The following is a 72,089-nucleotide window of genomic DNA, read 5'->3' as shown; positions in this document are numbered from 1 at the left end:
CATGTCGTCTAAAATATGATAAAAAGAAAGTCACACTATTGCATGTCGTCTAAAATATGAAACAAAAAAGGCATACTATAGCATGTCGTGTAAAATATGAAAAAAAGTCACACGATAACATGTCCAAAACATGAAAAAAGTCATACTATAACATGTCGTGTAAAATATGAAAAAAAGTCACGCTATAATATGTCCTCTAAAATATAAAAAAGTCAAGATATAACATGTCCAAAATATGAAAAAAAGTCATACCATAGCATGTCGTGCAAAATAAGACAAAAAGTCACACGATAGCATGTCGTCTAAATTTAAAAAAAAGTCAACCTATAACGTCCAAAATATGAAAAAAAAGCCATAATATAGCATGTCGTCCAAAATAAGAAAAAAAGTCATACTATAACAAGTCGTCTAAAATATCAAAAAAAGTCAAACTATAACGTCATCAAAAAAGTGAAAAAAGTCTCAAAATAGCATGTCGTCCAAAAAGTAAAAAAAGTCATGTCATCCAAAATATGACGAAAAACTCAGACTATACCACGTCGTGTAAAATATGAAAAAAAGTCACACTATAATATGTCGTCTAAAATGTAAAAAAGTCAAGCTATAACATGTCCAAAACATGAAAAAAAGTCACACTATAGCATGTCGTCCAAAAAGTGAAATAAAGTCATGCTATAACAAGTCGTCTAAAATATGAAAAAAGTCATACTATAACGTTATCCAAAAAGTGAAAAAAGTCTCAAAATAGCATGTCATCCAAAAAGTTTAAAAAGTCATAAAATACCATGTCGTCCAAAATATGACACAAAAAAGTCATACGATAGCATGTCGTCTAAAATATGATACAAAAAAGTCACACTATTGCATGTCGTCTAAAATATGATACAAAAAAGTCATACTATAGCATATCGTGCAAAATAAGACAAAAAGTCATACTATAACAAGTCGTCTAAAATATGAAAAAAGTCATACTATAACGTCATCAAAAAAGTGAAAAAAGTCTCAAAATAGCATGTCGTCCAAAAAGTAAAAAAAAGTCATGTCATCCAAAATATGACGAAAAACTCAGACTATACCACGTCGTGTAAAATATGAAAAAAAGTCACGCTATAATAAAATGTCACGCTGTAATAAAATGTCTAAAATGTCTAAAATGTAAAAAAGTCAAGCTATAACATGTCCAAAACATGAAAAAAAGTCACACTATAGCATGTCGTCCAAAAAGTGAAATAAAGTCGTCTAAAATATGGAAAAAGTCATACTATAACGTCGTCCAAAAAGTTAAAAAAGTCATAAAATACCATGTCGTCCAAAATATGACACAAAAAAGTCACACTATAGCATGTCGTCTAAAATATGATAAAAAAGTCACACTATTGCATGTCGTCTAAAATATGATAAAAAAAATGTCATACTATAGCATGTCGTCTAAAATTTAAAAAAAATGTCAAGCTATAACGTCCAAAATATGAAAAAAAAAGCCATAACATAGCATGTCGTCCAAAATATGAAAAAAAGTCATACTTTAACAAGTCGTCTAAAATATGAAAAAAGTCATACTATAACGTCATCAAAAAAGTGAAAAAAGTCTCAAAATAGCATGTCGTCCAAAGAGTAAAAAAAGTCATGTCATCCAAATATATGACGAAAAACTCAGACTATACCACGTCGTGTAAAATATGAAAAAAAGTCACACTATAACATGTCCAAAACATGAAAAAAAGTCACACGAAAGTATGTCATCTAAAATATGTGAAAAAAGTCATACTATAGCATGTTGTCTAAAATATGATCAAAAAGTCATACTATAGCATGTCGTCTAAAATTTAAAAAAAGTCAAGCTATAACATGTCCAAAACATGAAAAAAAGTCACACTATAGCATGTCGTCCAAAAAGTGAAATAAAGTCATTCTATAACAAGTCGTCTAAAAATATGAAAAAAGTCATACTATAACGTCATCCAAAAAGTGAAAAAAGTCTCAAAATAGCATGTCGTCCAAAAAGTTAAAAAAGTCATAAAATACCATGTCGTCCAAAATATGACACAAAAAAGTCATACTATAGCATGTCGTCTAAAATATGATAAAAAAAAGTCACACTATTGCATGTCGTCTAAAATATGATAAAAAAAGTCATACTATAGCATGTCGTCTAAAATTTAAAAAAAAGTCAAGCTGTAAACGTCCAAAATATGAAAAAAAAAGCCATAACATAGCATGTCGTCCAAAATATGAAAAAAATTCATACTTTAAAAAGTCGTCTAAAATATGAAAAAAGTCATACTATAACGTCATCAAAAAAGTGAAAAAAGTATCAAAATAGCATGTCGTCCAAAAAGTTAAAAAAGTCATAAAATACCATGTCGTCTAAAATATGATAAAAAAAAAAGTCATACTATAGCATGTCATGTAAAATATGAAAAAAAGTCACACGATAACATGTCCAAAACATGAAAAAAGTCATACTATAGTATGTCGTGTAAAATATGAAAAAAAGTCACAAAAAACAAGTTTCGCACTCAGAACTATGGCAAATGGGATACACTACACTACACTACATGGCCAACGTGATTTCAAGTGACTTTGTGTTGACTATTTCAAAGAAAACACAATGTTTCAAAAACATGCGAGAGAAGCTCAAAAAACAGCATAAAACTGCATTACAACTCCACGGCTTAAACTAAGTGTTTCCAAACAAGTTTCCTACTCAGAACTATGGCCTTTGGGATAAACTACATGGCCAAAGTGGTTTCAAGTCACTTTGCGTGAACAATTTCACAGGAAACACAATGTTTCAAAAACAGCCTTATCTCAGCGAGAGAAGCTCAAATACAGCATAAAACTGCATCACAGCGCCACGGCTTAACCTAAGTGTTTACAAACAAGTTTCCGAATCAGAACTATGGCAAATGGGATAAACTACATGGCCAAAGTGGTTTCATGTCACTTTTGTGTCTGCAATTTCAGAGAAAACAAAAAGTCATGTCGTCTAAAATATGATAAAAAAGTCATACTATATATAGCATGTCATGTAAAATATGAAAAAAAAATCACGCCATAATGTGTCGTCTAAAATATAAAAAAGTCAAGCTATAACATGTCGTCTAACATATGATCAAAAAGTCATACTATAGCATGTTGTCTAAAATATGATCAAAAAGTCATACTATAGCATGTCGTCTAAAATTTAAAAAAAAGTCAAGCTATAACATGTCCAAAATATGAAAAAAAGTCATACCATAGCATGTCGTGCAAAATGAGACAAAAAGTCACACGATAGCATGTCGTCTAAAATATAATCAAAAAGTCACACTATAACATGTCGTGTAAAATATGAAAAAAAGTCACGCTATAATATGTCGTCTAAAATGTAAAAAAGTCAAGCTATAACATGTCCAAAACATGAAAAAAAAGTCACACTATAGCATGTCGTCCAAAAAGTGAAATAAAGTCATTCTATAACAAGTCGTCTAAAATATGAAAAAAGTCATACTATAACGTCATCCAAAAAGTGAAAAAAGTCTCAAAATAGCATGTCGTCCAAAAAGTTAAAAAAGTCATAAAATACCATGTCGTCCAAAATATGACACAAAAAAGTCATACTATAGCATGTCGTCTAAAATATGATAAAAAGTCACACTATTGCATGTCGTCTAAAATATGATAAAAAAATGTCATACTATAGCATGTCGTCTAAAATTTAAAAAAAGTCAAGCTATAACGTCCAAAATATGAAAAAAAAGCCATAACATAGCATGTCGTCCAAAATATGAAAAAAAGTCATACTTTAAAAAGTCGTCTAAAATATGAAAAAAGTCATACTATAACGTCATCAAAAAAGTGAAAAAAGTATCAAAATAGCATGTCGTCCAAAAAGTTAAAAAAGTCATAAAATACCATGTCGTCTAAAATATGATAAAAAAAAAAGTCATACTATAGCATGTCATGTAAAATATGAAAAAAAGTCACACGATAACATGTCCAAAACATGAAAAAAGTCATACTATAGTATGTCGTGTAAAATATGATAAAAAAAAGGTCACACTATTGCATGTCGTCTAAAATATGATAAAAAAAAGTCATACTATAGTATGTCGTGTAAAATACGAAAAAAATTCAAGCTATAACATGTCCAAAACATGAAAAAAATCATACTATAACATGTCGTGTAAAATATGAAAAAAAGTCACACTATAAAATGTCGTCTGAAATATAAAAAAGTCAAGCTATAACATGTCCAAAATATGAAAAAAAGTCACACCATAGCATGTCGTGCAAAATAAGACAAAAAGTCACACGATAGCATGTCGTCTAACATATGATCAAAAAGTCATACTATAGCATGTCGTCTAAAATTTAAAAAAAAAGTCAACCTATAACGTCCAAAAACTGAAAAAAAAGCCATAATATAGCATGTCGTCCAAAATAAGAAAAAAAGTCATACGAAAGTATGTCGTCTAAAATATGTGAAAAAAGTCATACTATAGCATGTCGTCTAAAATTTAAAAAAAAGTCAAGCTATAACATGTCCAAAACATGAAAAAAAGTCACACTATAGCATGTCGTCCAAAAAGTGAAATAAAGTCATGCTATAACAAGTCGTCTAAAATATGAAAAAAGTCATACTATAACGTCATCCAAAAAGTGAAAAAAGTCTCAAAATAGCATGTCATCCAAAAGTTTAAAAAAGTCATAAAATACCATGTCGTCCAAAATATGACACAAAAAAGTCATACGATAGCATGTCGTCTAAAATATGATAAAAAGAAAGTCACACTATTGCATGTCGTCTAAAATATGAAACAAAAAAGGCATACTATAGCATGTCGTGTAAAATATGAAAAAAAGTCACACGATAACATGTCCAAAACATGAAAAAAGTCATACTATAACATGTCGTGTAAAATATGAAAAAAAGTCACGCTATAATATGTCCTCTAAAATATAAAAAAGTCAAGATATAACATGTCCAAAATATGAAAAAAAGTCATACCATAGCATGTCGTGCAAAATAAGACAAAAAGTCACACGATAGCATGTCGTCTAAAATTTAAAAAAAAAGTCAACCTATAACGTCCAAAATATGAAAAAAAGCCATAATATAGCATGTCGTCCAAAATAAGAAAAAAAGTCATACTATAACAAGTCGTCTAAAATATCAAAAAAGTCAAACTATAACGTCATCAAAAAAGTGAAAAAAGTCTCAAAATAGCATGTCGTCCCAAAAAGTAAAAAAAAGTCATGTCATCCAAAATATGACGAAAAACTCAGACTATACCACGTCGTGTAAAATATGAAAAAAAGTCACACTATAATATGTCGTCTAAAATGTAAAAAAGTCAAGCTATAACATGTCCAAAACATGAAAAAAAGTCACACTATAGCATGTCGTCCAAAAAGTGAAATAAAGTCATGCTATAACAAGTCGTCTAAAATATGAAAAAAGTCATACTATAACGTTATCCAAAAAGTGAAAAAAGTCTCAAAATAGCATGTCATCCAAAAAGTTTAAAAAGTCATAAAATACCATGTCGTCCAAAATATGACACAAAAAAGTCATACGATAGCATGTCGTCTAAAATATGATACAAAAAAGTCACACTATTGCATGTCGTCTAAAATATGATACAAAAAAGTCATACTATAGCATATCGTGCAAAATAAGACAAAAAGTCATACTATAACAAGTCGTCTAAAATAGTGAAAAAAGTCATACTATAACGTCATCAAAAAAGTGAAAAAAGTCTCAAAATAGCATGTCGTCCAAAAAGTAAAAAAAAGTCATGTCATCCAAAATATGACGAAAAACTCAGACTATACCACGTCGTGTAAAATATGAAAAAAAGTCACGCTATAATAAAATGTCACGCTGTAATAAAATGTCTAAAATGTCTAAAATGTAAAAAAGTCAAGCTATAACATGTCCAAAACATGAAAAAAAGTCACACTATAGCATGTCGTCCAAAAAGTGAAATAAAGTCGTCTAAAATATGGAAAAAGTCATACTATAACGTCGTCCAAAAAGTTAAAAAAGTCATAAAATACCATGTCGTCCAAAATATGACACAAAAAAGTCATACTATAGCATGTCGTCTAAAATATGATCAAAAGCCATAATATAGCATGTCGTCCAAAATATGAAAAAAAGTCATACTATAACATGTTGTCTAAAATATGATCAAAAAGTCATACTATAGAATGTCGAGTAAAATATGAAAAAAGTCACGCTATAATATGTCGTCTAAAATGTAAAAAAGTCAAGCTATAATATGTCCAAAGCATGAAAAAAGTCATACATGTCGTGTAAAATATGAAAAAAGTCACGCTAATAATATTTCGTCTAAAATATAAAAAAGTCAAGCTATAACATGTCCAAAATATGCAATAAAAAATACCATAGCATGTCGTGCAAAATGAGACAAAAAGTCACACGATAGCATGTCGTCTAAAATATAATCAAAAAGTCACACGATAACATGTCCAAAACATGAAAAAAGTCATACTATAACATGTCGTGTAAAATATGAAAAAAGTCAAGCTATAACATGTCCAAAACATGAAAAAAAGTCACACTATAGCATGTCGTCTAAAATATCAAAAAGTCAAGCTATAACATGTCCAAAATATGAAAAAAAGTCATACCATAGCATGTCGTGCAAAATAAGACAAAAAGTCACACGATAGCATGTCTAAAATTTAAAAAAAAGTCAAGCTATAACGTCCAAAATATGAAAAAAAGCCATAATATAGCATGTCGACTAAAATATGAAAAAAGTCATACTATAACGTCATCAAAAAAGTGAAAAAAGTCTCAAAATAGCATGTCGTCCAAAAAGTAAAAAAAAGTCATGTCATCCAAAATATGACGAAAAACTCAGACTAAACCACGTCATGTAAAAATATGAAAAAAAGTCACACCATAACATGTCCAAAACATGAAAAAAGTCACACTATAGCATGTCGTCTAAAATATGTGAAAAAAGTCGTACTATAGCATGTTTTCTAAAATATGATCAAAAAGTCATACTATAGCATGTTGTCTAAAAAATGATAAAAAAAAAGTCACAAAAAACAAGTTTCCGAATCATAACTATGGCAATGGGGATAAACTAAATGGCCAAAGTGGTTTCAAGTCACTTTGTGTGAACAATTTCACAGGAAACACAATGTTTCAAAAACAGCCTTATCTCAGCGAGAGAAGCTCAAAAACAGCATAAAACTGCATTACAGCTCCACGGCTTAAACTAAGTGTTTCCAAACAAGTTTCCTACTTAGAATTATGGCAATTGGGATGAACTACATGGCCAAAGTGGTTTCAAGTCACTTTGTGTGAACAATTTCACAGGAAACACAATGTTTCAAAAACAGCCTTAATTCAGCGAGAGAAGCTCAAAAACAGCATAAAACTGCACAACAGCTCCACGGCTTAAACTAAGTCTTTACTAACAAGTTTCCTACTCAGAACTATGGCAATGGGGATAAACTAAATGGCCAAAGTGGTTTCAAGTCACTCTGTGTGAACAATTTCACAGGAAACACAATGTTTCAAAAACAGCCTTATCTCAGCGAGAGAAGCTCAAAAACAGCATAAAACTGCATTACAGCTCCACGGCTTAAACTAAGTGTTTCCAAACAAGTTTCCTACTTAGAATTATGGCAATTGGGATGAACTACATGGCCAAAGTGGTTTCAAGTCACTTTGTGTGAACAATTTCACAGGAAACACAATGTTTCAAAAACAGCCTTATTTCAGCGAGAGAAGCTCAAAAACAGCATACAACTGCATTACAGCTCCACGGCTTAAACTAAGTGTTTACAAACAAGTTTCCGAATCATAACTATGGCAAACGGGATAAACTACATGGCCAAAGTGGTTTCAAGTCACTTTGTGTTCACAAATTCTCAGAAAACAGTATTTCATTTCTGACTTTTTTAGCCTAATGTAAAACTGCATCACAGCGCCATGGCTTCAACTAAGTCTTTACTAACAAGTTTCCTACTCAGAATTATGGCAATGGGGATAAACTAAATGGCCAAAGTGGTTTCAAGTCACTTTGTGTGAACAATTTCACAGGAAACACAATGTTACAAAAACAGCCTTATTTCAGCGAGAGAAGCTCAAAAACAGCATACAACTGCATAACAGCTCCACGGCTTAAACTAAGTGTTTACAAACAAGTTTCCGAATCATAACTATGGCAAATGGGATAAACTACATGGCCAAAGTGGTTTCAAGTCACTTTGTGTTCACAAATTCACAGAAAACAGTATTTCATGTCTCACTTTCTCAGCCTAATGTAAAACTGCATCACAGCGCCATGGCTTCAACTAAGTCTTTACTAACAAGTTTCCTACTCAGAACTATGGCAATGGGGATAAACTAAATGGCCAAAGTGGTTTCAAGTCACTTTGTGTGAACAATTTCACAGGAAACACAATGTTTCAAAAACAGCCTTATCTCAGCGAGAGAAGCTCAAAAACGGCATAAAACTGCATTACAGCTCCACGGCTTAAACTAAGTGTTTCCAAACAAGTTTCCTACTTAGAATTATGGCAATTGGGATGAACTACATGGCCAAAGTGGTTTCAAGTCACTTTGTGTGAACAATTTCACAGGTAACACAATGTTTCAAAAACAGCTTTATTTCAGCGAGAGAAGCTCAAAAACAGCATACAACTGCATTACAGCTCCACGGCTTAAACTAAGTGTTTACAAACAAGTTTTCGAATCATAAGTATGGCAAATGGGATAAACTACATGGCCAAAGTGGTTTCAAGTCACTTTGTGTTCACAAATTCACAGAAAACAGTATTTCATGTCTCACTTTCTCAGCCTAATATAAAACTGCATCACAGCGCCATGGCTTCAACTAAGTGTTTACAAACAAGTTTCCGAATCATAACTATGGCAAACGGGATAAACTACATGGCCAAAGTGGTTTCAAGTCACTTTGTGTCTGCAATTTCACAGAAAACAAAAAGTCATGTCGTCTAAAATTTAAAAAAAAGTCAAGCTATAACGTCCAAAATATGAAAAAACAAGCCATAATATAGCATGTCGTCCAAAATATGAAAAAAAGTCATGCTATAACAAGTCGTCTAAAATATGATAAAAAAAAGTCACAAAAAACAAGTTTCGCACTCAGAACTATGGCAAATGGGATACACTACATGGCCAACGTGATTTCAAGTGACTTTGTGTTGATAATTTCAATGAAAACACAATGTTTCAAAAACATGCGAGAGAAGCTCAAAAACAGCATAAAACTGCATTACAGCTCCACGGCTTAAACCAAGTGTTTCCAAACAAGTTTCCTACTTAGAATTATGGCAATTGGGATAAACTACATGGCCAAAGTGGTTTCAAGTCACTTTGTGTGAACAATTTCACAGGAAACACAATGTTTCAAAAACAGCCTTATTTCAGTGAGAGAAGCTCAAAAACAGCATAAAACTGCATTACAGATCCACGGCTTAAACTAAGTGTTTACAAACAAGTTTCCGAATCAGAACTATGGCAAATGGGATAAACTACATGGCCAAAGTGGTTTCATGTCACTTTGTGTCTGCAATTTCACAGAAAACAAAAAGTCATGTCGTGTAAAATATGAAAAAAAGTCACGCTATAATATGTCGTCTAAAATATAAAAAAGTCAAGCTATAACATGTCCAAAACATGAAAAAAAGTCACACTATAGCATGTCGTCCAAAAAGTGAAATAAAGTCATGCTATAACAAGTCGTCTAAAATATGAAAAAAGTCATATTATAACGTCATCCAAAAAGTGAAAAAAGTCTCAAAATAGCATGTCGTCCAAAAAGTTAAAAAAGTCATAAAATACCATGTCGTCCAAAATATGACACAAAAAAGTCATACTATAGCATGTCGTCTAAAATATGATAAAAAAGTCACACTATTGCATGTCGTCTAAAATATGATAAAAAAATGTCATACTATAGCATGTCGTCTAAAATTTAAAAAAAAGTCAAGCTATAACGTCCAAAATATGAAAAAAAAAGCCATAACATAGCATGTCGTCCAAAATATGAAAAAAAGTCATACTTTAACAAGTCGTCTAAAATATGAAAAAAGTCATACTATAACGTCATCAAAAAAGTGAAAAAAGTCTCAAAATAGCATGTCGTCCAAAGAGTAAAAAAAGTCATGTCATCCAAAATATGACGAAAAACTCAGACTATACCACGTCGTGTAAAATATGAAAAAAAGTCACACTATAACATGTCCAAAACATGAAAAAAAGTCACACGAAAGTATGTCGTCTAAAATATGTGAAAAAAGTCATACTATAGCATGTTGTCTAAAATATGATCAAAAAGTCATACTATAGCATGTCGTCTAAAATTTAAAAAAAAGTCAAGCTATAACATGTCCAAAACATGAAAAAAAGTCACACTATAGCATGTCGTCCAAAAAGTGAAATAAAGTCATTCTATAACAAGTCGTCTAAAATATGAAAAAAGTCATACTATAACGTCATCCAAAAAGTGAAAAAAGTCTCAAAATAGCATGTCGTCCAAAAAGTTAAAAAAGTCATAAAATACCATGTCGTCCAAAATATGACACAAAAAAGTCATACTATAGCATGTCGTCTAAAATATGATAAAAAAAAGTCACACTATTGCATGTCGTCTAAAATATGATAAAAAAAGTCATACTATAGCATGTCGTCTAAAATTTTAAAAAAAGTCAAGCTGTAACGTCCAAAATATGAAAAAAAAGCCATAACATAGCATGTCGTCCAAAATATGAAAAAAATTCATACTTTAAAAAGTCGTCTAAAATATGAAAAAAGTCATACTATAACGTCATCAAAAAAGTGAAAAAAGTATCAAAATAGCATGTCGTCCAAAAAGTTAAAAAAGTCATAAAATACCATGTCGTCTAAAATATGATAAAAAAAAAGTCATACTATAGCATGTCATGTAAAATATGAAAAAAAAAGTCACACGATAACATGTCCAAAACATGAAAAAAGTCATACTATAGTATGTCGTGTAAAATATGAAAAAAAGTCACAAAAAACAAGTTTCGCACTCAGAACTATGGCAAATGGGATACACTACACTACACTACATGGCCAACGTGATTTCAAGTGACTTTGTGTTGACTATTTCAAAGAAAACACAATGTTTCAAAAACATGCGAGAGAAGCTCAAAAACAGCATAAAACTGCATTACAACTCCACGGCTTAAACTAAGTGTTTCCAAACAAGTTTCCTACTCAGAATTATGGCCTTTGGGATAAACTACATGGCCAAAGTGGTTTCAAGTCACTTTGCGTGAACAATTTCACAGGAAACACAATGTTTCAAAAACAGCCTTATCTCAGCGAGAGAAGCTCAAATACAGCATAAAACTGCATCACAGCGCCACGGCTTAACCTAAGTGTTTACAAACAAGTTTCCGAATCAGAACTATGGCAAATGGGATAAACTACATGGCCAAAGTGGTTTCATGTCACTTTGTGTCTGCAATTTCAGAGAAAACAAAAAGTCATGTCGTCTAAAATATGATAAAAAAGTCATACTATATATAGCATGTCATGTAAAATATGAAAAAAAAAATCACGCCATAATATGTCGTCTAAAATATAAAAAAGTCAAGCTATAACATGTCGTCTAACATATGATCAAAAAGTCATACTATAGCATGTTGTCTAAAATATGATCAAAAAGTTATACTATAGCATGTCGTCTAAAATTTAAAAAAAAGTCAAGCTATAACATGTCCAAAATATGAAAAAAAGTCATACCATAGCATGTCGTGCAAAATGAGACAAAAAGTCACACGATAGCATGTCGTCTAAAATATAATCAAAAAGTCACACTATAACATGTCGTGTAAAATATGAAAAAAAGTCACGCTATAATATGTCGTCTAAAATGTAAAAAAGTCAAGCTATAACATGTCCAAAACATGAAAAAAAGTCACACTATAGCATGTCGTCCAAAAAGTGAAATAAAGTCATTCTATAACAAGTCGTCTAAAATATGAAAAAAGTCATACTATAACGTCATCCAAAAAGTGAAAAAAGTCTCAAAATAGCATGTCGTCCAAAAAGTTAAAAAAGTCATAAAATACCATGTCGTCCAAAATATGACACAAAAAAGTCATACTATAGCATGTCGTCTAAAATATGATAAAAAAGTCACACTATTGCATGTCGTCTAAAATATGATAAAAAAATGTCATACTATAGCATGTCGTCTAAAATTGTAAAAAAAGTCAAGCTATAACGTCCAAAATATGAAAAAAAAGCCATAACATAGCATGTCGTCCAAAATATGAAAAAAAGTCATACTTTAAAAAGTCGTCTAAAATATGAAAAAAGTCATACTATAACGTCATCAAAAAAGTGAAAAAAGTATCAAAATAGCATGTCGTCCAAAAAGTTAAAAAAGTCATAAAATACCATGTCGTCTAAAATATGATAAAAAAAAAAGTCATACTATAGCATGTCATGTAAAATATGAAAAAAAGTCACACGATAACATGTCCAAAACATGAAAAAAGTCATACTATAGTATGTCGTGTAAAATATGATAAAAAAAAGGTCACACTATTGCATGTCGTCTAAAATATGATAAAAAAAAGTCATACTATAGTATGTCGTGTAAAATACGAAAAAAATTCAAGCTATAACATGTCCAAAACATGAAAAAAAATCATACTATAACATGTCGTGTAAAATATGAAAAAAAGTCACACTATAAAATGTCGTCTGAAATATAAAAAAGTCAAGCTATAACATGTCCAAAATATGAAAAAAAGTCACACCATAGCATGTCGTGCAAAATAAGACAAAAAGTCACACGATAGCATGTCGTCTAACATATGATCAAAAAGTCATACTATAGCATGTCGTCTAAAATTTAAAAAAAAGTCAACCTATAACGTCCAAAAACTGAAAAAAAGCCATAATATAGCATGTCGTCCAAAATAAGAAAAAAAGTCATACGAAAGTATGTCGTCTAAAATTTAAAAAAAAGTCAAGCTATAACATGTCCAAAACATGAAAAAAAGTCACACTATAGCATGTCGTCCAAAAAGTGAAATAAAGTCATGCTATAACAAGTCGTCTAAAATATGAAAAAAGTCATACTATAACGTCATCCAAAAAGTGAAAAAAGTCTCAAAATAGCATGTCATCCAAAAAGTTAAAAAAGTCATAAAATACCATGTCGTCCAAAATATGACACAAAAAAGTCATACGATAGCATGTCGTCTAAAATATGATAAAAAGAAAGTCACACTATTGCATGTCGTCTAAAATATGAAACAAAAAAGGCATACTATAGCATGTCGTGTAAAATATGAAAAAAAGTCACACGATAACATGTCCAAAACATGAAAAAAGTCATACTATAACATGTCGTGTAAAATATGAAAAAAAGTCACGCTATAATATGTCCTCTAAAATATAAAAAAGTCAAGATATAACATGTCCAAAATATGAAAAAAAGTCATACCATAGCATGTCGTGCAAAATAAGACAAAAAGTCACACGATAGCATGTCGTCTAAAATTTAAAAAAAAGTCAACCTATAACGTCCAAAATATGAAAAAAAGCCATAATATAGCATGTCTTCCAAAATAAGAAAAAAAGTCATACTATAACAAGTCGTCTAAAATATCAAAAAAGTCAAACTATAACGTCATCAAAAAAGTGAAAAAAGTCTCAAAATAGCATGTCGTCCAAAAAGTAAAAAAAGTCATGTCATCCAAAATATGACGAAAAACTCAGACTATACCACGTCGTGTAAAATATGAAAAAAAGTCACACTATAATATGTCGTCTAAAATGTAAAAAAGTCAAGCTATAACATGTCCAAAACATGAAAAAAAGTCACACTATAGCATGTCGTCCAAAAAGTGAAATAAAGTCATGCTATAACAAGTCGTCTAAAATATGAAAAAAGTCATACTATAACGTTATCCAAAAAGTGAAAAAAGTCTCAAAATAGCATGTCATCCAAAAAGTTAAAAAAGTCATAAAATACCATGTCGTCCAAAATATGACACAAAAAAGTCATACTATAGCATGTCGTCTAAAATATGATAAAAAAGTCACACTATTGCATGTCGTCTAAAATATGATAAAAAAATGTCATACTATAGCATGTCGTCTAAAATTTTAAAAAAAGTCAAGCTATAACGTCCAAAATATGAAAAAAAAGCCATAACATAGCATGTCGTCCAAAATATGAAAAAAAGTCATACTTTAAAAAGTCGTCTAAAATATGAAAAAAGTCATACTATAACGTCATCAAAAAAGTGAAAAAAGTATCAAAATAGCATGTCGTCCAAAAAGTTAAAAAAGTCATAAAATACCATGTCGTCTAAAATATGATAAAAAAAAAAGTCATACTATAGCATGTCATGTAAAATATGAAAAAAAGTCACACGATAACATGTCCAAAACATGAAAAAAGTCATACTATAGTATGTCGTGTAAAATATGATAAAAAAAAGGTCACACTATTGCATGTCGTCTAAAATATGATAAAAAAAAGTCATACTATAGTATGTCGTGTAAAATACGAAAAAAATTCAAGCTATAACATGTCCAAAACATGAAAAAAATCATACTATAACATGTCGTGTAAAATATGAAAAAAAGTCACACTATAAAATGTCGTCTGAAATATAAAAAAGTCAAGCTATAACATGTCCAAAATATGAAAAAAAGTCACACCATAGCATGTCGTGCAAAATAAGACAAAAAGTCACACGATAGCATGTCGTCTAACATATGATCAAAAAGTCATACTATAGCATGTCGTCTAAAATTTAAAAAAAAGTCAACCTATAACGTCCAAAAACTGAAAAAAAGCCATAATATAGCATGTCGTCCAAAATAAGAAAAAAAGTCATACGAAAGTATGTCGTCTAAAATATGTGAAAAAAGTCATACTATAGCATGTCGTCTAAAATTTAAAAAAAAAGTCAAGCTATAACATGTCCAAAACATGAAAAAAAGTCACACTATAGCATGTCGTCCAAAAAGTGAAATAAAGTCATGCTATAACAAGTCGTCTAAAATATGAAAAAAGTCATACTATAACGTCATCCAAAAAGTGAAAAAAGTCTCAAAATAGCATGTCATCCAAAAAGTTAAAAAAGTCATAAAATACCATGTCGTCCAAAATATGACACAAAAAAGTCATACGATAGCATGTCGTCTAAAATATGATAAAAAGAAAGTCACACTATTGCATGTCGTCTAAAATATGAAACAAAAAAGGCATACTATAGCATGTCGTGTAAAATATGAAAAAAAGTCACACGATAACATGTCCAAAACATGAAAAAAGTCATACTATAACATGTCGTGTAAAATATGAAAAAAAGTCACGCTATAATATGTCCTCTAAAATATAAAAAAGTCAAGATATAACATGTCCAAAATATGAAAAAAAGTCATACCATAGCATGTCGTGCAAAATAAGACAAAAAGTCACACGATAGCATGTCGTCTAAAATTTAAAAAAAAGTCAACCTATAACGTCCAAAATATGAAAAAAAGCCATAATATAGCATGTCGTCCAAAATAAGAAAAAAAGTCATACTATAACAAGTCGTCTAAAATATCAAAAAAGTCAAACTATAACGTCATCAAAAAAGTGAAAAAAGTCTCAAAATAGCATGTCGTCCAAAAAGTAAAAAAAGTCATGTCATCCAAAATATGACGAAAAACTCAGACTATACCACGTCGTGTAAAATATGAAAAAAAGTCACACTATAATATGTCGTCTAAAATGTAAAAAAGTCAAGCTATAACATGTCCAAAACATGAAAAAAAGTCACACTATAGCATGTCGTCCAAAAAGTGAAATAAAGTCATGCTATAACAAGTCGTCTAAAATATGAAAAAAGTCATACTATAACGTTATCCAAAAAGTGAAAAAAGTCTCAAAATAGCATGTCATCCAAAAAGTTTAAAAAGTCATAAAATACCATGTCGTCCAAAATATGACACAAAAAAGTCATACGATAGCATGTCGTCTAAAATATGATACAAAAAAGTCACACTATTGCATGTCGTCTAAAATATGATACAAAAAAGTCATACTATAGCATATCGTGCAAAATAAGACAAAAAGTCATACTATAACAAGTCGTCTAAAATATGAAAAAAGTCATACTATAACGTCATCAAAAAAGTGAAAAAAGTCTCAAAATAGCATGTCGTCCAAAAAGTAAAAAAAAGTCATGTCATCCAAAATATGACGAAAAACTCAGACTATACCACGTCGTGTAAAATATGAAAAAAAGTCACGCTATAATAAAATGTCACGCTGTAATAAAATGTCTAAAATGTCTAAAATGTAAAAAAGTCAAGCTATAACATGTCCAAAACATGAAAAAAAGTCACACTATAGCATGTCGTCCAAAAAGTGAAATAAAGTCGTCTAAAATATGGAAAAAGTCATACTATAACGTCGTCCAAAAAGTTAAAAAAGTCATAAAATACCATGTCGTCCAAAATATGACACAAAAAAGTCACACTATAGCATGTCGTCTAAAATATGATAAAAAAGTCACACTATTGCATGTCGTCTAAAATATGATAAAAAAATGTCATACTATAGCATGTCGTCTAAAATTTAAAAAAATGTCAAGCTATAACGTCCAAAATATGAAAAAAAAAGCCATAACATAGCATGTCGTCCAAAATATGAAAAAAAGTCATACTTTAACAAGTCGTCTAAAATATGAAAAAAGTCATACTATAACGTCATCAAAAAAGTGAAAAAAGTCTCAAAATAGCATGTCGTCCAAAGAGTAAAAAAAGTCATGTCATCCAAAATATGACGAAAAACTCAGACTATACCACGTCGTGTAAAATATGAAAAAAAGTCACACTATAACATGTCCAAAACATGAAAAAAAGTCACACGAAAGTATGTCATCTAAAATATGTGAAAAAAGTCATACTATAGCATGTTGTCTAAAATATGATCAAAAAGTCATACTATAGCATGTCGTCTAAAATTTAAAAAAAAGTCAAGCTATAACATGTCCAAAACATGAAAAAAAGTCACACTATAGCATGTCGTCCAAAAAGTGAAATAAAGTCATTCTATAACAAGTCGTCTAAAATATGAAAAAAGTCATACTATAACGTCATCCAAAAAGTGAAAAAAGTCTCAAAATAGCATGTCGTCCAAAAAGTTAAAAAAGTCATAAAATACCATGTCGTCCAAAATATGACACAAAAAAGTCATACTATAGCATGTCGTCTAAAATATGATAAAAAAAAGTCACACTATTGCATGTCGTCTAAAATATGATAAAAAAAGTCATACTATAGCATGTCGTCTAAAATTTAAAAAAAAGTCAAGCTGTAACGTCCAAAATATGAAAAAAAAGCCATAACATAGCATGTCGTCCAAAATATGAAAAAAATTCATACTTTAAAAAGTCGTCTAAAATATGAAAAAAGTCATACTATAACGTCATCAAAAAAGTGAAAAAAGTATCAAAATAGCATGTCGTCCAAAAAGTTAAAAAAGTCATAAAATACCATGTCGTCTAAAATATGATAAAAAAAAAAGTCATACTATAGCATGTCATGTAAAATATGAAAAAAAGTCACACGATAACATGTCCAAAACATGAAAAAAGTCATACTATAGTATGTCGTGTAAAATATGAAAAAAAGTCACAAAAAACAAGTTTCGCACTCAGAACTATGGCAAATGGGATACACTACACTACACTACATGGCCAACGTGATTTCAAGTGACTTTGTGTTGACTATTTCAAAGAAAACACAATGTTTCAAAAACATGCGAGAGAAGCTCAAAAACAGCATAAAACTGCATTACAACTCCACGGCTTAAACTAAGTGTTTCCAAACAAGTTTCCTACTCAGAACTATGGCCTTTGGGATAAACTACATGGCCAAAGTGGTTTCAAGTCACTTTGCGTGAACAATTTCACAGGAAACACAATGTTTCAAAAACAGCCTTATCTCAGCGAGAGAAGCTCAAATACAGCATAAAACTGCATCACAGCGCCACGGCTTAACCTAAGTGTTTACAAACAAGTTTCCGAATCAGAACTATGGCAAATGGGATAAACTACATGGCCAAAGTGGTTTCATGTCACTTTGTGTCTGCAATTTCAGAGAAAACAAAAAGTCATGTCGTCTAAAATATGATAAAAAAGTCATACTATATATAGCATGTCATGTAAAATATGAAAAAAAAATCACGCCATAATGTGTCGTCTAAAATATAAAAAAGTCAAGCTATAACATGTCGTCTAACATATGATCAAAAAGTCATACTATAGCATGTTGTCTAAAATATGATCAAAAAGTCATACTATAGCATGTCGTCTAAAATTTAAAAAAAAGTCAAGCTATAACATGTCCAAAATATGAAAAAAAGTCATACCATAGCATGTCGTGCAAAATGAGACAAAAAGTCACACGATAGCATGTCGTCTAAAATATAATCAAAAAGTCACACTATAACATGTCGTGTAAAATATGAAAAAAAGTCACGCTATAATATGTCGTCTAAAATGTAAAAAAGTCAAGCTATAACATGTCCAAAACATGAAAAAAAGTCACACTATAGCATGTCGTCCAAAAAGTGAAATAAAGTCATTCTATAACAAGTCGTCTAAAATATGAAAAAAGTCATACTATAACGTCATCCAAAAAGTGAAAAAAGTCTCAAAATAGCATGTCGTCCAAAAAGTTAAAAAAGTCATAAAATACCATGTCGTCCAAAATATGACACAAAAAAGTCATACTATAGCATGTCGTCTAAAATATGATAAAAAAGTCACACTATTGCATGTCGTCTAAAATATGATAAAAAAATGTCATACTATAGCATGTCGTCTAAAATTTTAAAAAAAGTCAAGCTATAACGTCCAAAATATGAAAAAAAAGCCATAACATAGCATGTCGTCCAAAATATGAAAAAAAGTCATACTTTAAAAAGTCGTCTAAAATATGAAAAAAGTCATACTATAACGTCATCAAAAAAGTGAAAAAAGTATCAAAATAGCATGTCGTCCAAAAAGTTAAAAAAGTCATAAAATACCATGTCGTCTAAAATATGATAAAAAAAAAAGTCATACTATAGCATGTCATGTAAAATATGAAAAAAAGTCACACGATAACATGTCCAAAACATGAAAAAAGTCATACTATAGTATGTCGTGTAAAATATGATAAAAAAAAGGTCACACTATTGCATGTCGTCTAAAATATGATAAAAAAAAGTCATACTATAGTATGTCGTGTAAAATACGAAAAAAATTCAAGCTATAACATGTCCAAAACATGAAAAAAATCATACTATAACATGTCGTGTAAAATATGAAAAAAAGTCACACTATAAAATGTCGTCTGAAATATAAAAAAGTCAAGCTATAACATGTCCAAAATATGAAAAAAAGTCACACCATAGCATGTCGTGCAAAATAAGACAAAAAGTCACACGATAGCATGTCGTCTAACATATGATCAAAAAGTCATACTATAGCATGTCGTCTAAAATTTAAAAAAAAGTCAACCTATAACGTCCAAAAACTGAAAAAAAGCCATAATATAGCATGTCGTCCAAAATAAGAAAAAAAGTCATACGAAAGTATGTCGTCTAAAATATGTGAAAAAAGTCATACTATAGCATGTCGTCTAAAATTTAAAAAAAAGTCAAGCTATAACATGTCCAAAACATGAAAAAAAGTCACACTATAGCATGTCGTCCAAAAAGTGAAATAAAGTCATGCTATAACAAGTCGTCTAAAATATGAAAAAAAGTCATACTATAACGTCATCCAAAAAGTGAAAAAAGTCTCAAAATAGCATGTCATCCAAAAAGTTAAAAAAGTCATAAAATACCATGTCGTCCAAAATATGACACAAAAAAGTCATACGATAGCATGTCGTCTAAAATATGATAAAAAGAAAGTCACACTATTGCATGTCGTCTAAAATATGAAACAAAAAAGGCATACTATAGCATGTCGTGTAAAATATGAAAAAAAGTCACACGATAACATGTCCAAAACATGAAAAAAGTCATACTATAACATGTCGTGTAAAATATGAAAAAAAGTCACGCTATAATATGTCCTCTAAAATATAAAAAAGTCAAGATATAACATGTCCAAAATATGAAAAAAAGTCATACCATAGCATGTCGTGCAAAATAAGACAAAAAGTCACACGATAGCATGTCGTCTAAAATTTAAAAAAAAGTCAACCTATAACGTCCAAAATATGAAAAAAAGCCATAATATAGCATGTCGTCCAAAATAAGAAAAAAAGTCATACTATAACAAGTCGTCTAAAATATCAAAAAAGTCAAACTATAACGTCATCAAAAAAGTGAAAAAAGTCTCAAAATAGCATGTCGTCCAAAAAGTAAAAAAAGTCATGTCATCCAAAATATGACGAAAAACTCAGACTATACCACGTCGTGTAAAATATGAAAAAAAGTCACACTATAATATGTCGTCTAAAATGTAAAAAAGTCAAGCTATAACATGTCCAAAACATGAAAAAAAGTCACACTATAGCATGTCGTCCAAAAAGTGAAATAAAGTCATGCTATAACAAGTCGTCTAAAATATGAAAAAAGTCATACTATAACGTTATCCAAAAAGTGAAAAAAGTCTCAAAATAGCATGTCATCCAAAAAGTTTAAAAAGTCATAAAATACCATGTCGTCCAAAATATGACACAAAAAAGTCATACGATAGCATGTCGTCTAAAATATGATACAAAAAAGTCACACTATTGCATGTCGTCTAAAATATGATACAAAAAAGTCATACTATAGCATATCGTGCAAAATAAGACAAAAAGTCATACTATAACAAGTCGTCTAAAATATGAAAAAAGTCATACTATAACGTCATCAAAAAAGTGAAAAAAGTCTCAAAATAGCATGTCGTCCAAAAAGTAAAAAAAAGTCATGTCATCCAAAATATGACGAAAAACTCAGACTATACCACGTCGTGTAAAATATGAAAAAAAGTCACGCTATAATAAAATGTCACGCTGTAATAAAATGTCTAAAATGTCTAAAATGTAAAAAAGTCAAGCTATAACATGTCCAAAACATGAAAAAAAGTCACACTATAGCATGTCGTCCAAAAAGTGAAATAAAGTCGTCTAAAATATGGAAAAAGTCATACTATAACGTCGTCCAAAAAGTTAAAAAAGTCATAAAATACCATGTCGTCCAAAATATGACACAAAAAAGTCATACTATAGCATGTCGTCTAAAATATGATCAAAAGCCATAATATAGCATGTCGTCCAAAATATGAAAAAAAGTCATACTATAACATGTTGTCTAAAATATGATCAAAAAGTCATACTATAGAATGTCGAGTAAAATATGAAAAAAGTCACGCTATAATATGTCGTCTAAAATGTAAAAAAGTCAAGCTATAACATGTCCAAAGCATGAAAAAAGTCATACATGTCGTGTAAAATATGAAAAAAGTCACGCTATAATATTTCGTCTAAAATATAAAAAAGTCAAGCTATAACATGTCCAAAATATGCAATAAAAAATACCATAGCATGTCGTGCAAAATGAGACAAAAAGTCACACGATAGCATGTCGTCTAAAATATAATCAAAAAGTCACACGATAACATGTCCAAAACATGAAAAAAGTCATACTATAACATGTCGTGTAAAATATGAAAAAAGTCAAGCTATAACATGTCCAAAACATGAAAAAAAGTCACACTATAGCATGTCGTCTAAAATATCAAAAAGTCAAGCTATAACATGTCCAAAATATGAAAAAAAGTCATACCATAGCATGTCGTGCAAAATAAGACAAAAAGTCACACGATAGCATGTCTAAAATTTAAAAAAAAGTCAAGCTATAACGTCCAAAATATGAAAAAAAGCCATAATATAGCATGTCGACTAAAATATGAAAAAAGTCATACTATAACGTCATCAAAAAAGTGAAAAAAGTCTCAAAATAGCATGTCGTCCAAAAAGTAAAAAAAAGTCATGTCATCCAAAATATGACGAAAAACTCAGACTAAACCACGTCATGTAAAATATGAAAAAAAGTCACACCATAACATGTCCAAAACATGAAAAAAGTCACACTATAGCATGTCGTCTAAAATATGTGAAAAAAGTCGTACTATAGCATGTTTTCTAAAATATGATCAAAAAGTCATACTATAGCATGTTGTCTAAAAAATGATAAAAAAAAGTCACAAAAAACAAGTTTCCGAATCATAACTATGGCAATGGGGATAAACTAAATGGCCAAAGTGGTTTCAAGTCACTTTGTGTGAACAATTTCACAGGAAACACAATGTTTCAAAAACAGCCTTATCTCAGCGAGAGAAGCTCAAAAACAGCATAAAACTGCATTACAGCTCCACGGCTTAAACTAAGTGTTTCCAAACAAGTTTCCTACTTAGAATTATGGCAATTGGGATGAACTACATGGCCAAAGTGGTTTCAAGTCACTTTGTGTGAACAATTTCACAGGAAACACAATGTTTCAAAAACAGCCTTAATTCAGCGAGAGAAGCTCAAAAACAGCATAAAACTGCACAACAGCTCCACGGCTTAAACTAAGTCTTTACTAACAAGTTTCCTACTCAGAACTATGGCAATGGGGATAAACTAAATGGCCAAAGTGGTTTCAAGTCACTCTGTGTGAACAATTTCACAGGAAACACAATGTTTCAAAAACAGCCTTATCTCAGCGAGAGAAGCTCAAAAACAGCATAAAACTGCATTACAGCTCCACGGCTTAAACTAAGTGTTTCCAAACAAGTTTCCTACTTAGAATTATGGCAATTGGGATGAACTACATGGCCAAAGTGGTTTCAAGTCACTTTGTGTGAACAATTTCACAGGAAACACAATGTTTCAAAAACAGCCTTATTTCAGCGAGAGAAGCTCAAAAACAGCATACAACTGCATTACAGCTCCACGGCTTAAACTAAGTGTTTACAAACAAGTTTCCGAATCATAACTATGGCAAACGGGATAAACTACATGGCCAAAGTGGTTTCAAGTCACTTTGTGTTCACAAATTCTCAGAAAACAGTATTTCATTTCTGACTTTTTTAGCCTAATGTAAAACTGCATCACAGCGCCATGGCTTCAACTAAGTCTTTACTAACAAGTTTCCTACTCAGAATTATGGCAATGGGGATAAACTAAATGGCCAAAGTGGTTTCAAGTCACTTTGTGTGAACAATTTCACAGGAAACACAATGTTACAAAAACAGCCTTATTTCAGCGAGAGAAGCTCAAAAACAGCATACAACTGCATAACAGCTCCACGGCTTAAACTAAGTGTTTACAAACAAGTTTCCGAATCATAACTATGGCAAATGGGATAAACTACATGGCCAAAGTGGTTTCAAGTCACTTTGTGTTCACAAATTCACAGAAAACAGTATTTCATGTCTCACTTTCTCAGCCTAATGTAAAACTGCATCACAGCGCCATGGCTTCAACTAAGTCTTTACTAACAAGTTTCCTACTCAGAACTATGGCAATGGGGATAAACTAAATGGCCAAAGTGGTTTCAAGTCACTTTGTGTGAACAATTTCACAGGAAACACAATGTTTCAAAAACAGCCTTATCTCAGCGAGAGAAGCTCAAAAACAGCATAAAACTGCATTACAGCTCCACGGCTTAAACTAAGTGTTTCCAAACAAGTTTCCTACTTAGAATTATGGCAATTGGGATGAACTACATGGCCAAAGTGGTTTCAAGTCACTTTGTGTGAACAATTTCACAGGAAACACAATGTTTCAAAAACAGCCTTATTTCAGCGAGAGAAGCTCAAAAACAGCATAAAACTGCATTACAGCTCCACGGCTTAAACTAAGTGTTTACAAACAAGTTTCCGAATCATAACTATGGCAAATGGGATAAACTACATGGCCAAAGTGGTTTCAAGTCACTTTGTGTTCACAAATTCACAGAAAATAGTATTTCATGTCTCACTTTCTCAGCCTAATGTAAAACTGCATCACAGCGCCATGGCTTCAACTAAGTCTTTACTAACAAGTTTCCTACTCAGAACTATGGCAATGGGGATAAACTAAATGGCCAAAGTGGTTTCAAGTCACTTTGTGTGAACAATTTCACAGGAAACAAAATTTTTTAAAAACTGCCTTATCTCAGCGAGAGAAGCTCAAAAAAAGCATAAAACTGCATTACAGCTCCACGGCTTAAACTAAGTGTTTCCAAACAAGTTTCCTACTTAGAATTATGGCAATTGGGATGAACTACATGGCCAAAGTGGTTTCAAGTCACTTTGTGTGAACAATTTCACAGGTAACACAATGTTTCAAAAACAGCCTTATTTCAGCGAGAGAAGCTCAAAAACAGCATACAACTGCATTACAGCTCCACGGCTTAAACTAAGTGTTTACAAACAAGTTTTCGAATCATAACTATGGCAAATGGGATAAACTACATGGCCAAAGTGGTTTCAAGTCACTTTGTGTTCACAAATTCACAGAAAACAGTATTTCATGTCTCACTTTCTCAGCCTAATATAAAACTGCATCACAGCGCCATGGCTTCAACTAAGTGTTTACAAACAAGTTTCCGAATCATAACTATGGCAAACGGGATAAACTACATGGCCAAAGTGGTTTCAAGTCACTTTGTGTCTGCAATTTCACAGAAAACAAAAAGTCATGTCGTCTAAAATTTAAAAAAAAGTCAAGCTATAACGTCCAAAATATGAAAAAAACAAGCCATAATATAGCATGTCGTCCAAAATATGAAAAAAAGTCATGCTATAACAAGTCGTCTAAAATATGATAAAAAAAAGTCACAAAAAAACAAGTTTCGCACTCAGAACTATGGCAAATGGGATACACTACATGGCCAACGTGATTTCAAGTGACTTTGTGTTGATAATTTCAATGAAAACACAATGTTTCAAAAACATGCGAGAGAAGCTCAAAAACAGCATAAAACTGCATTACAGCTCCACGGCTTAAACCAAGTGTTTCCAAACAAGTTTCCTACTTAGAATTATGGCAATTGGGATAAACTACATGGCCAAAGTGGTTTCAAGTCACTTTGTGTGAACAATTTCACAGGAAACACAATGTTTCAAAAACAGCCTTATTTCAGTGAGAGAAGCTCAAAAACAGCATAAAACTGCATTACAGATCCACGGCTTAAACTAAGTGTTTACAAACAAGTTTCCGAATCAGAACTATGGCAAATGGGATAAACTACATGGCCAAAGTGGTTTCATGTCACTTTGTGTCTGCAATTTCACAGAAAACAAAAAGTCATGTCGTGTAAAATATGAAAAAAAGTCACGCTATAATATGTCGTCTAAAATATAAAAAAGTCAAGCTATAACATGTCCAAAACATGAAAAAAAGTCACACTATAGCATGTCGTCCAAAAAGTGAAATAAAGTCATGCTATAACAAGTCGTCTAAAATATGAAAAAAGTCATATTATAACGTCATCAAAAAAGTGAAAAAAGTCTCAAAATAGCATGTCGTCCAAAAAGTTAAAAAAGTCATAAAATACCATGTCGTCTAAAATATGATAAAAAAAAAGTCATACTATAGCATGTCATGTAAAATATGAAAAAATGTCACACGATAACATGTCCAAAACATGAAAAAAGTCATACTATAGTATGTCGTGTAAAATATGAAAAAAAGTCACAAAAAACAAGTTTCGCACTCAGAACTATGGCAAATGGGATACACTACACTACACTACATGGCCAACGTGATTTCAAGTGACTTTGTGTTGACTATTTCAAAGAAAACACAATGTTTCAAAAACATGCGAGAGAAGCTCAAAAACAGCATAAAACTGCATTACAACTCCACGGCTTAAACTAAGTGTTTCCAAACAAGTTTCCTACTCAGAACTATGGCCTTTGGGATAAACTACATGGCCAAAGTGGTTTCAAGTCACTTTGCGTGAACAATTTCACAGGAAACACAATGTTTCAAAAACAGCCTTATCTCAGCGAGAGAAGCTCAAATACAGCATAAAACTGCATCACAGCGCCACGGCTTAACCTAAGTGTTTACAAACAAGTTTCCGAATCAGAACTATGGCAAATGGGATAAACTACATGGCCAAAGTGGTTTCACTTTGTGTCTGCAATTTCAGAGAAAACAAAAAGTCATGTCGTCTAAAATATGATAAAAAAGTCATACTATATATAGCATGTCATGTAAAATATGAAAAAAAAATCACGCCATAATATGTCGTCTAAAATATAAAAAAGTCAAGCTATAACATGTCGTGCAAAATGAGACAAAAAGTCACACGATAGCATGTCGTCTAAAATATAATCAAAAAGTCACACTATAACATGTCGTGTAAAATATGAAAAAAAGTCACGCTATAATATGTCGTCTAAAATGTAAAAAAGTCAAGCTATAACATGTCCAAAACATGAAAAAAAGTCACACTATAGCATGTCGTCCAAAAAGTGAAATAAAGTTATTCTATAACAAGTCGTCTAAAATATGAAAAAAGTCATACTATAACGTCATCCAAAAAGTGAAAAAAGTCTCAAAATAGCATGTCGTCCAAAAAGTTAAAAAAGTCATAAAATACCATGTCGTCCAAAATATGACACAAAAAAGTCATACTATAGCATGTCGTCTAAAATATGATAAAAAAGTCACACTATTGCATGTCGTCTAAAATATGATAAAAAAATGTCATACTATAGCATGTCGTCTAAAATTTTAAAAAAAGTCAAGCTATAACGTCCAAAATATGAAAAAAAAGCCATAACATAGCATGTCGTCCAAAATATGAAAAAAAGTCATACTTTAAAAAGTCGTCTAAAATATGAAAAAAGTCATACTATAACGTTATCCAAAAAGTGAAAAAAGTCTCAAAATAGCATGTCATCCAAAAAGTTAAAAAAGTCATAAAATACCATGTCGTCCAAAATATGACACAAAAAAGTCATACTATAGCATGTCGTCTAAAATATGATAAAAAAGTCACACTATTGCATGTCGTCCAAAATATGAAAAAAAGTCATACTATAACATGTCGTCTAACATATTATAAAAAAGTCATACTATAGCATGTTGTCTAAAATATGATCAAAAAGTCATACTATAGAATGTCGAATAAAATATGAAAAAAGTCACGCTATAATATGTCGTCTAAAATGTAAAAAAGTCAAGCTATAACATGTCCAAAGCATGAAAAAAGTCATACATGTCGTGTAAAATATGAAAAAAGTCACGCTATAATATTTCATCTAAAATATAAAAAAGTCAAGCTATAACATGTCCAAAATATGCAATAAAAAATACCATAGCATGTCGTGCAAAATGAGACAAAAGTCACACGATAGCATGTCGTCTAAAATATAATCAAAAAGTCACACGATAACATGTCCAAAACATGAAAAAAGTCATACTATAACATGTCGTGTAAAATATGAAAAAAGTCAAGCTATAACATGTCCAAAACATGAAAAAAAGTCACACTATAGCATGTCGTCTAAAATATCAAAAAGTCAAGCTATAACATGTCCAAAATATGAAAAAAAGTCATACCATAGCATGTCGTGCAAAATAAGACAAAAAGTCACACGATAGCATGTCGTCTAAAATTTAAAAAAAAGTCAAGCTATAACGTCCAAAATATGAAAAAAAAACATAATATAGCATGTCGACTAAAATATGAAAAAAGTCATACTATAACGTCATCAAAAAAGTGAAAAAAGTCTCAAAATAGCATGTCGTCCAAAAAGTAAAAAAAGTCATGTCATCCAAAATATGACGAAAAACTCAGACTAAACCACGTCATGTAAAATATGAAAAAAAGTCACACCATAACATGTCCAAAACATGAAAAAAAGTCACACTATAGCATGTTTTCTAAAATATGATCAAAAAGTCATACTATAGCATGTTGTCTAAAAAATGATAAAAAAAAGTCACAAAAAACAAGTTTCGCACTCAGAACTATGGCAAATGGGATACACTACATGGCCAACGTGATTTCAAGTGACTTTGTGTTGATAATTTCAATGAAAACACAATGTTTCAAAAACATGCGAGAGAAGCTCAAAAACAGCATAAAACTGCATTACAGCTCCACGGCTTAAACCAAGTGTTTCCAAACAAGTTTCCTACTTAGAATTATGGCAATTGGGATAAACTACATGGCCAAAGTGGTTTCAAGTCACTTTGTGTGAACAATTTCACAGGAAACACAATGTTTCAAAAACAGCCTTATTTCAGTGAGAGAAGCTCAAAAACAGCATAAAACTGCATTACAGATCCACGGCTTAAACTAAGTGTTTACAAACAAGTTTCCGAATCAGAACTATGGCAAATGGGATAAACTACATGGCCAAAGTGGTTTCATGTCACTTTGTGTCTGCAATTTCACAGAAAACAAAAAGTCATGTCGTGTAAAATATGAAAAAAAGTCACGCTATAATATGTCGTCTAAAATATAAAAAAGTCAAGCTATAACATGTCCAAAACATGAAAAAAAGTCACACTATAGCATGTCGTCCAAAAAGTGAAATAAAGTCATGCTATAACAAGTCGTCTAAAATATGAAAAAAAGTCATATTATAACGTCATCCAAAAAGTGAAAAAAGTCTCAAAATAGCATGTCGTCCAAAAAGTTAAAAAAGTCATAAATACCATGTCGTCCAAAATATGACACAAAAAAGTCATACTATAGCATGTCGTCTAAAATATGATAAAAAAGTCACACTATTGCATGTCGTCTAAAATATGATAAAAAAATGTCATACTATAGCATGTCGTCTAAAATTTAAAAAAAAGTCAAGCTATAACGTCCAAAATATGAAAAAAAAAGCCATAACATAGCATGTCGTCCAAAATATGAAAAAAAGTCATACTTTAACAAGTCGTCTAAAATATGAAAAAAGTCATACTATAACGTCATCAAAAAAGTGAAAAAAGTCTCAAAATAGCATGTCGTCCAAAGAGTAAAAAAAGTCATGTCATCCAAAATATGACGAAAAACTCAGACTATACCACGTCGTGTAAAATATGAAAAAAAGTCACACTATAACATGTCCAAAACATGAAAAAAAGTCACACGAAAGTATGTCGTCTAAAATATGTGAAAAAAGTCATACTATAGCATGTTGTCTAAAATATGATCAAAAAGTCAAGCTATAACATGTCCAAAACATGAAAAAAAGTCACACTATAGCATGTCGTCCAAAAAGTGAAATAAAGTCATTCTATAACAAGTCGTCTAAAATATGAAAAAAGTCATACTATAACGTCATCCAAAAAGTGAAAAAAGTCTCAAAATAGCATGTCGTCCAAAAAGTTAAAAAAGTCATAAAATACCATGTCGTCCAAAATATGACACAAAAAAGTCATACTATAGCATGTCGTCTAAAATATGATAAAAAAAGTCACACTATTGCATGTCGTCTAAAATATGATAAAAAAAAGTCATACTATAGCATGTCGTCTAAAATTTTAAAAAAAGTCAAGCTGTAACGTCCAAAATATGAAAAAAAAAGCCATAACATAGCATGTCGTCCAAAATATGAAAAAAATTCATACTTTAAAAAGTCGTCTAAAATATGAAAAAAGTCATACTATAACGTCATCAAAAAAGTGAAAAAAGTATCAAAATAGCATGTCGTCCAAAAAGTTAAAAAAGTCATAAAATACCATGTCGTCTAAAATATGATAAAAAAAAAGTCATACTATAGCATGTCATGTAAAATATGAAAAAAAGTCACACGATAACATGTCCAAAACATGAAAAAAGTCATACTATAGTATGTCGTGTAAAATATGAAAAAAAGTCACAAAAAACAAGTTTCGCACTCAGAACTATGGCAAATGGGATACACTACACTACACTACATGGCCAACGTGATTTCAAGTGACTTTGTGTTGACTATTTCAAAGAAAACACAATGTTTCAAAACATGCGAGAGAAGCTCAAAAACAGCATAAAACTGCATTACAACTCCACGGCTTAAACTAAGTGTTTCCAAACAAGTTTCCTACTCAGAACTATGGCCTTTGGGATAAACTACATGGCCAAAGTGGTTTCAAGTCACTTTGCGTGAACAATTTCACAGGAAACACAATGTTTCAAAAACAGCCTTATCTCAGCGAGAGAAGCTCAAATACAGCATAAAACTGCATCACAGCGCCACGGCTTAACCTAAGTGTTTACAAACAAGTTTCCGAATCAGAACTATGGCAAATGGGATAAACTACATGGCCAAAGTGGTTTCATGTCACTTTGTGTCTGCAATTTCAGAGAAAACAAAAAGTCATGTCGTCTAAAATATGATAAAAAAAGTCATACTATATATAGCATGTCATGTAAAATATGAAAAAAAAATCACGCCATAATATGTCGTCTAAAATATAAAAAAGTCAAGCTATAACATGTCGTCTAACATATGATCAAAAAGTCATACTATAGCATGTTGTCTAAAATATGATCAAAAAGTCATACTATAGCATGTCGTCTAAAATTTAAAAAAAAGTCAAGCTATAACATGTCCAAAATATGAATAAAAGTCATACCATAGCATGTCGTGCAAAATGAGACAAAAAGTCACACGATAGCATGTCGTCTAAAATATAATCAAAAAGTCACACTATAACATGTCGTGTAAAATATGAAAAAAAGTCACACTATAATATGTCGTCAAAATGTAAAAAAGTCAAGCTATAACATGTCCAAAACATGAAAAAAAGTCACACTATAGCATGTCGTCCAAAAAGTGAAATAAAGTCATGCTATAACAAGTCGTCTAAAATATGAAAAAAGTCATACTATAACGTCATCCAAAAAGTGAAAAAAGTCTCAAAATAGAATGTCGTCCAAAAAGTTAAAAAAGTCATAAAATACCATGTCGTCCAAAATATGACACAAAAAAGTCATACTATAGCATGTCGTCTAAAATATGATAAAAAAAGTCACACTATTGCATGTCGTCTAAAATATGATAAAAAAAATGTCATACTATAGCATGTCGTCTAAAATTTTAAAAAAAGTCAAGCTATAACGTCCAAAATATGAAAAAAAAGCCATAACATAGCATGTCGTCCAAAATATGAAAAAAAGTCATACTTTAAAAAGTCGTCTAAAATATGAAAAAAGTCATACTATACGTCATCAAAAAAGTGAAAAAAGTATCAAAATAGCATGTCGTCCAAAAAGTTAAAAAAGTCATAAAATACCATGTCGTCTATAATATGATAAAAAAAAAAGTCATACTATAGCATGTCATGTAAAATATGAAAAAAAGTCACACGATAACATGTCCAAAACATGAAAAAAGTCATACTATAGTATGTCGTGTAAAATATGATAAAAAAAAGGTCACACTATTGCATGTCGTGTAAAATACGAAAAAAAGTCAAGCTATAACATGTCCAAAACATGAAAAAAATCATACTATAACATGTCGTGTAAAATATGAAAAAAAGTCACACTATAAAATGTCGTCTGAATATAAAAAAGTCAAGCTATAACATGTCCAAAATATGAAAAAAAGTCACACCATAGCATGTCGTGCAAAATAAGACAAAAAGTCACACGATAGCATGTCGTCTAACATATGATCAAAAAGTCATACTATAGCATGTCGTCTAAAATTTAAAAAAAAGTCAACCTATAACGTCCAAAAACTGAAAAAAAGCCATAATATAGCATGTCGTCCAAAATAAGAAAAAAGTCATACGAAAGTATGTCGTCTAAAATTTAAAAAAAAGTCAGCTATAACATGTCCAAAACATGAAAAAAAGTCACACTATAGCATGTCGTCCAAAAAGTGAAATAAAGTCATGCTATAACAAGTCGTCTAAAATATGAAAAAAGTCATACTATAACGTCATCCAAAAAGTGAAAAAAGTCTCAAAATAGCATGTCGTCCAAAAAGTAAAAAAAAGTCATGTCATCCAAAATATGACGAAAAACTCAGACTAAACCACGTCATGTAAAATATGAAAAAAAAGTCACACCATAACATGTCCAAAACATGAAAAAAAGTCACACTATAGCATGTTTTTCTAAAATATGATCAAAAAGTCATACTATAGCATGTTGTCTAAAAAATGATAAAAAAAAGTCACAAAAAACAAGTTTCGCACTCAGAACTATGGCAAATGGGATACACTACATGGCCAACGTGATTTCAAGTGACTTTGTGTTGACTATTTTCAAAGAAAACACAATGTTTCAAAAACATGGGAGAGAAGCTCAAAAACAGCATAAAACTGCATAACAGCTCCACGGCTTAAACTAAGTGTTTACAAACAAGTTTCCGAATCATAACTATGGCAAATGGGATAAACTACATGGCCAAAGTGGTTTCAAGTCACTTTGTGTTCACAAATTCACAGAAAACAGTATTTCATGTCTCACTTTCTCAGCCTAATGTAAAACTGCATCACAGCGCCATGGCTTCAACTAAGTCTTTACTAACAAGTTTCCTACTCAGAATTATGGCAATTGGGATGAACTACATGGCCAAAGTGGTTTCAAGTCACTTTGTGTGAACAATTTCACAGGAAACACAATGTTTCAAAAACAGCCTTATCTCAGCGAGAGAAGCTCAAAAACAGCATAAAACTGCATTACAGCTCCACGGCTTAAACTAAGTGTTTCCAAACAAGTTCCTACTTAGAATTATGGCAATTGGGATGAACTACATGGCCAAAGTGGTTTCAAGTCACTTTGTGTGAACAATTTCACAGGAAACACAATGTTTCAAAAACAGCCTTATTTCAGCGAGAGAAGCTCAAAAACAGCATACAACTGCATTACAGCTCCACGGCTTAAACTAAGTGTTTACAAACAAGTTTCCGAATCATAACTATGGCAAACGAGATAAACTACATGCCAAAGTGGTTTCAAGTCACTTTGTGTTCACAAATTCTCAGAAAACAGTATTTCATTTCTGACTTTTTAGCCTAATGTAAAACTGCATCACAGCGCCATGGCTTCAACTAAGTCTTTACTAACAAGTTTCCTACTCAGAATTATGGCAATTGGGATGAACTACATGGCCAAAGTGGTTTCAAGTCACTTTGTGTGAACAATTTCACAGGAAACACAATGTTTCAAAAACAGCCTTATTTCAGCGAGAGAAGCTCAAAAACAGCATAAAACTGCATAACAGCTCCACGGCTTAAACGAAGTGTTTACAAACAAGGTTTCCGAATCATAACTATGGCAAATGGGATAAACTACATGGCCAAAGTGGTTTCAAGTCACTTTGTGTTCACAAATTCACAGAAAACAGTATTTCATGTCTCACTTTCTCAGCCTAATGTAAAACTGCATCACAGCGCCATGGCTTCAACTAAGTCTTTACTAACAAGTTTCCTACTCAGAACTATGGCAATGGGGATAAACTAAATGGCCAAAGTGGTTTCAAGTCACTTTGTGTGAACAATTTCACAGGAAACACAATGTTTCAAAAACAGCCTTATCTCAGCGAGAGAAGCTCAAAAACAGCATAAAACTGCATTACAGCTCCACGGCTTAAACTAAGTGTTTCCAAACAAGTTTCCTACTTAGAATTATGGCAATTGGGATGAACTACATGGCCAAAGTGGTTTCAAGTCATTTTGTGTGAACAATTTCACAGGAAACACAATGTTTCAAAAACAGCCTTATTTCAGCGAGAAGAAGCTCAAAAACAGCATAAAACTGCATTACAGCTCCACGGCTTAAACTAAGTGTTTACAAACAAGTTTCCGAATCATAACTATGGCAAACGGGATAAACTACATGGCCAAAGTGGTTTCAAGTCACTTTGTGTTCACAAATTCTCAGAAAACAGTATTTCATTCTGACTTTCTTAACCTAATGTAAAACTGCATCACAGCGCCATGGCTTCAACTAAGTCTTTACTAACAAGTTTTCCTACTCAGAATTATGGCAATTGGGATGAACTACATGGCCAAAGTGGTTTCAAGTCACTTTGTGTGAACAATTTCACAGGAAACACAATGTTTCAAAAACAGCCTTATTTCAGCGAGAGAAGCTCAAAAACAGCATAAAACTGCATAACAGCTCCACGGCTTAAACGAAGTGTTTACAAAACAAGTTTCCGAATCATAACTATGGCAAATGGGATAAACTACATGGCCAAAGTGGTTTCAAGTCACTTGGTGTTCACAAATTCACAGAAAACAGTATTTCATGTCTCACTTTCTCAGCCTAATGTAAAACTGCATCACAGCGCCATGGCTTCAACTAAGTCTTTACTAACAAGTTTCCTACTCAGAACTATGGCAATGGGGATAAACTAAATGGCCAAAGTGGTTTCAAGTCACTTTGTGTGAACAATTTCACAGGAAACACAATGTTCAAAAACAGCCTTATCTCAGCGAGAGAAGCTCAAAACAGCATAAAACTGCATTACTGCTCCACGGCTTAAACTAAGTGTTTCCAAACAAGTTTCCTACTTAGAATTATGGCAATTGGGATGAACTACATGGCCAAGTGGTTTCAAGTCACTTTGTGTGAACAATTTCACAGGAAACACAATGTTTCAAAAACAGCCTTATTTCAGCGAGAGAAGCTCAAAAACAGCATAAAACTGCATTACAGCTCCACGGCTTAAACTAAGTGTTTACAAACAAGTTTCCGAATCATAACTATGGCAAACGGGATAAACTACATGGCCAAAGTGGTTTCAAGTCACTTTGTGTTCACAAATTCTCAGAAAACAGTATTCATTTCTGACTTTCTTAGCCTAATGTAAAACTGCATCACAGCGCCATGGCTTCAACTAAGTCTTTACTAACAAGTTTCCTACTCAGAATTATGGCAATTGGGATGAACTACATGGCCAAAGTGGTTTCAAGTCACTTTGTGTGAACAATTTTCACAGGAAACACAATGTTTCAAAAACCAGCCTTATTTCAGCGAGAGAAGCTCAAAAACAGCATAAAACTGCATAACAGCTCCACGGCTTAAACGAAGTGTTTACAAACAAGTTTCCGAATCATAACTATGGCAAATGGGATAAACTACATGGCCAAAGTGGTTTCAAGTCACTTTGTGTTCACAAATTCACAGAAAACAGTATTTCATGTCTCACTTTCTCAGCCTAATGTAAAACTGCATCACAGCGCCATGGCTTCAACTAAGTCTTTACTAACAAGTTTCCTACTCAGAACTATGGCAATGGGGATAAACTAAATGGCCAAAGTGGTTTCAAGTCACTTTGTGTGAACAATTTCACAGGAAAACACAATGTTTCAAAAAACAGCCTTATCTCAGCGAGAGAAGCTCAAAAACAGCATAAAACTGCATTACAGCTCCACGGCTTAAACTAAGTGTTTCCAAACAAGTTTCCTACTTAGAATTATGGCAATTGGGATGAACTACATGGCCAAAGTGGTTTCAAGTCACTTTGTGTGAACAATTTCACAGGAAACACAATGTTTCAAAAACAGCCTTATTTCAGCGAGAGAAGCTCAAAAACAGCATAAAACTGCATTACAGCTCCACGGCTTAAACTAAGTGTTTACAAACAAGTTTCCGAATCATAACTAGGCAAATGGGATAAACTACATGCCAAAGTGGTTTCAAGTCACTTTGTGTTCACAATTCACAGAAAATAAGTATTTCATGTCTCACTTTCTCAGCCTAATGTAAAACTGCATCACAGCGCCATGGCTTCAACTAAGTCTTTACTAACAAGTTTCCTACTCAGAACTATGGCAATGGGATAAACTAAATGGCCAAAGTGGTTTCAAGTCACTTGTGGTGAACAATTCACAGGAAACAAAATTTTTTAAAAAACTGCCTTATCTCAGCGAGAGAAGCTCAAAAAAAGCATAAAACTGCATTACAGCTCCACGGCTTAAACTAAGTGTTTCCAAACAAGTTTCCTACTTAGAATTATGGCAATTGGGATGAACTACATGGCCAAAGTGGTTTCAAGTCACTTTGTGTGAACAATTTCACAGGTAACACAATGTTTCAAAAACAGCTTTATTTCAGCGAGAGAAGCTCAAAAACAGCATACAACTGCATTACAGCTCCACGGCTTAAACTAAGTGTTTACAAACAAGTTTTCGAATCATAACTATGGCAAATGGGATAAACTACATGGCCAAAGTGGTTTCAAGTCACTTTGTGTTCACAAATTCACAGAAAACAGTATTTCATGTCTCACTTTCTCAGCCTAATATAAAACTGCATCACAGCGCCATGGCTTCAACTAAGTGTTTACAAACAAGTTTCCGAATCATAACTATGGCAAACGGGATAAACTACATGGCCAAAGTGGTTTCAAGTCACTTTGTGTCTGCAATTTCACAGAAAACAAAAAGTCATGTCGTCTAAAATTTAAAAAAAAGTCAAGCTATAACGTCCAAAATATGAAAAAACAAGCCATAATATAGCATGTCGTCCAAAATATGAAAAAAAGTCATGCTATAACAAGTCGTCTAAAATATGATAAAAAAAAGTCACAAAAAACAAGTTTCGCACTCAGAACTATGGCAAATGGGATACACTACATGGCCAACGTGATTTCAAGTGACTTTGTGTTGATAATTTCAATGAAAACACAATGTTTCAAAAACATGCGAGAGAAGCTCAAAAACAGCATAAAACTGCATTACAGCTCCACGGCTTAAACCAAGTGTTTCCAAACAAGTTTCCTACTTAGAATTATGGCAATTGGGATAAACTACATGGCCAAAGTGGTTTCAAGTCACTTTGTGTGAACAATTTCACAGGAAACACAATGTTTCAAAAACAGCCTTATTTCAGTGAGAGAAGCTCAAAAACAGCATAAAACTGCATTACAGATCCACGGCTTAAACTAAGTGTTACAAACAAGTTTCCGAATCAGAACTATGGCAAATGGGATAAACTACATGGCCAAAGTGGTTTCATGTCACTTTGTGTCTGCAATTTCACAGAAAACAAAAAGTCATGTCGTGTAAAATATGAAAAAAAGTCACGCTATAATATGTCGTCTAAAATATAAAAAAGTCAAGCTATAACATGTCCAAAACATGAAAAAAGTCACACTATAGCATGTCGTCCAAAAAAGTGAAATAAAGTCATGCTATAAACAAGTCGTCTAAAATATGAAAAAAGTCATATTATAACGTCATCCAAAAAGTGAAAAAAGTCTCAAAATAGCATGTCGTCCAAAAAGTTAAAAAAGTCATAAAATACCATGTCGTCCCAAAATATGACACAAAAAAGTCATACTATAGCATGTCGTCTAAAATATGATAAAAAAGTCACACTATTGCATGTCGTCTAAAATATGATAAAAAAATGTCATACTATAGCATGTCGTCTAAAATTTAAAAAAAAGTCAAGCTATAACGTCCAAAATATGAAAAAAAAAGCCATAACATAGCATGTCGTCCAAAATATGAAAAAAAGTCATACTTTAACAAGTCGTCTAAAATATGAAAAAAGTCATACTATAACGTCATCAAAAAAGTGAAAAAAGTCTCAAAATAGCATGTCGTCCAAAGAGTAAAAAAAGTCATGTCATCCAAAATATGACGAAAAACTCAGACTATACCACGTCGTGTAAAATATGAAAAAAAGTCACACTATAACATGTCCAAAACATGAAAAAAAGTCACACGAAAGTATGTCGTCTAAAATATGTGAAAAAAGTCATACTATAGCATGTTGTCTAAAATATGATCAAAAAGTCATACTATAGCATGTCGTCTAAAATTTAAAAAAAAGTCAAGCTATAACATGTCCAAAACATGAAAAAAAGTCACACTATAGCATGTCGTCCAAAAAGTGAAATAAAGTCATTCTATAACAAGTCGTCTAAAATATGAAAAAAGTCATACTATAACGTCATCCAAAAAGTGAAAAAAGTCTCAAAATAGCATGTCGTCCAAAAAGTTAAAAAAGTCATAAAATACCATGTCGTCCAAAATATGACACAAAAAAGTCATACTATAGCATGTCGTCTAAAATATGATAAAAAAAGTCACACTATTGCATGTCGTCTAAAATATGATAAAAAAAGTCATACTATAGCATGTCGTCTAAAATTTTAAAAAAAGTCAAGCTGTAACGTCCAAAATATGAAAAAAAAGCATAACATAGCATGTCGTCCAAAATATGAAAAAAATTCATACTTTAAAAAGTCGTCTAAAATATGAAAAAAGTCATACTATAACGTCATCAAAAAAAGTGAAAAAAGTATCAAAATAGCATGTCGTCCAAAAAGTTAAAAAAGTCATAAAATACCATGTCGTCTAAAATATGATAAAAAAAAAAGTCATACTATAGCATGTCATGGTAAAATATGAAAAAAAGTCACACGATAACATGTCCAAAACATGAAAAAAGTCATACTATAGTATGTCGTGTAAAATATGAAAAAAAGTCACAAAAAACAATTTTCGCACTCAGAACTATGGCAAATGGGATACACTACACTACACTACATGGCCAACGTGATTTCAAGTGACTTTGTGTTGACTATTTCAAAGAAAACACAATGTTTCAAAACATGCGAGAGAAGCTCAAAACAGCATAAAACTGCATTACAACTCCACGGCTTAAACTAAGTGTTTCCAAACAAGTTTCCTACTCAGAACTATGGCCTTTGGGATAAACTACATGGCCAAAGTGGTTTCAAGTCACTTTGCGTGAACAATTTCACAGGAAACACAATGTTTCAAAAACAGCCTTATCTCAGCGAGAGAAGCTCAAATACAGCATAAAACTGCATCACAGCGCCACGGCTTAACCTAAGTGTTTACAAACAAGTTTCCGAATCAGAACTATGGCAAATGGGATAAACTACATGGCCAAAGTGGTTTCATGTCACTTTGTGTCTGCAATTTCAGAGAAAACAAAAAGTCATGTCGTCTAAAATATGATAAAAAAGTCATACTATATATAGCATGTCATGTAAAATATGAAAAAAAAATCACGCCATAATATGTCGTCTAAAATATAAAAAAGTCAAGCTATAACATGTCGTCTAACATATGATCAAAAAGTCATACTATAGCATGTTGTCTAAAATATGATCAAAAAGTCATACTATAGCATGTCGTCTAAAATTTAAAAAAAAGTCAAGCTATAACATGTCCAAAATATGAAAAAAAGTCATACCATAGCATGTCGTGCAAAATGAGACAAAAAGTCACACTATAACATGTCGTGTAAAATATGAAAAAAAGTCACACTATAATATGTCGTCTAAAATGTAAAAAAGTCAAGCTATAACATGTCCAAAACATGAAAAAAAGTCACACTATAGCATGTCGTCCAAAAAGTGAAATAAAGTCATGCTATAACAAGTCGTCTAAAATATGAAAAAAGTCATACTATAACGTCATCCAAAAAGTGAAAAAAGTCTCAAAATAGCATGTCGTCCAAAAAGTTAAAAAAGTCATAAAATACCATGTCGTCCAAAATATGACACAAAAAAGTCATACTATAGCATGTCGTCTAAAATATGATAAAAAAGTCACACTATTGCATGTCGTCTAAAATATGATAAAAAAATGTCATACTATAGCATGTCGTCTAAAATTTTAAAAAAAGTCAAGCTATAACGTCCAAAATATGAAAAAAAAGCCATAACATAGCATGTCGTCCAAAATATGAAAAAAAGTCATACTTTAAAAAGTCGTCTAAAATATGAAAAAAGTCATACTATAACGTCATCAAAAAAGTGAAAAAAGTATCAAAATAGCATGTCGTCCAAAAAGTTAAAAAAGTCATAAAATACCATGTCGTCTAAAATATGATAAAAAAAAAGTCATACTATAGCATGTCATGTAAAATATGAAAAAAAGTCACACGATAACATGTCCAAAACATGAAAAAAGTCATACTATAGTATGTCGTGTAAAATATGATAAAAAAAAGGTCACACTATTGCATGTCGTCTAAAATATGATAAAAAAAGTCATACTATAGTATGTCGTGTAAAATACGAAAAAAAGTCAAGCTATAACATGTCCAAAACATGAAAAAAATCATACTATAACATGTCGTGTAAAATATGAAAAAAAGTCACACTATAAAATGTCGTCTGAAATATAAAAAAGTCAAGCTATAACATGTCCAAAATATGAAAAAAAGTCACACCATAGCATGTCGTGCAAAATAAGACAAAAAGTCACACGATAGCATGTCGTCTAACATATGATCAAAAAGTCATACTATAGCATGTCGTCTAAAATTTAAAAAAAAGTCAACCTATAACGTCCAAAAACTGAAAAAAAGCCATAATATAGCATGTCGTCCAAAATAAGAAAAAAAGTCATACGAAAGTATGTCGTCTAAAATTTAAAAAAAAGTCAAGCTATAACATGTCCAAAACATGAAAAAAAGTCACACTATAGCATGTCGTCCAAAAAGTGAAATAAAGTCATGCTATAACAAGTCGTCTAAAATATGAAAAAAGTCATACTATAACGTCATCCAAAAAGTGAAAAAAGTCTCAAAATAGCATGTCGTCCAAAAAGTAAAAAAAGTCATGTCATCCAAAATATGACGAAAAACTCAGACTAAACCACGTCATGTAAAATATGAAAAAAAGTCACACCATAACATGTCCAAAACATGAAAAAAAGTCACACTATAGCATGTTTTCTAAAATATGATCAAAAAGTCATACTATAGCATGTTGTCTAAAAAATGATAAAAAAAAGTCACAAAAAACAAGTTTCGCACTCAGAACTATGGCAAATGGGATACACTACATGGCCAACGTGATTTCAAGTGACTTTGTGTTGACTATTTCAAAGAAAACACAATGTTTCAAAAACATGGGAGAGAAGCTCAAAAACAGCATAAAACTGCATAACAGCTCCACGGCTTAAACTAAGTGTTTACAAACAAGTTTCCGAATCATAACTATGGCAAATGGGATAAACTACATGGCCAAAGTGGTTTCAAGTCACTTTGTGTTCACAAATTCACAGAAAACAGTATTTCATGTCTCACTTTCTCAGCCTAATGTAAAACTGCATCACAGCGCCATGGCTTCAACTAAGTCTTTACTAACAAGTTTCCTACTCAGAATTATGGCAATTGGGATGAACTACATGGCCAAAGTGGTTTCAAGTCACTTTGTGTGAACAATTTCACAGGAAACACAATGTTTCAAAAACAGCCTTATTTCAGCGAGAGAAGCTCAAAAACAGCATAAAACTGCATAACAGCTCCACGGCTTAAACTAAGTGTTTACAAACAAGTTTCCGAATCATAACTATGGCAAATGGGATAAACTACATGGCCAAAGTGGTTTCAAGTCACTTTGTGTTCACAAATTCACAGAAAACAGTATTTCATGTCTCACTTTCTCAGCCTAATGTAAAACTGCATCACAGCGCCATGGCTTCAACTAAGTCTTTACTAACAAGTTTCCTACTCAGAACTATGGCAATGGGGATAAACTAAATGGCCAAAGTGGTTTCAAGTCACTTTGTGTGAACAATTTCACAGGAAACACAATGTTTCAAAAACAGCCTTATCTCAGCGAGAGAAGCTCAAAAACAGCATAAAACTGCATTACTGCTCCACGGCTTAAACTAAGTGTTTCCAAACAAGTTTCCTACTTAGAATTATGGCAATTGGGATGAACTACATGGCCAAAGTGGTTTCAAGTCACTTTGTGTGAACAATTTCACAGGAAACACAATGTTTCAAAAACAGCCTTATTTCAGCGAGAGAAGCTCAAAAACAGCATACAACTGCATTACAGCTCCACGGCTTAAACTAAGTGTTTACAAACAAGTTTCCGAATCATAACTATGGCAAACGAGATAAACTACATGGCCAAAGTGGTTTCAAGTCACTTTGTGTTCACAAATTCTCAGAAAACAGTATTTCATTTCTGACTTTTTTAGCCTAATGTAAAACTGCATCACAGCGCCATGGCTTCAACTAAGTCTTTACTAACAAGTTTCCTACTCAGAACTATGGCAATTGGGATGAACTACATGGCCAAAGTGGTTTCAAGTCACTTTGTGTGAACAATTTCACAGGAAACACAATGTTTCAAAAACAGCCTTATTTCAGCGAGAGAAGCTCAAAAACAGCATAAAACTGCATAACAGCTCCACGGCTTAAACTAAGTGTTTACAAATAAGTTTCCGAATCATAACTATGGCAAATGGGATAAACTACATGGCCAAAGTGGTTTCAAGTCACTTTGTGTTCACAAATTCACAGAAAACAGTATTTCATGTCTCACTTTCTCAGCCTAATGTAAAACTGCATCACAGCGCCATGGCTTCAACTAAGTCTTTACTAACAAGTTTCCTACTCAGAACTACGGCAATGGGGATAAACTAAATGGCCAAAGTGGTTTCAAGTCACTTTGTGTTCACAAATTCACAGAAAACAGTATTTCATGTCTCACTTTCTCAGCCTAATGTAAAACTGCATCACAGCGCCATGGCTTAAACTAAGTCTTTACTAACAAGTTTCCTACTCAGAACTATGGCAATGGGGATAAACTAAATGGCCAAAGTGGTTTCAAGTCACTTTGTGTGAACAATTTCACAGGAAACACAATGTTTCAAAAACAGCCTTATCTCAGCGAGAGAAGCTCAAAAACAGCATAAAACTGCATTACAGCTCCACGGCTTAAACTAAGTGTTTCCAAACAAGTTTCCTACTTAGAATTATGGCAATTGGGATGAACTACATGGCCAAAGTGGTTTCAAGTCACTTTGTGTGAACAATTTCACAGGAAACACAATGTTTCAAAAACAGCCTTATTTCAGCGAGAGAAGCTCAAAAACAGCATAAAACTGCATTACAGCTCCACGGCTTAAACTAAGTGTTTACAAACAAGTTTACGAATCATAACTATGGCAAATGGGATAAACTACATGGCCAAAGTGGTTTCAAGTCACTTTGTGTTCACAAATTCTCAGAAAACAGTATTTCATTTCTGACTTTCTTAGCCTAATGTAAAACTGCATCACAGCGCCATGGCTTCAACTAAGTCTTTACTAACAAGTTTCCTACTCAGAACTATGGCAATGGGGATAAACTAAATGGCCAAAGTGGTTTCAAGTCACTTTGTGTGAACAATTTCACAGGAAACAAAATTTTTTTAAAAACTGCCTTATCTCAGCGAGAGAAGCTCAAAAAAAGCATAAAACTGCATTACAGCTCCACGGCTTAAACTAAGTGTTTCCAAACAAGTTTCCTACTTAGAATTATGGCAATTGGGATGAACTACATGGCCAAAGTGGTTTCAAGTCACTTTGTGTGAACAATTTCACAGGTAACACAATGTTTCAAAAACAGCCTTATTTCAGCGAGAGAAGCTCAAAAACAGCATACAACTGCATTACAGCTCCACGGCTTAAACTAAGTGTTTACAAACAAGTTTTCGAATCATAACTATGGCAAATGGGATAAACTACATGGCCAAAGTGGTTTCAAGTCACTTTGTGTTCACAAATTCACAGAAAACAGTATTTCATGTCTCACTTTCTCAGCCTAATATAAAACTGCATCACAGCGCCATGGCTTCAACTAAGTGTTTACAAACAAGTTTCCGAATCATAACTATGTCAAACGGGATAAACTACATGGCCAAAGTGGTTTCAAGTCACTTTGTGTCTGCAATTTCACGGAAAACAAAAAGTCATGTCGTCTAAAATATGATAAAAAAGTCATACTATAGCATGTAGTGTAAAATATGAAAAAAAGTCACGCTATAATATGTCGTCTAAATTATAAAAAAGTCAAGCTATAACATGTCCAAAACATGAAAAAAAGTCACACTATAGCATGTCGTCCAAAAAGTGAAATAAAGTCATACTATAACGTCATCCAAAAAGTGAAAAAAGTCTCAAAATAGCATGTCGTCCAAAAAGTTAAAAAAGTCATAAAATACCATGTCGTCCAAAATATGACACAAAAAAGTCATACTATAGCATGTCGTCTAAAATATGATAAAAAAGTCACACTATTGCATGTCGTCTAAAATATGATAAAAAAATGTCATACTATAGCATGTCGTCTAAAATTTAAAAAAAAGTCAAGCTATAACGTCCAAAATATGAAAAAAAAAGCCATAACATAGCATGTCGTCCAAAATATGAAAAAAAGTCATACTTTAACAAGTCGTCTAAAATATGAAAAAAGTCATACTATAACGTCATCAAAAAAGTGAAAAAAGTCTCAAAATAGCATGTCGTCCAAAGAGTAAAAAAAGTCATGTCATCCAAAATATGACGAAAAACTCAGACTATACCACGTCGTGTAAAATATGAAAAAAAGTCACACTATAACATGTCCAAAACATGAAAAAAAGTCACACGAAAGTATGTCGTCTAAAATATGTGAAAAAAGTCATACTATAGCATGTTGTCTAAAATATGATCAAAAAGTCATACTATAGCATGTCGTCTAAAATATAAAAAAAAGTCAAGCTATAACATGTCCAAAACATGAAAAAAAGTCACACTATAGCATGTCGTCCAAAAAGTGAAATAAAGTCATTCTATAACAAGTCGTCTAAAATATGAAAAAAGTCATACTATAACGTCATCCAAAAAGTGAAAAAAGTATCAAAATAGGATGTCGTCCAAAAAGTTAAAAAAGTCATAAAATACCATGTCGTCTAAAATATGATAAAAAAAAAGTCATACTATAGCATGTCATGTAAAATATGAAAAAAAGTCACACGATAACATGTCCAAAACATGAAAAAAGTCATACTATAGTATGTCGTGTAAAATATGAAAAAAAGTCACAAAAAACAAGTTTCGCACTCAGAACTATGGCAAATGGGATACACTACACTACACTACATGGCCAACGTGATTTCAAGTGACTTTGTGTTGACTATTTCAAAGAAAACACAATGTTTCAAAAACATGCGAGAGAAGCTCAAAAACAGCATAAAACTGCATTACAACTCCACGGCTTAAACTAAGTGTTTCCAAACAAGTTTCCTACTCAGAACTATGGCCTTTGGGATAAACTACATGGCCAAAGTGGTTTCAAGTCACTTTGCGTGAACAATTTCACAGGAAACACAATGTTTCAAAAACAGCCTTATCTCAGCGAGAGAAGCTCAAATACAGCATAAAACTGCATTACAGCGCCACGGCTTAACCTAAGTGTTTACAAACAAGTTTCCGAATCAGAACTATGGCAAATGGGATAAACTACATGGCCAAAGTGGTTTCATGTCACTTTGTGTCTGCAATTTCAGAGAAAACAAAAAGTCATGTCGTCTAAAATATGATAAAAAAGTCATACTATATATAGCATGTCATGTAAAATATGAAAAAAAAATCACGCCATAATGTGTCGTCTAAAATATAAAAAAGTCAAGCTATAACATGTCGTCTAACATATGATCAAAAAGTCATACTATAGCATGTTGTCTAAAATATGATCAAAAAGTCATACTATAGCATGTCGTCTAAAATTTAAAAAAAAGTCAAGCTATAACATGTCCAAAATATGAAAAAAAGTCATACCATAGCATGTCGTGCAAAATGAGACAAAAAGTCACACGATAGCATGTCGTCTAAAATATAATCAAAAAGTCACACTATAACATGTCGTGTAAAATATGAAAAAAAGTCACGCTATAATATGTCGTCTAAAATGTAAAAAAGTCAAGCTAAAACATGTCCAAAACATGAAAAAAAGTCACACTATAGCATGTCGTCCAAAAAGTGAAATAAAGTCATTCTATAACAAGTCGTCTAAAATATGAAAAAAGTCATACTATAACGTCATCCAAAAAGTGAAAAAAGTCTCAAAATAGCATGTCGTCCAAAAAGTTAAAAAAGTCATAAAATACCATGTCGTCCAAAATATGACACAAAAAAGTCATACTATAGCATGTCGTCTAAAATATGATAAAAAAGTTACACTATTGCATGTCGTCTAAAATATGATAAAAAAATGTCATACTATAGCATGTCGTCTAAAATTTTAAAAAACGTCAAGCTATAACGTCCAAAATATGAAAAAAAAGCCATAACATAGCATGTCGTCCAAAATATGAAAAAAAGTCATACTTTAAAAAGTCGTCTAAAATATGAAAAAAGTCATACTATAACGTCATCAAAAAAGTGAAAAAAGTATCAAAATAGCATGTCGTCCAAAAAGTTAAAAAAGTCATAAAATACCATGTCGTCTAAAATATGATAAAAAAAAAGTCATACTATAGCATGTCATGTAAAATATGAAAAAAAGTCACACGATAACATGTCCAAAACATGAAAAAAGTCATACTATAGTATGTCGTGTAAAATATGATAAAAAAAAAGGTCACACTATTGCATGTCGTCTAAAATATGATAAAAAAAGTCATACTATAGTATGTCGTGTAAAATACGAAAAATAGTCACACGATAACATGACCAAAACATGAAAAAAGTCATACTATAACATGTCGTGTAAAATATGAAAAAAGTCACGCTATAATATGTCCTCTAAAATATAAAAAAGTCAAGCTATAACATGTCCAAAATTTGAAAAAAAGTCATACCATAGCATGTCGTGCAAAATAAGACAAAAAGTCACACGATAGCATGTCGTCTAAAATATGATCAAAAAGTCACACTATAACATGTCGTGCAAAATAAGACAAAAAGTCACACGATAGCATGTCATCTAAAATATGAAAAAAGTCATACTATAACGTCATCCAAAAAGTGAAAAAAGTCTCAAAATAGCATGTCGTCCAAAAAGTTAAAAAAGTCATAAAATACCATGTCGTCCAAAATATGACACAAAAAAGTCATACTATAGCATGTCGTCTAAAATATGATAAAAAAGTCACACTATTGCATGTCGTCTAAAATATGATAAAAAAGTCACACTATAGCATGTCGTCTAAAATATAAAAAAGTCAAGCTATAACATGTCCAAAATATGAAAAAAAGTCATACCATAGCATGTCGTGCAAAATAAGACAAAAGCTCAAACTATGAACTATGTCAAATGGGATAAACTACATGGCAAAAGGCGTTTTTAGTCACTTAATGTAAACAATAGCAGAGGAAATTGTATTGCTTGCAATATCAGTGTCTCTAATCAAACCCCTACTTTAACATCCAACCCTGACATATATCCCTCACCCTAACGTCACGGGACAGGTGATTGCTTCCATTGTAAATCTAACTAATGCAAAACTGCATTACAGCTTAAAGGAAGAGTTTGCAAACAAATTTCTTCATCAGTACTATGGCAAATGGGATAATCTACATTTCCAAAGTGGTTTCAAGTTACTTTGAGTCGACAATTTCACAGGAAACAGTAGTTCAAATCTAACTTTCTCAGCCCAATGTAAAACTGCATCACAGCGCCACAGCTTAAACGAAGAGTTTCCAAACAAGTTTCCTATTCTGAACTATGGCAAATGGCCAAAGTGGTTTCAAGTCATTTTGAGTGGACAATTTCACAGGAAACACAATGTTACAAAAACAGCCTTATCTCAACGAGAGAAGCTCAAATACAACATAAAACTGCATTACAGTGCCAAGGCTTAAAGTAAGTGTTCACAAACAAGTTTCCTACTCAGAACTATGTCAAATGGGATAAACTACATGGCAAAAGGCGTTTTTAGTCACTTAATGTAAACAATAGCAGAGGAAATTGTATTGCTTGCAATATCACTGTCTCTAATCAAACACCAACTTTAACATCCCACCCTGACATATATCCCTCAACCTAACGTCACGGGACAGGGGATCGCTTCCATTGTAAGTCTAACTAAAGCAAAATTGCATTACAGCATACACTAACTGTTCACAAACAAGTTTCCTACTCAGAACTATGGCAAATGGGATAAAATACTTGGCCAAATGGCTTCAATTAACTTTGTGTGGACAATTTCACAGGAAACACAATGTTACAAAAACAGCCTTATCTCAACGAGAGAAGCTCAAATACAACATAAAACTGCATTACAGTGCGAAAGCCTTAAAGTAAGTGTTCACAAACAATTTTCCTACTCAGAATTATGTCAAATGGGATAAACTACATGGCAAAAGGCGTTTTTAGTCACTTAATGTAAACAATAGCAGAGGAAATTGTATTGCTTGCAATATCAGTGTCTCTAATCAAACCCCTACTTTAACATCAAACCCAATCATCTAACGCTCAATCTGAACGACAGGAATTGCTTCCAATGTCAGTCTATCGAGTTTAAAATCAAGTTTCTCAGTCAGTAGTATGGCAAGTGGGATAAACTACATGGCCAAAGTGGTTTCAAGTCACTTTCTGTCTACAATTTCACAGGAAACAGTAGTTCAAATCTCACTTTCTCAGCCTAATGTAAAACTGCATCACAGCGCCACAGCTTAAACGAAGAGTTTACAAACAAGTTTCCCATTCTGAACTATGGCAAATGAGATAAAATACTTGGCAAAAGGGGTTTCAATTCACATTGTGTGGACAATTTCACAGGCAACACTCTGATTCAAAAACATTGTTATTTCAGCGAGAGAAGCTCCAATACAGCACAAAACGGAATGACAGTGCCACTGTTTAAACTAAAGTGTTTACAAACAAAATTCTTCATCAGTACTATGGCAAATAGTACACTACATGGCCAAAGTGGTTTCAAGTCATTTTGTGTGGACAATTTCACAGGAAACACAATGTTACAAAAACAGCCTTATCTCAACGAGAGAAGCTCAAATACAACATAAAACTGCATTACAGTGCCAAGGCTTAAAGTAAGTGTTCACAAACAAGTTTCCTACTCAGAACTATGTCAAATGGGATAAACTACATGGCAAAAGGCGTTTTTAGTCACTTAATGTAAACAATAGCAGAGGAAATTGTATTGCTTGCAATATCAGTGTCTCTAATCAAACACCAACTTTAACATCCCACCCTCACATATATCCCTCAACCTAACGTCACGGGACAGGGGATCGCTTCCATTGCAAGTCTAACTAATGCAAAATTGTATTGCAGCATACACTAACTGTTCACAAACAAGTTTTCTACTCAGAACTATGGCAAATGGGATAAAATACTTGGCCAAATGGATTCAATTAACTTTGTGTGGACAATTTCACAGGAAACACAATGTTCCAAAAACAGCCTTATCTCAACGAGAGAAGCTCAAATACAACATAAAACTGCATTACAGTGCGAAAGCCTTAAAGTAAGTGTTCACAAACAAGTTTCCTACTCAGAATTATGTCAAAAGGGATAAACTACATGGCAAAAGGCGTTTTTAGTCACTTAATGTAAACAATAGCAGAGGAAATTGTATTGCTTGCAATATCAGTGTCTCTAATCAAACCCCTACTTTAACATCAAACCCAATCATCTAACGCTCAATCTGAAAGACAGGAATTGCTTCCAATTTCAGTCTATCGAGTTTAAAATCAAGTTTCTCAGTCAGTAGTATGGCAAGTGGGATAAACTACATGGCCAAAGTGGTTTCAAGTCACTTTCTGTCTACAATTTCACAGGAAACAGTAGTTCAAATCTCACTTTCTCAGCCTAATGTAAAACTGCATCACAGCGCCACAGCTTAAACGAAGAGTTTACAAACAAGTTTCCTATTCTGAACTATGGCAAATGAGATAAAATACTTGGCAAAAGGGGTTTCAATTCACTTTGTGTGGACAATTTCACAGGCAACACTCTGATTCAAAAACATTGTTATTTCAGCGAGAGAAGCTCCAATACAGCACAAAACGGAATGACAGTGCCACTGTTTAAACTAAAGTGTTTACAAACAAAATTCTTCATCAGTACTATGGCAAATGGGATACACTACATGGCCAAAGTGGTTTCAAGTCATTTTGTGTGGACAATTTCACAGGAAACACAATGTTACAAAAACAGCCTTATCTCAACGAGAGAAGCTCAAATACAACATAAAACTGCATTGCAGTGCCAAGGCTTAAAGTAAGTGTTCACAAACAAGTTTCCTACTCAGAACTATGTCAAATGGCAAAAGGCGTTTTTAGTCACTTAATGTAAACAAGAGCAGAGGAAATTGTATTGCTTGCAATATCAGTGTCTCTAATCAAACACCAACTTTAACATCCCACCCTGACATATATCCCTCAACCTAACGTCACGGGACAGGGGATCGCTTCCATTGCAAGTCTAACTAATGCAAAATTGCATTACAGCATACACTAACTGTTCACAAACAAGTTTCCTACTCAGAACTATGGCAAATGGGATAAAATACTTGGCCAAATGGCTTCAATTAACTTTGTGTGGACAATTTCACAGGAAACACAATGTTACAAAAACAGCCTTATCTCAACGAGAGAAGCTCAAATACAACATAAAACTGCATTACAGTGCCAAGGCTTAAAGTAAGTGTTCACAAACAAGTTTCCTACTCAGAACTATGTCAAATGGAATAAACTACATTAAAAAAGGCGTTTTTAGTCACTTAATGGAAACAATAGCAGAAGAAATTGTATTGCTTGCAATATCAGTGTCTCTAATCAAACCCCTACTTTAACATCAAACCCAGACATCTAACGCTCAATCTGAACGACAGGGATTGCTTCCAATGTCAGTCTATCGAGTTTAAAATCAAGTTTCTCAGTCAGTAGTATGGCAAGTGGGATAAACTACATGGCCAAAGTGGTTTCAAGTCACTTTCTGTCTACAATTTCACAGGAAACAGTATTTCAAATCTCACTTTCTCAGCCCAATGTAAAACTGCATCACAGCGCCACGGCTTAAACTAAGAGTTTACAAACAAATTTTTTCATCAGTACTATGGCAAATGGGATACACTACATGGCCAAAGTGGTTTCAAGTAATTTTGTGTGTACAATTTAACAGGAAACAGTAGTTCAAATCTCACTTTCTCAGCCTAATGTAAAACTGCATCACAGCACCACAGCTTAAACGAAGAGTTTACAAACAAATTTCTTCATCAGTACTATGGCAAATGGGATAATCTACATTTCCAAAGTGGTTTCAAGTTACTTTGAGTCGACAATTTCACAGGAAACAGTAGTTCAAATCTCACTTTCTCAGCCTAATGTAAAACTGCATCACAGCGCCACAGCTTAAACGAAGAGTTTACAAACAAGTTTCCTAATCTGAACTATGGCAAATGAGATAAAATACTTGGCAAAAGGGGTTTCAATTCACTTTGTGTGGACAATTTCACAGGCAACACTCTGATTCAAAAACATTGTTATTTCAGCGAGAGAAGCTCCAATACTGCACAAAACGGAATGACAGTGCCACTGTTTAAACTAAAGTGTTTACAAACAAAATTCTTCATCAATACTATGGCAAATGGGATACAGTACATGGCCAAAGTGGTTTCAAGTCATTTTGTGTGGACAATTTCACAGGAAACACAATGTTACAAAAACAGCCTTATCTCAACGAGAGAAGCTCAAATACAACATAAAACTGCATTACAGTGCCAAGGCTTAAAGTAAGTGTTCACAAACAAGTTTCCTACTCAGAACTATGTCAAATGGAATAAACTACATTAAAAAAGGCGTTTTTAGTCACTTAATGGAAATAATAGCAGAGGAAATTGTATTGCTTGCAATATCAGTGTCTCTAATCAAACCCCTACTTTAACATCAAACCCAGACATCTAACGCTCAATCTGAAAGACAGGGATTGCTTCCAATGTCAGTCTATCGAGTTTAAAATCAAGTTTCTCAGTCAGTAGTATGGCAAGTGGGATAAACTACATGGCCAAAGTGGTTTCAAGTCACTTTCTGTCTACAATTTCACAGGAAACAGTATTTCAAATCTCACTTTCTCAGCCCAATGTAAAACTGCATCACAGCGCCACGGCTTAAACTAAGAGTTTACAAACAAATGTTTTCATCAGTACTATGGCAAATGGGATACACTACATGGCCAAAGTGGTTTCAAGTAATTTTGTGTGTACAATTTCACAGGAAACAGTAGTTCAAATCTCACTTTCTCAGCCTAATGTAAAACTGCATCACAGCACCACAGCTTAAACGAAGAGTTTACAAACAAGTTTCCTATTCTGAACTATGGCAAATGGGATAAAATACTTGGCAAAAGGGGTTTCAATTCACTTTGTGTGGACAATTTCACAGGCAACACTCTGATTCAAAAACATTGTTATTTCAGCGAGAGAAGCTCCAATACTGCACAAAACGGAATGACAGTGCCACTGTTTAAACTAAAGTGTTTACAAACAAAATTCTTCATCAGTACTATGGCAAATGGGATACACTACATGGTCAAAGTGGTTTCAAGTTACTTTGTGTGGACAATTTCACAGGAAACAGTAGTTCAAATCTCACTTTCTCAGCCTAATGTAAAACTGCATCACAGCGCCACAGCTTAAACGAAGAGTTTACAAACAAGTTTCCTATTCTGAACTATGGCAAATGGCCAAAGTGGTTTCAAGTCATTTTGTGTGGACAATTTCACAGGAAACACAATGTTACAAAAACAGCCTTATCTCAACGAGAGAAGCTCAAATACAACATAAAACTGCATTACAGTGCCAAGGCTTAAAGTAAGTGTTCACAAACAAGTTTCCTACTCAGAACTATGTCAAATGGAATAAACTACATTAAAAAAGGCGTTTTTAGTCACTTAATGGAAACAATAGCAGAGGAAATTGTATTGCTTGCAATATCAGTGTCTCTAATCAAACCCCTACTTTAACATCAAACCCAGACATCTAACGCTCAATCTGAACGACAGGGATTGCTTCCAATGTCAGTCTATCGAGTTTAAAATCAAGTTTCTCAGTCAGTAGTATGGCAAGTGGGATAAACTACATGGCCAAAGTGGTTTCAAGTCACTTTCTGTCTACAATTTCACAGGAAACAGTATTTCAAATCTCACTTTCTCAGCCCAATGTAAAACTGCATCACAGCGCCACGGCTTAAACTAAGAGTTTACAAACACATTTTTTCATCAGTACTATGGCAAATGGGATACACTACATGGCCAAAGTGGTTTCAAGTAATTTTGTGTGTACAATTTCACAGGAAACAGTAGTTCAAATCTCACTTTCTCAGCCTAATGTAAAACTGCATCACAGCACCACAGCTTAAACGAAGAGTTTACAAACAAGTTTCCTATTCTGAACTATGGCAAATGGGATAAAATACTTGGCAAAAGGGGTTTCAATTCACTTTGTGTGGACAATTTCACAGGCAACACTCTGATTCAAAAACATTGTTATTTCAGCGAGAGAAGCTCCAATACTGCACAAAACGGAATGACAGTGCCACTGTTTAAACTAAAGTGTTTACAAACAAAATTCTTCATCAGTACTATGGCAAATGGGATACACTACATGGTCAAAGTGGTTTCAAGTTACTTTGTGTGGACAATTTCACAGGAAACAGTAGTTCAAATCTCACTTTCTCAGCCTAATGTAAAACTGCATCACAGCGCCACAGCTTAAACGAAGAGTTTACAAACAAGTTTCCTATTCTGAACTATGGCAAATGGCCAAAGTGGTTTCTAGTCATTTTGTGTGGACAATTTCACAGGAAACACAATGTTACAAAAACAGCCTTATCTCAACGAGAGAAGCTCAAATACAACATAAAACTGCATTACAGTGCCAAGGCTTAAAGTAAGTGTTCACAAACAAGTTTCCTACTCAGAACTATGTCAAATGGAATAAACTACATTAAAAAAGGCGTTTTTAGTCACTTAATGGAAACAATAGCAGAGGAAATTGTATTGCTTGCAATATCAGTGTCTCTAATCAAACACCAACTTTAACATCCCACCCTGACATATATCCCTCAACCTAACGTCACGGGACAGGGGATTGCTTCCATTGTAAGTCTAACTAATGCAAAATTGCATTACAGCATACACTAACTGTTCACAAACAAGTTTCCTACTCAGAACTATGGCAAATGGGATAAAATACTTGGCCAAATGGCTTCAATTAACTTTGTGTAGACAATTTCACAGGAAACACAATGTTACAAAAACAGCCTTATCTCAACGAGAGAAGCTCAAATACAACATAAAACTGCATTTCAGTGCGAAAGCCTTAAAGTAAGTGTTCAAAAACAAGTTTCCTACTCAGAACTATGTCAAATGGGATAAACTACATGGCAAAAGGCGTTTTTAGTCACTTAATGGAAACAATAGCAGAGGAAATTGTATTGCTTGCAATATCAGTGTCTCTAATCAAACCCCTACTTTAACATCAAACCCAGACATCTAACGCTCAATCTGAACGACAGGGATTGCTTCCAATGTCAGTCTATCGAGTTTAAAATCAAGTTTCTCAGTCAGTAGTATGGCAAGTGGGATAAACTACATGGCCAAAGTGGTTTCAAGTCACTTTCTGTCTACAATTTCACAGGAAACAGTATTTCAAATCTCACTTTCTCAGCCCAATGTAAAACTGCATCGCAGCGCCACGGCTTAAACTAAGAGTTTACAAACAAATTTTTTCATCAGTACTATGGCAAATGGGATACACTACATGGCCAAAGTGGTTTCAAGTAATTTTGTGTGTACAATTTCACAGGAAACAGTAGTTCAAATCTCACTTTCTCAGCCTAATGTAAAACTGCATCACAGCACCACAGCTTAAACGAAGAGTTTACAAACAAGTTTCCTATTCTAAACTATGGCAAATGGGATAAAATACTTGGCAAAAGGGGTTTCAATTCACTTTGTGTGGACAATTTCACAGGCAACACTCTGATTCAAAAACATTGTTATTTCAGCGAGAGAAGCTCCAATACTGCACAAAACGGAATGACAGTGCCACTGTTTAAACTAAAGTGTTTACAAACAAATTTCTTCATCAGTACTATGGCAAATGGGATAATCTACATTTCCAAAGTGGTTTCAAGTTACTTTGAGTCGACAATTTCACAGGAAACAGTAGTTCAAATCTCACTTTCTCAGCCTAATGTAAAACTGCATCACAGCGCCATAGCTTAAACGAAGAGTTTACAAACAAGTTTCCTATTCTGAACTATGGCAAATGGCCAAAGTGGTTTCAAGTAATTTTGTGTGAACAATTTCACAGGAAAAACAATGTTACAAAAACAGCCTTATCTGAACGAGAGAAGATCAAATACAACATAAAACTGCATTACAGTGCCAAGGCTTAAAGTAAGTGTTCACAAACAAGTTTCCTACTCAGAACTATGTCAAATGGAATAAACTATACGGCAAAAGGCGTTTTTAGTCACTTAATGTAAACAATAGCAGAGGAAATTGTATTGCTTGCAATATCAGTGTCTCTAATCAAACCCCTACTTTAACATCAAGCCCAGACATCTAACGCTCAATCTAAAGGACAGGGATTGCTTCCAATGTCAGTCTATCGAGTTTAAAATCAAGTTTCTCAGTCAGTAGTATGGCAAGTGGGATAAACTACATGGCCAAAGTGGTTTCAAGTCACTTTCTGTCTACAATTTCACAGGAAACAGTATTTCAAATCTCACTTTCTCAGCCCAATGTAAAACTGCATCACAGCGCCACGGCTTAAACTCAGAGTTTACAAACAAATTTCTTCATCAGTGCTATGGCAAATGGGATACACTACATGGCCAAAGTGGTTTCAAGTAATTTTGTGTGGACAATTTCGCAGGAAATAGTAGTTCAAATCTCACTTTCTCAGCCTAATGTAAAACTGCATCACAGCGCCACAGATTAAACGAAGAATTTACAAACAAGTTTCCTATTCTGAACTATGGCAAATGGCCAAAGTGGTTTCAAGTCATTTTGAGTGGACAATTTCACAGGAAACACAATGTTACAAAAACAGCCTTATCTCAACGAGAGAAGTTCAAATACAACATAAAACTGCATTACAGTGCCAAGGCTTAAAGTAAGTGTTCACAAACAAGTTTCCTACTCAGAACTATGTAAAATGGGATAAACTACATGGCAAAAGGCGTTTTTAGTCACTTAATGTAAACAATAGCAGAGGAAATTGTATTGCTTGCAATATCAGTGTCTCTAATCAAACACCAACTTTAACATCCAACCCTGACATATATCCCTCACCCGAACGTAACGGGAAAGGGGATCGCTTCCATTGTAAATCTAACTAATGCAAAACTGCATTACAGCTTAAAGGAAGAGTTTGCAAACAAATATCTTCATCAGTACTATGGCAAATGGGATAATCTACATTTCCAAAGTGGTTTCAAGTTACTTTGAGTCGACAATTTCACAGGAAACAGTAGTTCAAATCTAACTTTCTCAGCCCAATGTAAAACTGCATTACAGCGCCACAGCTTAAACGAAGAGTTTACAAACAAGTTTCCTATTCTGAACTATGGCAAATGAGATAAAATACTTGGCAAAAGGGGTTTCAATTCACTTTGTGTGGACAATTTCACAGGCAACACTCTGATTCAAAAACATTGTTATTTCAGCGAGAGAAGCTCCAATACAGCACAAAACGGAATGACAGTGCCACTGTTTAAACTAAAGTGTTTACAAACAAAATTCTTCATCAGTACTATGGCGAATGGGATACACTACATGGCCAAAGTGGTTTCAAGTCATTTTGTGTGGACAATTTCACAGGAAACACAATGTTACAAAAACAGCCTTATCTCAACGAGAGAAGCTCAAATACAACATAAAACTGCATTACAGTGCCAAGGCTTAAAGTAAGTGTTCACAAACAAGTTTCCTACTCAGAACTATGTCAAATGGGATAAACTACATGGCAAAAGGCTTTTTTAATCACTTAATGTAAACAATAGCAGAGGAAATTGTATTGCTTGCAATATCAGTGTCTCTAATCAAACACCAATTTTAACATCCCACCCTGACATATATCCCTCAACCTAACGTCACGGGACAGGGGATCGCTTCCATTGTAAGTCTAACTAATGCAAAATTGCATTACAGCATACACTAACAGTTCACAAACAAGTTTCCTACTCAGAACTATGGCAAATGGGATAAAATACTTGGCCAAATGGCTTCAATTAACTTTGTGTGGACAATTTCACAGGAAACACAATGTTACAAAAACAGCCTTATGTCAACGAGAGAAGCTCAAATACAACATAAAACTGCATTACAGTGCGAAAGCCTTAAAGTAAGTGTTCACAAACAAGTTTCCTACTCAGAATTATGTCAAATGGGATAAACTACATGGCAAAAGGCGTTTTTAGTCACTTAATGTAAACAATAGCAGAGGAAATTGTATTGCTTGCAATATCAGTGTCTCTAATCAAACCCCTACTTTAACATCAAACCCAGACATCTAACGCTCACTCTAAAGGACAGGGATTGCTTCCAATGTCAGTCTATCGAGTTTAAAATCAAGCCCAAATACAACATAAAACTGCATCACAGCGTCACGGCTTAAACGAAGAGTTTACAAACAAGTTTCCTATTCTGAACGATGGCAAATGGGATACACTACATGGCCAAAGTGTTTTCAAGTTACTTTGAGTCAACAATTTCGCAAGAAACAGTAGTTCAAATCTCACTTTCTCAGCCTAATGTAAAACTGCATCACAGCGCCACGGCTTAAACTAAGAGTTTGCAAACAAATTTCTTCATCAGTACTATGGCAAATGGGATAATCTACATTTCCAAAGTGGTTTCAAGTTACTTTGAGTCGACAATTTCACAGGAAACAGTTGTTCAAATCTAACTTTCTCAGCCCAATGTAAAACTTGATCACAGCGCCACAGCTTAAAATAAGAGTTTACAAACAAGTTTCCTATTCTGAACTATGGCAAATGGCCAAAGTGGTTTCAAGTAATTTTGTGTAGACAATTTCACAGGAAACACAATGTTACAAAAACAGCCTTATCTCAACGAGAGAAGATATAATACAACATAAAACTGCATTACAGTGCCAAGGCTTAAAGTAAGTGTTCACAAACAAGTTTCCTACTCAGAACTATGTCAAATGGAATAAACTACATTAAAAAAGGTGTTTTTAGTCACTTAATGTAAACAATAGCAGAGGAAATTGTATTGCTTGCAATATCAGTGTCTCTAATCAAACCCCTACTTTAACATCAAACCCAGACATCTAACGCTCAATCTAAAGGACAGGGATTGCTTCCAATGTCAGTCTATCGAGTTTAAATTCAAGTTTCTCAGTCAGTAGAATGGCAAGTGGGATAAACTACATGGCCAAAGTGGTTTCAAGTCACTTTCTATCTACAATTTCACAGGAAACAGTATTTCAAATCTCACTTTCTAAGCTCAATGTAAAACTGCATCACAGCGCCACGGCTTAAACTAAGAGTTTACAGACAAATTTCTTCATCAGTACTATGGCAAATGGGATAATCTACATTTCCAAAGTGGTTTCAAGTTCCTTTGAGTCGACAATTTCACAGGAAACAGTAGTTCAAATCTGACTTTCTCAGCCTAATGTAAAACTGCATCACAGCGCCACAGCTTAAACGAAGAGCTTACAAACAAGTTTGCTATTCTGAACTATGGCAAATGGGATAAAATACTTGGCAAAAGGGGTTTCAATTCACTTTGTGTGGACAATTTCACAGGCAACACTCTGATTCAAAAACATTGTTATTTCAGCGAGAGAAGCTCCAACACAGCACAAAACGGAATGACAGTGCCACTGTTTAAACTAAAGTGTTTACAAACAAATTTCTTCATCAGTACTATGGCAAATGGGATACACTACATGGCCAAAGTGGTTTCAAGTAATTTTGTGGGGACAATTTCACAGGAAACAGCAGTTCAAATCTCACTTTCTCAACCTAATGTAAAACTGCATCACAGCGCCACAGCTTAAACGAAGAGTTTACAAACAAGTTTGCTATTCTGATCTATGGCAAATGGCCAAAGTGGTTTCAAGTCATTTTGTGTGGAAAATTTCACAGGCAACACAATGTTACAAAAACAGCCTTATGTCAACGAGAGAAGCTCAAATACAACATAAAACTGCATTACAGTGCGAAAGCCTTAAAGTAAGTGTTCACAAACAAGTTTCCTACTCAGAATTATGTCAAATGGGATAAACTACATGGCAAAAGGCGTTTTTAGTCACTTAATGTAAACAATAGCAGAGGAAATTGTATTGCTTGCAATATCAGTGTCTCTAATCAAACCCCTACTTTAACATCAAACCCAGACATCTAACGCTCACTCTAAAGGACAGGGATTGCTTCCAATGTCAGTCTATCGAGTTTAAAATCAAGCCCAAATACAACATAAAACTGCATCACAGCGTCACGGCTTAAACGAAGAGTTTACAAACAAGTTTCCTATTCTGAACGATGGCAAATGGGATACACTACATGGCCAAAGTGTTTTCAAGTTACTTTGAGTTGACAATTTCGCAATAAACAGTAGTTCAAATCTCACTTTCTCAGCCTAATGTAAAACTGCATCACAGCGCCACGGCTTAAACTAAGAGTTTGCAAACAAATTTCTTCATCAGTACTATGGCAAATGGGATAATCTACATTTCCAAAGTGGTTTCAAGTTACTTTGAGTCGACAATTTCACAGGAAACAGTTGTTCAAATCTAACTTTCTCAGCCCAATGTAAAACTGCATCACAGCGCCACAGCTTAAACGAAGAGTTTACAAACAAGTTTGCTATTCTGAACTATGGCAAATGGGATAAAATACTTGGCAAAAGGGGTTTCAATTCACTTTGTGTGGACAATTTCACAGGCAACACTCTGATTCAAAAACATTGTTATTTCAGCGAGAGAAGCTCCAACACAGCACAAAACGGAATGACAGTGCCACTGTTTAAACTAAAGTGTTTACAAACAAATTTCTTCATCAGTACTATGGCAAATGGGATACACTACATGGCCAAAGTGGTTTCAAGTAATTTTGTGGGGACAATTTCACAGGAAACAGCAGTTCAAATCTCACTTTCTCAACCTAATGTAAAACTGCATCACAGCGCCACAGCTTAAACGAAGAGTTTACAAACAAGTTTGCTATTCTGATCTATGGCAAATGGCCAAAGTGGTTTCAAGTCATTTTGTGTGGAAAATTTCACAGGCAACACTCTGATTCAAAAACATTGTTATTTCAGCGAGAGAAGCTCCAACACAGCACAAAACGGAATGACAGTGCCACTGTTTAAACTAAAGTGTTTACAAACAAAATTCTTCATCAGTACTATGGCAAATGGGATACACTACATGGCCAAAGTGTTTTCAAGTTACTTCGAGTCGACAATTTCACAGGAAACAGTAGTTCAAATCTCACTTTCTCAGCCTAATGTAAAACTGCATCACAGCCCAACAGCTTAAACGAAGAGTTTACAAACAAGTTTCCTATTCTGAACTATGGCAAATGGCCAAAGTGGTTTCAAGTCATTTTGTGTGGACAATTTCACAGGAAACACAATGTTACAAAAACAGCCTTATCTCAACGAGAGAAGCTCAAATACAACATAAAACTGCATTACAGTGCGAAAGCCTTAAAGTAAGTGTTCACAAACAAGTTTCCTACTCAGAATTATGTCAAATGGAATAAACTACATTAAAAAAGGCGTTTTTAGTCACTTAATGTAAACAATAGCAGAGGAAATTGTATTGGTTGCAATATCAGTGTCTCTAATCAAACCCCTACTTTAACATCAAACCCAGACATCTAACGCTCAATCTAAAGGACAGGGATTGCTTCCAATGTCAGTCTATCGAGTTTAAAATCAAGCCCAAATACAACATAAAACTGCATCACAGCGCCACGGCTTAAACGAAGAGTTTACAAACAAGTTTCCTATTCTGAACGATGGCAAATGGGATACACTACATGGCCAAAGTGGTTTCAAGTCACTTTGTGTCTGCAATTTCACAGAAAACAAAAAGTCATGTCGTCTAAAATATGATAAAAAAGTCATACTATAGCATGTAGTGTAAAATATGAAAAAAAGTCACGCTATAATATGTCGTCTAAATTATAAAAAAGTCAAGCTATAACATGTCCAAAACATGAAAAAAAGTCACACTATAGCATGTCGTCCAAAAAGTGAAATAAAGTCATACTATAACGTCATCCAAAAAGTGAAAAAAGTCTCAAAATAGCATGTCGTCCAAAAAGTTAAAAAAGTCATAAAATACCATGTCGTCCAAAATATGACACAAAAAAGTCATACTATAGCATGTCGTCTAAAATATGATAAAAAAGTCACACTATTGCATGTCGTCTAAAATATGACTAAAAAATGTCATACTATAGCATGTCGTCTAAAATTTAAAAAAAAGTCAAGCTATAACGTCCAAAATATGAAAAAACAAGCCATAATATAGCATGTCGTCCAAAATATGAAAAAAAGTCATGCTATAACAAGTCGTCTAAAATATGATAAAAAAAAGTCACAAAAAACAAGTTTCGCACTCAGAACTATGGCAAATGGGATACACTACATGGCCAACGTGATTTCAAGTGACTTTGTGTTGATAATTTCAATGAAAACACAATGTTTCAAAAACATGCGAGAGAAGCTCAAAAACAGCATAAAACTGCATTACAGCTCCACGGCTTAAACCAAGTGTTTCCAAACAAGTTTCCTACTTAGAATTATGGCAATTGGGATAAACTACATGGCCAAAGTGGTTTCAAGTCACTTTGTGTGAACAATTTCACAGGAAACACAATGTTTCAAAAACAGCCTTATTTCAGTGAGAGAAGCTCAAAAACAGCATAAAACTGCATTACAGATCCACGGCTTAAACTAAGTGTTTACAAACAAGTTTCCGAATCATAACTATGTCAAATGGGATAAACTACATGGCCAAAGTGGTTTCATGTCACTTTGTGTCTGCAATTTCACAGAAAACAAAAAGTCATGTCGTGTAAAATATGAAAAAAAGTCACGCTATAATATGTCGTCTAAAATATAAAAAAGTCAAGCTATAACATGTCCAAAACATGAAAAAAAGTCACACTATAGCATGTCGTCCAAAAAGTGAAATAAAGTCATGCTATAACAAGTCGTCTAAAATATGAAAAAAGTCATATTATAACGTCATCCAAAAAGTGAAAAAAGTCTCAAAATAGCATGTCATCCAAAAAGTTAAAAAAGTCATAAAATACCATGTCGTCCAAAATATAACACAAAAAAGTCATACTATAGCATGTCGTCTAAAATATGATAAAAAAAGTCACACTATTGCATGTCGTCTAAAATATGATAAAAAAAATGTCATACTATAGCATGTCGTCTAAAATTTAAAAAAAAGTCAAGCTATAACGTCCAAAATATGAAAAAAAAAGCCATAACATAGCATGTCGTCCAAAATATGAAAAAAAGTCATACTTTAACAAGTCGTCTAAAATATGACAAAAGTCATACTATAACGTCATCAAAAAAGTGAAAAAAGTCTCAAAATAGCATGTCGTCCAAAGAGTAAAAAAAGTCATGTCATCCAAAATATGACGAAAAACTCAGACTATACCACGTCGTGTAAAATATGAAAAAAAGTCACACTATAACATGTCCAAAACATGAAAAAAAGTCACACGAAAGTATGTCGTCTAAAATATGTGAAAAAAGTCATACTATAGCATGTTGTCTAAAATATGATCAAAAAGTCATACTATAGCATGTCGTCTAAAATTTAAAAAAAAGTCAAGCTATAACATGTCCAAAACATGAAAAAAAGTCACACTATAGCATGTCGTCCAAAAAGTGAAATAAAGTCATTCTATAACAAGTCGTCTAAAATATGAAAAAAGTCATACTATAACGTCATCCAAAAAGTGAAAAAAGTCTCAAAATAGCATGTCGTCCAAAAAGTTAAAAAAGTCATAAAATACCATGTCGTCCAAAATATGACACAAAAAAGTCATACTATAGCATGTCGTCTAAAATATGATAAAAAAAGTCACACTATTGCATGTCGTCTAAAATATGATAAAAAAATGTCATACTATAGCATGTCGTCTAAAATTTAAAAAAAAGTCAAGCTGTAACGTCCAAAATATGAAAAAAAAGCCATAACATAGCATGTCGTCCAAAATATGAAAAAAATTCATACTTTAAAAAGTCGTCTAAAATATGAAAAAAGTCATACTATAACGTCATCAAAAAAGTGAAAAAAGTATCAAAATAGCATGTCGTCCAAAAAGTTAAAAAAGTCATAAAATACCATGTCGTCTAAAATATGATAAAAAAAAAGTCATACTATAGCATGTCATGTAAAATATGAAAAAAAGTCACACGATAACATGTCCAAAACATGAAAAAAGTCATACTATAGTATGTCGTGTAAAATATGAAAAAAAGTCACAAAAAACAAGTTTCGCACTCAGAACTATGGCAAATGGGATACACTACACTACACTACACTACATGGCCAACGTGATTTCAAGTGACTTTGTGTTGACTATTTCAAAGAAAACACAATGTTTCAAAAACATGCGAGAGAAGCTCAAAAACAGCATAAAACTGCATTACAACTCCACGGCTTAAACTAAGTGTTTCCAAACAAGTTTCCTACTCAGAACTATGGCCTTTGGGATAAACTACATGGCCAAAGTGGTTTCAAGTCACTTTGCGTGAACAATTTCACAGGAAACACAATGTTTCAAAAACAGCCTTATCTCAGCGAGAGAAGCTCAAATACAGCATAAAACTGCATCACAGCGCCACGGCTTAACCTAAGTGTTTACAAACAAGTTTCCGAATCAGAACTATGGCAAATGGGATAAACTACATGGCCAAAGTGGTTTCATGTCACTTTGTGTCTGCAATTTCAGAGAAAACAAAAAGTCATGTCGTCTAAAATATGATAAAAAAAAGTCATACTATATATAGCATGTCATGTAAAATATGAAAAAAAAATCACGCCATAATATGTCGTATAAAATATAAAAAAGTCAAGCTATAACATGTCGTCTAACATATGATCAAAAAGTCATACTATAGCATGTTGTCTAAAATATGATCAAAAAGTCATACTATAGCATGTCGTCTAAAATTTAAAAAAAAGTCAAGCTATAACATGTCCAAAATATGAAAAAAAGTCATACCATAGCATGTCGTACAAAATGAGACAAAAAGTCACACGATAGCATGTCGTCTAAAATATAATCAAAAAGTCACACTATAACATGTCGTGTAAAATATGAAAAAAAGTCACGCTATAATATGTCGTCTAAAATGTAAAAAAGTCAAGCTATAACATGTCCAAAACATGAAAAAAAGTCACACTATAGCATGTCGTCCAAAAAGTGAAATAAAGTCATTCTATAACAAGTCGTCTAAAATATGAAAAAAGTCATACTATAACGTCATCCAAAAAGTGAAAAAAGTCTCAAAATAGCATGTCGTCCAAAAAGTTAAAAAAGTCATAAAATACCATGTCGTCCAAAATATGACACAAAAAAGTCATACTATAGCATGTCGTCTAAAATATGATAAAAAAGTCACACTATTGCATGTCGTCTAAAATATGATAAAAAAATGTCATACTATAGCATGTCGTCTAAAATTTTAAAAAAAGTCAAGCTATAACGTCCAAAATATGAAAAAAAAGCCATAACATAGCATGTCGTCCAAAATATGAAAAAAAGTCATACTTTAAAAAGTCGTCTAAAATATGAAAAAAGTCATACTATAACGTCATCAAAAAAGTGAAAAAAGTATCAAAATAGCATGTCGTCCAAAAAGTTAAAAAAGTCATAAAATACCATGTCGTCTAAAATATGATAAAAAAAAAAGTCATACTATAGCATGTCATGTAAAATATGAAAAAAAGTCACACGATAACATGTCCAAAACATGAAAAAAGTCATACTATAGTATGTCGTGTAAAATATGATAAAAAAAAGGTCACACTATTGCATGTCGTCTAAAATATGATAAAAAAAAGTCATACTATAGTATGTCGTGTAAAATACGAAAAAAATTCAAGCTATAACATGTCCAAAACATGAAAAAAATCATACTATAACATGTCGTGTAAAATATGAAAAAAAGTCACACTATAAAATGTCGTCTGAAATATAAAAAAGTCAAGCTATAACATGTCCAAAATATGAAAAAAAGTCACACCATAGCATGTCGTGCAAAATAAGACAAAAAGTCACACGATAGCATGTCGTCTAACATATGATCAAAAAGTCATACTATAGCATGTCGTCTAAAATTTAAAAAAAAGTCAACCTATAACGTCCAAAAACTGAAAAAAAGCCATAATATAGCATGTCGTCCAAAATAAGAAAAAAAGTCATACGAAAGTATGTCGTCTAAAATATGTGAAAAAAGTCATACTATAGCATGTCGTCTAAAATTTAAAAAAAAGTCAAGCTATAACATGTCCAAAACATGAAAAAAAGTCACACTATAGCATGTCGTCCAAAAAGTGAAATAAAGTCATGCTATAACAAGTCGTCTAAAATATGAAAAAAGTCATACTATAACGTCATCCAAAAAGTGAAAAAAGTCTCAAAATAGCATGTCATCCAAAAAGTTAAAAAAGTCATAAAATACCATGTCGTCCAAAATATGACACAAAAAAGTCATACGATAGCATGTCGTCTAAAATATGATAAAAAGAAAGTCACACTATTGCATGTCGTCTAAAATATGAAACAAAAAAGGCATACTATAGCATGTCGTGTAAAATATGAAAAAAAGTCACACGATAACATGTCCAAAACATGAAAAAAGTCATACTATAACATGTCGTGTAAAATATGAAAAAAAGTCACGCTATAATATGTCCTCTAAAATATAAAAAAGTCAACATATAACATGTCCAAAATATGAAAAAAAGTCATACCATAGCATGTCGTGCAAAATAAGACAAAAAGTCACACGATAGCATGTCGTCTAAAATTTAAAAAAAAGTCAACCTATAACGTCCAAAATATGAAAAAAAGCCATAATATAGCATGTCGTCCAAAATAAGAAAAAAAGTCATACTATAACAAGTCGTCTAAAATATCAAAAAAGTCAAACTATAACGTCATCAAAAAAGTGAAAAAAGTCTCAAAATAGCATGTCGTCCAAAAAGTAAAAAAAGTCATGTCATCCAAAATATGACGAAAAACTCAGACTATACCACGTCGTGTAAAATATGAAAAAAAGTCACACTATAATATGTCGTCTAAAATGTAAAAAAGTCAAGCTATAACATGTCCAAAACATGAAAAAAAGTCACACTATAGCATGTCGTCCAAAAAGTGAAATAAAGTCATGCTATAACAAGTCGTCTAAAATATGAAAAAAGTCATACTATAACGTTATCCAAAAAGTGAAAAAAGTCTCAAAATAGCATGTCATCCAAAAAGTTTAAAAAGTCATAAAATACCATGTCGTCCAAAATATGACACAAAAAAGTCATACGATAGCATGTCGTCTAAAATATGATACAAAAAAGTCACACTATTGCATGTCGTCTAAAATATGATACAAAAAAGTCATACTATAGCATGTCGTGTAAAATATGAAAAAAAGTCACGCTATAATATGTCCTCTAAAATATAAAAAAGTCAAGCTATAACATGTCCAAAATATGAAAAAAAGTCATACCATAGCATATCGTGCAAAATAAGACAAAAAGTCATACTATAACAAGTCGTCTAAAATATGAAAAAAGTCATACTATAACGTCATCAAAAAAGTGAAAAAAGTCTCAAAATAGCATGTCGTCCAAAAAGTAAAAAAAAGTCATGTCATCCAAAATATGACGAAAAACTCAGACTATACCACGTCGTGTAAAATATGAAAAAAAGTCACGCTATAATAAAATGTCACGCTGTAATAAAATGTCTAAAATGTCTAAAATGTAAAAAAGTCAAGCTATAACATGTCCAAAACATGAAAAAAAGTCACACTATAGCATGTCGTCCAAAAAGTGAAATAAAGTCGTCTAAAATATGGAAAAAGTCATACTATAACGTCGTCCAAAAAGTTAAAAAAGTCATAAAATACCATGTCGTCCAAAATATGACACAAAAAAGTCATACTATAGCATGTCGTCTAAAATATGATAAAAAAGTCACACTATTGCATGTCGTCTAAAATATGAAAAAAAGCCATAATATAGCATGTCGTCCAAAATATGAAAAAAAGTCATACTATAACATGTTGTCTAAAATATGATCAAAAAGTCATACTATAGAATGTCGAGTAAAATATGAAAAAAGTCACGCTATAATATGTCGTCTAAAATGTAAAAAAGTCAAGCTATAACATGTCCAAAGCATGAAAAAAGTCATACATGTCGTGTAAAATATGAAAAAAGTCACGCTATAATATTTCGTCTAAAATATAAAAAAGTCAAGCTATAACATGTCCAAAATATGCAATAAAAAATACCATAGCATGTCGTGCAAAATGAGACAAAAAGTCACACGATAGCATGTCGTCTAAAATATAATCAAAAAGTCACACGATAACATGTCCAAAACATGAAAAAAGTCATACTATAACATGTCGTGTAAAATATGAAAAAAGTCAAGCTATAACATGTCCAAAACATGAAAAAAAGTCACACTATAGCATGTCGTCTAAAATATCAAAAAGTCAAGCTATAACATGTCCAAAATATGAAAAAAAGTCATACCATAGCATGTCGTGCAAAATAAGACAAAAAGTCACACGATAGCATGTCGTCTAAAATTTAAAAAAAAGTCAAGCTATAACGTCCAAAATATGAAAAAAAGCCATAATATAGCATGTCGACTAAAATATGAAAAAAGTCATACTATAACGTCATCAAAAAAGTGAAAAAAGTCTCAAAATAGCATGTCGTCCAAAAAGTAAAAAAAAGTCATGTCATCCAAAATATGACGAAAAACTCAGACTAAACCACGTCATGTAAAATATGAAAAAAAGTCACACCATAACATGTCCAAAACATGAAAAAAAGTCACACTATAGCATGTCGTCTAAAATATGTGAAAAAAGTCGTACTATAGCATGTTTTCTAAAATATGATCAAAAAGTCATACTATAGCATGTTGTCTAAAAAATGATAAAAAAAAGTCACAAAAAACAAGTTTCCGAATCATAACTATGGCAATGGGGATAAACTAAATGGCCAAAGTGGTTTCAAGTCACTTTGTGTGAACAATTTCACAGGAAACACAATGTTTCAAAAACAGCCTTATCTCAGCGAGAGAAGCTCAAAAACAGCATAAAACTGCATTACAGCTCCACGGCTTAAACTAAGTGTTTCCAAACAAGTTTCCTACTTAGAATTATGGCAATTGGGATGAACTACATGGCCAAAGTGGTTTCAAGTCACTTTGTGTGAACAATTTCACAGGAAACACAATGTTTCAAAAACAGCCTTAATTCAGCGAGAGAAGCTCAAAAACAGCATAAAACTGCACAACAGCTCCACGGCTTAAACTAAGTCTTTACTAACAAGTTTCCTACTCAGAACTATGGCAATGGGGATAAACTAAATGGCCAAAGTGGTTTCAAGTCACTCTGTGTGAACAATTTCACAGGAAACACAATGTTTCAAAAACAGCCTTATCTCAGCGAGAGAAGCTCAAAAACAGCATAAAACTGCATTACAGCTCCACGGCTTAAACTAAGTGTTTCCAAACAAGTTTCCTACTTAGAATTATGGCAATTGGGATGAACTACATGGCCAAAGTGGTTTCAAGTCACTTTGTGTGAACAATTTCACAGGAAACACAATGTTTCAAAAACAGCCTTATTTCAGCGAGAGAAGCTCAAAAACAGCATACAACTGCATTACAGCTCCACGGCTTAAACTAAGTGTTTACAAACAAGTTTCCGAATCATAACTATGGCAAACGGGATAAACTACATGGCCAAAGTGGTTTCAAGTCACTTTGTGTTCACAAATTCTCAGAAAACAGTATTTCATTTCTGACTTTTTTAGCCTAATGTAAAACTGCATCACAGCGCCATGGCTTCAACTAAGTCTTTACTAACAAGTTTCCTACTCAGAATTATGGCAATGGGGATAAACTAAATGGCCAAAGTGGTTTCAAGTCACTTTGTGTGAACAATTTCACAGGAAACACAATGTTACAAAAACAGCCTTATTTCAGCGAGAGAAGCTCAAAAACAGCATACAACTGCATAACAGCTCCACGGCTTAAACTAAGTGTTTACAAACAAGTTTCCGAATCATAACTATGGCAAATGGGATAAACTACATGGCCAAAGTGGTTTCAAGTCACTTTGTGTTCACAAATTCACAGAAAACAGTATTTCATGTCTCACTTTCTCAGCCTAATGTAAAACTGCATCACAGCGCCATGGCTTCAACTAAGTCTTTACTAACAAGTTTCCTACTCAGAACTATGGCAATGGGGATAAACTAAATGGCCAAAGTGGTTTCAAGTCACTTTGTGTGAACAATTTCACAGGAAACACAATGTTTCAAAAACAGCCTTATCTCAGCGAGAGAAGCTCAAAAACAGCATAAAACTGCATTACAGCTCCACGGCTTAAACTAAGTGTTTCCAAACAAGTTTCCTACTTAGAATTATGGCAATTGGGATGAACTACATGGCCAAAGTGGTTTCAAGTCACTTTGTGTGAACAATTTCACAGGAAACACAATGTTTCAAAAACAGCCTTATTTCAGCGAGAGAAGCTCAAAAACAGCATAAAACTGCATTACAGCTCCACGGCTTAAACTAAGTGTTTACAAACAAGTTTCCGAATCATAACTATGGCAAATGGGATAAACTACATGGCCAAAGTGGTTTCAAGTCACTTTGTGTTCACAAATTCACAGAAAATAGTATTTCATGTCTCACTTTCTCAGCCTAATGTAAAACTGCATCACAGCGCCATGGCTTCAACTAAGTCTTTACTAACAAGTTTCCTACTCAGAACTATGGCAATGGGGATAAACTAAATGGCCAAAGTGGTTTCAAGTCACTTTGTGTGAACAATTTCACAGGAAACAAAATTTTTTAAAAACTGCCTTATCTCAGCGAGAGAAGCTCAAAAAAAGCATAAAACTGCATTACAGCTCCACGGCTTAAACTAAGTGTTTCCAAACAAGTTTCCTACTTAGAATTATGGCAATTGGGATGAACTACATGGCCAAAGTGGTTTCAAGTCACTTTGTGTGAACAATTTCACAGGTAACACAATGTTTCAAAAACAGCCTTATTTCAGCGAGAGAAGCTCAAAAACAGCATACAACTGCATTACAGCTCCACGGCTTAAACTAAGTGTTTACAAACAAGTTTTCGAATCATAACTATGGCAAATGGGATAAACTACATGGCCAAAGTGGTTTCAAGTCACTTTGTGTTCACAAATTCACAGAAAACAGTATTTCATGTCTCACTTTCTCAGCCTAATATAAAACTGCATCACAGCGCCATGGCTTCAACTAAGTGTTTACAAACAAGTTTCCGAATCATAACTATGGCAAACGGGATAAACTACATGGCCAAAGTGGTTTCAAGTCACTTTGTGTCTGCAATTTCACAGAAAACAAAAAGTCATGTCGTCTAAAATTTAAAAAAAAGTCAAGCTATAACGTCCAAAATATGAAAAAACAAGCCATAATATAGCATGTCGTCCAAAATATGAAAAAAAGTCATGCTATAACAAGTCGTCTAAAATATGATAAAAAAAAGTCACAAAAAACAAGTTTCGCACTCAGAACTATGGCAAATGGGATACACTACATGGCCAACGTGATTTCAAGTGACTTTGTGTTGATAATTTCAATGAAAACACAATGTTTCAAAAACATGCGAGAGAAGCTCAAAAACAGCATAAAACTGCATTACAGCTCCACGGCTTAAACCAAGTGTTTCCAAACAAGTTTCCTACTTAGAATTATGGCAATTGGGATAAACTACATGGCCAAAGTGGTTTCAAGTCACTTTGTGTGAACAATTTCACAGGAAACACAATGTTTCAAAAACAGCCTTATTTCAGTGAGAGAAGCTCAAAAACAGCATAAAACTGCATTACAGATCCACGGCTTAAACTAAGTGTTTACAAACAAGTTTCCGAATCATAACTATGGCAAATGGGATAAACTACATGGCCAAAGTGGTTTCATGTCACTTTGTGTCTGCAATTTCACAGAAAACAAAAAGTCATGTCGTGTAAAATATGAAAAAAAGTCACGCTATAATATGTCGTCTAAAATATAAAAAAGTCAAGCTATAACATGTCCAAAACATGAAAAAAAGTCACACTATAGCATGTCGTCCAAAAAGTGAAATAAAGTCATGCTATAACAAGTCGTCTAAAATATGAAAAAAGTCATATTATAACGTCATCCAAAAAGTGAAAAAAGTCTCAAAATAGCATGTCGTCCAAAAAGTTAAAAAAGTCATAAAATACCATGTCGTCCAAAATATGACACAAAAAAGTCATACTATAGCATGTCGTCTAAAATATGATAAAAAAGTCACACTATTGCATGTCGTCTAAAATATGATAAAAAAATGTCATACTATAGCATGTCGTCTAAAATATGAAAAAAATTCATACTTTAAAAAGTCGTCTAAAATATGAAAAAAGTCATACTATAACGTCATCAAAAAAGTGAAAAAAGTATCAAAATAGCATGTCGTCCAAAAAGTTAAAAAAGTCATAAAATACCATGTCGTCTAAAATATGATAAAAAAAAAGTCATACTATAGCATGTCATGTAAAATATGAAAAAATGTCACACGATAACATGTCCAAAACATGAAAAAAGTCATACTATAGTATGTCGTGTAAAATATGAAAAAAAGTCACAAAAAACAAGTTTCGCACTCAGAACTATGGCAAATGGGATACACTACACTACACTACATGGCCAACGTGATTTCAAGTGACTTTGTGTTGACTATTTCAAAGAAAACACAATGTTTCAAAAACATGCGAGAGAAGCTCAAAAACAGCATAAAACTGCATTACAACTCCACGGCTTAAACTAAGTGTTTCCAAACAAGTTTCCTACTCAGAACTATGGCCTTTGGGATAAACTACATGGCCAAAGTGGTTTCAAGTCACTTTGCGTGAACAATTTCACAGGAAACACAATGTTTCAAAAACAGCCTTATCTCAGCGAGAGAAGCTCAAATACAGCATAAAACTGCATCACAGCGCCACGGCTTAACCTAAGTGTTTACAAACAAGTTTCCGAATCAGAACTATGGCAAATGGGATAAACTACATGGCCAAAGTGGTTTCATGTCACTTTGTGTCTGCAATTTCAGAGAA

This window comes from Embiotoca jacksoni, unplaced genomic scaffold, assembly GCF_022577435.1.
Source record: "Embiotoca jacksoni isolate LCO1_2020_lvr unplaced genomic scaffold, fEmbJac1.0.p SCAF_16, whole genome shotgun sequence".
Taxonomy (NCBI): domain Eukaryota; kingdom Metazoa; phylum Chordata; class Actinopteri; family Embiotocidae; genus Embiotoca; species Embiotoca jacksoni.
This window is presented reverse-complemented; position numbering follows the sequence as displayed.